This window comes from Silurus meridionalis, chromosome 17, assembly GCF_014805685.1.
Source record: "Silurus meridionalis isolate SWU-2019-XX chromosome 17, ASM1480568v1, whole genome shotgun sequence".
NCBI classification, from domain to species: domain Eukaryota; kingdom Metazoa; phylum Chordata; class Actinopteri; order Siluriformes; family Siluridae; genus Silurus; species Silurus meridionalis.
In genome coordinates, this window is record NC_060900.1 from 26186780 (window position 1) to 26258183 (window position 71404).

Sequence of the window (71404 nt, forward strand, 5' to 3'; positions counted from 1 at the left end):
AAAGCTTTTTGACACAAACACAACATTTATAATTGAGACTATTTCTACACTGAGATACAGGAAGTGAACACTGGTTCTACATTTGTACTGGTTTAAAATGAGAACCATATTAGTGCCTCATCATCATCATCATCATTACCACATTTTGATGATGATGGGTCAAAAGGTCAGAAGCACTGCCCCCTCGCTATAACAAAAAGGTGTTTGGAGGATAAAGTGATTGAACTTGATGATGGAAAACTGTTTAAGCTGCTCAGTCCCACATGTCCAGATCTTTAAATCGCTCCAGCAGGACCATTGTGTGTGTGTGTGTGTCTATTGATTCTGTTGTGAGAGCTTTTTAAATACCTGGTGTGACTCTGTCTCTGTGTGTGTGTGTGTGTGGAAGGCTGCCGGATAACTCTGAGGGTAAACACAGAGGCCCACAGAGCAGAGGGACACAATAGGCTTCTCTTCTCACATCACTCAGCCCTTTTCTTTTGTTAACAGCTGCCGAGTAAATGGCAGATCCAGAACCGGCATCTGTTGAAACCAGGACTTCAGAAACTAGAACTAGGACTTACACACATCTCACACACTTATTCAGTCATTAAGAGTGTGCGATCACGTGTGAACACGTTGTGACACTGACCATTTCATGAGAATACGTTCACTTTGAATTAATTTTGGACAAAGAACAGTTACATTTAGTTTTATTTGTAGAACGCTTTTAACAACGGACATCGTCCCCTGGCAGCTTTACAGACAAACAGATAACGAATAAAAATGTCGTAACGTGAATTTGTTCTAGCCCTTTGAGCTACTGGCAAAAGTAGTGAGGAAAAAAAATCCATGAGGAACAAACCTTAAACAGCAACCCGTCCTCATCCGGGTACCACTTTAATATTATTCCATCATTGTTGGGCTTCAGAATGGTGTGTGAAACTACAACCTTTGAGCTGAAACTTCATCTTCGAGAAGAGGGCGAAGTCCTCCGACAATCATCATGCACGAGGTGCTGAAGGTTATTTTATTTCGGGGGGGTTGAGCTCATTGAAGGTCTTCCCGATATCTCGTTTTCTCCCACCGTATGTCAAACATAGGTCAGGTCAAACGTCTCTGTTTCAGATTTGCCGTTTCATGCAGAATTTCACGTTTGCGCTTTGTTCTAACTTGCTGTCCATGATGAAATCGCAGACATATTGAGAAGAACTAGTCGTCAAAGTTCCCCAGGAGGAAGCCTCTTCTGAAGCTGGCCTACAAGAAAACCCACAAAGAGTGAAGACAACCTCTGACATTGGACCTCCTGAAATGTTTAAAGGCTCTGGCATGGAGAATCTGGTGCTGGATCTGTGATGATCACAAATGTTGAGCTCAGTAGCTCCTAGTTTTATAACAATAAAGACTGTAAAAGACTGTAGAAAGAACATTACTTATAATCTCACTCTCCAGTGTTCTGTACTGTTGAAAGATTTATGATCAAACTCTTGATGTCACCCAAATGAGGATGGGTTCCCCTTTTGAGTCTGGTTCCTCTCAAGGTTTCTTCCTCATAAGATCTAAGGGAGTTTTTCCTTGCCACAGTCGCCATGGCTGCTCATCAGGGATAAATGCACACCATTCACCTTGACTGTTGATTTCTGTAGAGCTGCTTTGAGACAATGTCTGTTGTGAAAAGCGCTATACAAATTACCTTGACTTGACTTGACTTGACAACCTGTCCAAGAGCATGAATTTCTGTAGGAGTACCAAGAAAAGTGTCTACAGTCAAGCATGGTGGTGGTAGCATCATGGTCTGGGGCTGCATGAGTGCTGCTGGTTCTGGGGAGCTGCAGTTCATTAAGAAATTCCAACTTGTATTGTGAAATTCTGAAGCAGAACATGACGCCCTCTCTTCAGAAACTAAGCCAAACTGCAGTTTTCCAACAAAATAACGACCCCAAACACACCGCCATGATGACAACTGCTTAGCTGAGGAAGATGATGGTGATGGAGTGGCCAAGTATGTCTCCAGACCTGAACCCTAGAAAGTTCTGTGGAGTCCAAATGGGACATTTTCGCTTCTAAAGGAAGAACTTCACATATCACACAACTTCAAAGATCACACAAATAACCTTTTGAGTTAAATCATTTAATATGAAACAAACAAAAAAAAGATACAAAACAGTTCTGTACAGCATATTTACAGCCTATTGGTCTTTAGCTTAGACCGTGGAGTATGTACAGAGTTGCATCATGGGCCGAGGTGACGCGAGATCAGCTTGCATACTGAGCGGATGGACAGTGGATTAATGATCTGATCGACTGGCGAAAAAACAAACAAAAAAACCCCATGTTCATAGTCATAGCTGTAGTCTGGAGAGACCGGCTAGACAGAGGCTAAGTGCTTTTCTAGTCACAGCTATGAAAGAAAGAAAGAAAGAAAACAGTAAAACAAAAAAGAAAATACTTTTACATTGATGTTTTTAGGGATTAAATCAGGTTCACCTCCACCGCTCTCATCCACCCTCGGAGCAAAACATTCGTTTCCTGATTCCTGGTTACGGTTTTTCGTATCTGGAGACTTGTGCTCATCTGGTTGCTTCTACTGGTCCACTGATGAAATGCAATTCAGCATTTTTAAGTGTCTGTAACAACACACTGGCAAATTCACAGACTTTATTTACACTCCCTAACGATCTCCTCCATCGTCTCCAGACGCAAAGCCGTCGATTGGATGATCGTCAGACCTGAACTCCAACCTCGTTTCAATTTTTAGTGATTTGTGTTTTCATTATTATTCCCACTGGAACTTAAAAACAAAACTACAGGCAAAAATTTATTACACGATTTTGTCTTCTTTTTTTTTTACTTTCTAGTTTTTCGTTGGGAGACAATCGGAGTCTGGACAATAACGTTATTGACACTTACTCTAAAGTATTGGGACACCTGCCTTTCACAGGCGTATGTGGTTCCTTACAAAGTTGGAGGCACGCAATTTTCTAGAACGTGATTGGAAATTTTCAACTAGGAGACCCAAATCTGTTCCAGCATGACAATGCACCTGTGCACAAATCCATCTCCATGACGATTTACACTCATGCCCTTATCCAGAGCGAATCACGGTTATCTCAGTTATACAGCTGAGCAAGTGAGGGTTAAGGGCCTTGCTTAATGGTCCACCAAAGCAGGTTTGTGGTGCTGGGATTTGAACCCTTGACCTTCTGATTAGATTATCCAGAGCTACCACGTTCATGATGTGCTTATATGATATATGATAAATGCTGAACATGGGTTGGAGTGGAAGATCTCCTGCTATAGAGCTCTGATCTCAACCCTACTGGAACCTTTGGTATGAATTGGGATGCTGACTGCACCTCAGGCCTATGTCAGTACCTGACGAGCACAAATATCCACACTCCAGAATCTAGTGGAACACCATCCCAGAAGAGTGGAGCTAAAAAGTCCAACACCCTTGTGGCTGATGAACGCAAAAGTCCACACACTCCAAAATCCTGTGGAAGATCTCCTCTTCTCAGAAAAAGTGGTTATTCCAACAACAAAGAGATTTAAGGTGGAATGAGATGCTCAAAAAAGATACACGTACCAATCTTACAGGTAGGTGTCCACGTTTGTTTGTCCACGTAGGGTATTTCAGGTCACGTTGGAGGCGAAGGAAAAGGAGGTGAACCCGACCAACCCAAACCAAACCAAACCCGGCATATTAAATGCATGGATTCAATACAGTGCAACATAACGCCTTAGAAAAAGCAGCAACCTCATCCGAATCCCTGCATCATCAAAACTGACGTGCAGACACGAAAAATAAATAACGCGACCCCGATCCACGACTCAGCATTTTTTCCTCCATCCCTCTATCCTGTTTCGAATGTAAACGAAACCAGAGCGACAGCCTGAAAAGAAATTTCGCAGACACAGTGCATCGTCCGGTCCGTTTTTTTTTTTAAATCTCTATTAGGAACAAAAAAAAAAAAAAAAAAAGAAAGAAATGCAGCAGCTATAAGTGGGAATGAGGGCGTGTCCAAGTCCAAGATTTCACCTGCAACTTTTCATGACTGCATTTCTGGAAACGGCTTATTAAAAAACTTTTTCACCACTAAGGCTGGATTGATGGTTTCACAAGAAAAGACGTCCAGATATGGATTTAAAGACACGCCAACCGATCCCCTCCCACACACTTTCGAAAGAGGACGCTGTTTATTTCACCTCAGGAAGTTCTCGAGTCGGACGTGCACGAAGCCACAATCTACAGACAGCGATGGCATCTTTTCTTTGTTCTCCTTCACGCTCACTTCTTCTTTCTCTCTCTTTCTGGAGCTACAACAGACCCAGAACAGCTTTTTGCCTTGTTTCTCTCTGCGTGCTCAGTGCAGGGTGTGATGGGAAAACAGGGACGCCCGCAGGGTCGGAGGTCATCTCTTGACTTTGGCGTCCTCTTTGATCTTCCAGATCATGAGCTCCATGCAGGCGGCGGCGTCCTCGCTGGAGTCGTGGCCCTCGGCTAAAGATAGAAGGAGGAGTTAATCATGTGAAAAAGTGAGACATGGAGGAACAGAAAGATGACGACTTCATTTATTTTTGACGTTTCCTTCAAATGCAGTCGTGTATAGAAATGTACTTGGACCGAAACGCTGTATCAGAGCTGATCGATTAATCGGCACCGATAGTTGATTACTGAAACTACTGGCAAAAGTCCTTACTGATAGTTTTTCCGGTCCGCCGTCATTATGAGAGCGGCCTCTAGAGGCGACATGCTGCTTGTTTTTACACGTGAAACTGCGCGCTGCACAGAGAGCACTATATTATATTTATTTTTTAATAATTCTATAATTTTTAAATTCATATTTATTTCCTTTAGTACATTTTTATGATTCAGTTCTATAAAGTAATATTTTTTGATGACCCCATCGTAACTTTAAAATTCCGTAAGTTGAGACATGGCCTAACCTTCCCAGGAGTCTTAAAGAATGATCAGTATGGAATAGAATACTGTCATTCGCTAATAATTTAAGAAATACATAATTTAGCAAAACAGAGCAATTTACAGTAGCGTACTGTATAAACTATACAGTATATATGGGTTGTGGGGGTAAATGAATTGACGAGCACCGGTTCACCAGTAGAGGGCGGAGCATACACTGCTACGTTTTGTCATATCGCTATCGTCATTAGAGGTCGACCGATATCGGATTTTAGCAATAGCTAGGTTGGATAGAGCTTGCCAATAACTTAATCATCTGATAGTTTTCAAAATCGATACTGGACAAAAAAAAACAAAAAAACAATAATAAATCATGAAAATGTGCTAAATTAAAAAATTATAGTCACTATATTAATAGATATTAAGGAAAATACAAGACATTTATTGAAACTAAAACAAAAAGTAACACTCCAAATAAATAAAAAAAGTCACATCTAAAAAGAATAAATAAAAAGACACTTTAAATAAACAGCATGTGGCACCAGTGGTTAGCCTCTAGAGGCCGCTGTCATACTGAATAACGCAACCCGGAAAAACTATCAGTATGAATTTCTGTCAATAGTTCCAGCAATAACCGGTGCCGATTAATCGCCAAAACCGACGAATCGATCGGCCTCGAATCATCGTCGAACTATTGTAACTCCGGGACCATCTGCAACCAAGGTACCAACTTCGTCTCTAATGAAGAGCCAGTTGTGGTGCAGGATGTTAAGCACTGCGCCTTAAACCAAGTGGGAGTAAGAGGAAATTGTACAGCGCTTACCATTGTCCTGGATGATGCGTTTGAGGTGGTCGGCCATGACGTTACGCAGGGCGCGTTTGTACGGCAGGCCGAGGCGGTGTGGGAAGACCACGGCTGTGTCGACGACGGTGCTGTGCAGAAGCTGAGAAAGCACAGGGTATAAACACACACACCCACACACACACATACACACCCAATTCAAGACAATAGGGTATATTTAAGGATATTTTGAGTGTGTGTGTGTGTGTGTGTGTGTGTGTGTATACCTTAAGGGCAAAGAGATCACTCTCTAAGCTATGGCCAATCAGGATGGACTCTGCACTGAACATGCTCAGTAAGACGGCCTGCACGTCTCTCAGCCTCATAGTGGCGCTCTCGAGATCCTCTTCTGTCACACCAGAAAACCTGAACACAAACACACAATTAATATTTTGTAAACAACTGAGAAACACCAAAAGTATCTGGACACAGTTAGTAAAGTCAGGAACTCTTGTAGGTGAGGTGAAGATGCTTGGTGTGCAGACAGCATGAAAAAAAATCATCCCATGTGTGTTCAATTGGGTTCGAGCTCTATAGCAGGAGATCTTGCACTCTAACCCAAGGAAAGCAGATCTTCATGAAGGCTTAGTGCACAGGGTTTGCATTGTCATGCTGGAACAGGTTCGGGTCTTCTAGTTCAAGTTAAGGGGAAGCACACCTAAAGAGCTCCTTTACAAATGTGTGGTTCAAAGTGTGTGGTAACAGATTGGGGAGGAACAACATATGGCTGGAAAAAGTCCTGTGTCCCAATACTTAGATATTTATACGCAATATACACCATCTCACAAAAGTTAGTAAATAAGTAAATAAGGAGGCTTATGGTATCCCAAATTGCATATTCAGAAAATAAATGATTGAAATGCATTGATTTTTTTTTAACAATTTATTATTTTAATTATTTATTAAGAATTATTGAAAGCTATAAACACACACACACACACACACACACACACACACACACACACACACACACACACACACACACACACACACACACACACGTTACCTTGTGTTGTAATCCACTACTTTGCTCTCTGGCTTCACAAATGTGTCATAAACCACCTTCAGATCAGAGTTGATGACCGTCACCCTGGTCAGCTCCAAACCCTGCTTTGTGTAGCACTAAGGGGAAAAACAGCTCTCAAACACACATGACTTTGTGTGTGTGTGTGTGTGTTTGTGTGTTAAAAGTGATTATTGCCTTCTAGTCCACAATATGCCTTATATGTGTAGGTATACAGTATTTGGTTGTACTTAGGGGTGTGTGTGTGTGTGTGTGTGTGTGTGTGTGTGTGTGTTATAAGCAAACTCATTGTCTTCTTAGTCTAAAACATACCTCATATCTGCAAGTATACAGTATTTGCTCGTATTTAAGTGCGTTTGTGTGTGCGCGCACGTGTAACTGCAGTCTCACCATCTCGCAGTCCAAAGCATACACTCCTGCGTTTCCATCAGACGATGGGGGTTTGCTGAACGTCTTCACGTAGCCGTCTAAAGACTCCTTACGTCCGTCCTGCACGTGTTGCTGAAGACAAGAACGACAGTAAGTTCTATTCTATTCAAGCTTTCAGGCAGCCGAGAAACCGAATTCGTTCCAAACGGATATAAGTGACACGTTTTCGCAAAAAAAAAAAATCTTAAAAATTACTTTCAGTCAATTGAAGGTGTTTTTTGACAATCTCCTGTTTCGAATAAAAAATAAATAAACTTATCACAAGGTCATGGGTTCAAATCCCAGCACCACCAAGCTGGGCCCTTGAGCAAGGCCCTTAATTTCTCAGCTGTATAACTAAGATAACGGTAGGGCGCTCTGGATAACGGCGTCAGCCAAAATCCCATAAACGTAAACGCTTGATGTAAATTGCCAAAAGTATTGGGACACCTGATTTAATTTATTATTATTATTATTTATTTATTTTTTTAATACAAACATATGTTAGTTCTTCCGCCAAACTGTTACTACATAACCGGAGGATCACAATTGTATACGGCGTACCAGGAGACCCGAACCTTTTCCAGCAATACAAAGCAAACCCTGTGCACAAAGCCAGCTCCATGAAGGTATGGTTTCCATGAGATGGGGTGGAAGATCTCCTGCTGTTGAGCTCCAGCTATAAATATTTATCACGCTGAGTGCACTCAAGATTTCCTCATCTGACCTACTTTACTAACACACTTTGCTTAACACAAATCACCATTAAACGTAGTGGAACATCATCTCAGAAGATTGGAGGTTAATATAAGAGTAAATGGGGACTAAACGTGAAGACGTTCTAAAAGAACAAACAGATCTTATGGTCAGGTGTCCACAAACTTATCCATAGGGTGAGTTTTCATAAAAGATTAAGAAAACAGATGGACAGACTCGGGTGGTAGTGCTGGTTAAGACCACCGTCAGATGAAGGACATTTCAGGGGGGGTTTGGGTGAGTCAAGTCCGAATGGACAGGTTCAGAAGACTTACTTTGGCCACCTGACATCCAGGAGAACCCACTGTACCCGAGCAGCAGCTGTACTGCGTCTCCCAGCCTCCGGACACTGTCACAAAAACATTCACACACACATTACCATGAAATAAAAGCCTCCCCTGATTCTGTCTGTTCTCACACAAAAGACATTTTTCTCACCTTTGTATCTGCGTAATCTGCCCCAGTGGTGATTGCACTCCTCTTTGCGGACGCAGTTGCCGTTGGCGTTGATTTTGTACTCTGCTCCACACCGGCAGCACACCTTCGAGAAGGCTGAGGAAAAACACACACAAAGATCTGCAACTGAGCCACAATTCGTTTTCAATCTTCTCCAAAGTTCTACCACACCACCCCATTGATATACTCCACCACTGGCTTCCTGGAGCTGCTGAATCAGAGTTAAAATGCTGACAATCTTCTAGAAAGTAAAAGATTTTACTGAGAAATGTAGCGATGTTGTAGTGTCAGGAAAAGCAACATCGCCCTCTAGTGGTGGAATAACTGCAGCGTGGGACAGTAGGAAAAGCAAGTGGGCAGAGTGAGGAAAATATAAAAACGAAAGAAAGATCAATAAAAATGGATGGAGCGAGAAAGGAGATGGAGAGACGGAATGGACAATATTTTGATAAAGAAAAGACAGTGAGAAAGGAAGTGGACAGAGTGAGAAAAGGAAAATGGACAGCAGGGGGGAGGGAAGAGTGAAAAATGAAGTAGACAAAGTGAGAAAATGAAGTGGAAGGACTGAGAAAATGGAGCGAGTGTGAAAAGGAAGTGAAAAGAGTAAGGAAAAAGAATGCGAGGAAAAGAAAAGCAAGTGGACAGAGGAAAGGAAAAGACAAAGGAAAATAGAAAGAACAACAAAACGGAAAAAGAAAGAAAAGAAGAAAGGTGAGGAAGGAAAAATAGAAAAGGAAGTGGACAGAGTGAGAAAAGTAAGTGGAAGGACTGAAGCAAACGGATAGACGGAGAAGAAGAGGTGGACAGAGCGAAAGAAGGAAGTAAACAGATTGATAAAAGAAAGTGAGTGGTCGGACGGACGGAAAGGAAACAGAGAGTGAGAAAAGGAAGCGAAAAGAAAACGGAAAGACTGAAATAAAATGGAGTAAGAAAGGATGCAAATTGGGGGAGAAATTAAGAGGGGGGAAAAAGTAGACAAAAAGAAAAGGAAGTGGAAAGAGTGAGATAAGAAAATAGACCAATTAAAAAAATGGACAGAGTGGAGAGGAAGTGGATAGAGTGAGAAAAGGAAGTGGATAAAGTGAGATAAACTAGAAAGACAGCTAAAGAAAAATGGACAGATGGAGGAAAGGGAGTGGACAGAGTGAAAAAACAAAAGTGGAAGGACTTAAAAGCAAATGGACAGATAGAAAAGAGGAAGGTTTTTTCCTCTCCTCTCTCTGCTCGTTCATCCAGACACACGAAGAGCGACAGAAGAACGTGATGATGAAAGCAGTAGAGGTTCGTACGGTCTTGGGGTTTCTTCTCGGGAGTGTTATAGATGATGGCGTGTCCCAGGCGCTCAGGATGAGGTCTCGGGTAACCGTGTTCCTGCAGCTGCTCTTCACTCAACACATATGCATTTAGTTTGTGGTAGAGAACTGCACCTGCAGAGGGCGCACACACACAAACACACACACGTACGTATTAGTATTTACATCACTGCCCCTATTTTTCTGGGCCGGTAATGGAATTTGGATTCTCGATGCAAGCTTGTGTCTGATGTCTCAGGATTTGTTCTGGACGGTGCAGATCATCTGCAGATGATTCTAAAAGACACTACCTTTGAGCTGTACGTCCTGCTGTTTCCCCGTACGGTTGACGGTGTAGCTGGTTGCTGCTGCCATTCTCCCGGCCAGAACTCCCTCGTGCGACTGGGATTTCCTGTTTCCAGATGCAGCTGCTTTCTCTGAGAAGCAATAAACACACGTCTGGTGAAGTGGATTATCAGGACATGACGTTCTGGAGAGTCTAAAAATCACTCGTCTGACCAGGTGTTGAGAGAAGAAAACGAGTCGTACTTGTGGACTGGGAGGCGACCGGAGAGGACGCGGTGGCGGGGGTCGTACTCTTGCTGCGCAGTTTCTTCAGCGCGTTCACTGCAACGTTCAGGTAGATGTTTTTACTGCTGCTCCGGTCATACACCTGCTTCTCCTCCTCCAGAGCCTGGAAGAACGTCCACAGGTATACTGAGCAACAATATGGCCAAAGGTTTGTGGTAACCTGAGTAAGATTTTCTAAGATCATTCAGTCCCATTTGCAGTTAAAAAGGACCTCGACTCTCCTGAGAAGATATGAAGCGGCTACTGATGCGATACGATGCTCTGCAATTCAATATGGTACAGATTTTATTACTTTGCTTTGACAGCAAATCATCAATGTATTATTTATTATTAAGTGCCTTCTGAAACACAGCCATTAGGGAGGCACAAGCCAGTGCACTCTTAGTGCCGGTCCTAAGCCCAGATAAATGTGGAGGGTTGTGTTATGACATCCAGCGCAAAACATGTGCCCAATCAAATATGTGGATCACAATCCTGAATTTCATACTGGATCGGTCGAGACCCGGGTTACAAACGGGCCAGATGACAGAAGCATGGTGTATGTGGTGAGAGTAGGGAGCAGGTTGAGAAGAGCCTGGAGAGGTGGAGGTACATGCTGGAGAGAAGGGGAATGAAAGTCAGTAGGAGTAAGACAAAGTACATGTGTGTAAATGAGAGGGAGGGCAGTGGAGGGGTGCGGTTGCAGGGAGAAGAGGTGGAGAAGGTGGAGGAGTTCAGGTACCTGAGTGTGTTAGAGAAGTGAAGAAAAGAGTGCAGGCAGGGTGGAGTGAGTGGAGAAGAGTGATAGCAGGAGTGATTTGTGATAGAAGAGTATCTGTGAGAGTGAAAGGGAAAGTTTATAGGACTGTGGTGAGACCTGAGATGTTGTATGGATTAGAGACAGTGGCATTGAGTAAAAGACAGGAGGTGGAGCTGGAGGTAGCAGAGCTGAAGATGTTGAGGTTTTCGTTGGGAGTGACGACGATGGACAGGATTAGAAATGAGTTTATTAGAGGGACAGCGCATGTAGGACGTTTTGGAGACAAGGTGAGGAAGGCGAGATTGAGATGGTTTGGACATGGTCAGAGGAGGGACATAGGGTATATCAGTAGGAGAATGCTGAGGATGGAGCCACCAAGATGGAGAAGGCAGGGAGGAGGTTCATGGATGTGGTGAGGGAAGACATGCAGGTAGTTGGTTTGAAAGAGGCAGATGTAGAGGACAGGGGGGGTATGGAGACGGATGATCCACTGTGGTGACCCCAAATGGGAGGAAGCGGAAAGAAGAAGATTAACGCACAGCCCTTTGTAGAGCAGTCCAAAAAAAAAAAAAACAAACAAAAAAAACCAACAAATGGAAACAAAACAAAAAAAACCACGCTCTTTTCCTGTTGTGTCTGCAGGAAGTTACAGCTCTACCTCTGCCATGTTAATCTGTATTATACGTGGCTCTCAGGACACGGTGCTGAGAGAACCCGCTCAAGAAACGGTTTAGCGATGAGAAATCGATCTGCATATCATATTGGTCGCTTTTTAAAATAATGCAAGTAAATAAATAGATTTTTAGTGCAAATATGTTCAAAACGGTACAAATGCCAACTTTTATCTAATGCACACTTTTTATATATAAAACTACTTATCACCATCATGGGTCTCAATTAGGGTTAAAACTCACAGTCTGGAAAGCGGCCTCCTCCGACGGGCAGAACTTAAGGCATTCCTCGATGAAGATGTTGAGGTAGCGCTGGCGCACGTTAGTGGGAACTTTTGCTCCAAACTCGGCGGGAATCACCGGCCGCTTCAACGAAGAGCTCTAAACGGGGAGAGGAAAAACAGATGGGGACAACATTTGTCTTTTAGCTGTTATTTTGAAGCCTTTTTCCCTCTACATTCCCTCCTCCCATCTTCTGCGGTCTCAGATTGGTATAACCCGCACTGAGGAAATCGCTATCCGCACTCTTTCGCATAAACAAGCTCACAGGTTTCAATACAATTGGACAGTGATTGACAGGGGGACAAGACCAAACCCCTCCCACTCATGTAGCCTCACACTGATGTAGCAATTTTTTTTCCTTTCTATTTGGAGTCCCAGCCATTGATGTCTGTGCCTTCTGGGGGATTTGAACTCATGAATTTCGGTTTAACACACTTTCTTTTCCATTATTTAAGAGCTGTGAGTGCAAAAGTTTGTGAACTACAAGGATTTTTTTTTCTTTAGCAATTAAATGTAAAACAAACAAACATGAAATGAGTTTTAAATTATGATTATTTGAGTTTAAACATTTAAAAATCATTTTGAAATATTAACGCTATAGCCCGATGTCACAGCAATAATGCTCAAGTATGCTTCCAGCCAATAAGAGCACATGTTTGAATAATCAGTTGATTGGTGTGATAAAGGGAGAGTATTGTGTGACGGACACCTTGAGTGTAGGAGTATGCGCCATCCTCTTCTGGGCCATAGTGGACATGGTTTTGGACAGCATGGAGGACGACGTGTGCGCTTTGATCGACGACTGATCCGGCGCGGTTTTTCCGGGTGATAAAAGGCTTCGGATAGCTTGCTGTGACTCGGACAAAACTACACACACGTACACAAAAACAGAAAAATAAAGATTGGGCCATCAGATGACTTTCAACATGTTCTCAGACATCTACTGTATATTGTCTTCTCAATAGTCACCCTATTCCGCTAGTCACTGTAAACACGTAATTGAGAATTGTTTTTGTGTAAATACCACTTTTTTTCGCAGAGACCAGGGCGGGGTTTGGGCGGTGCATCACTCGACGTTTCTCCCCCGATGCCCCGGGACCGGAGAGAGAACACAATGTAGAGGCTGCGTTCTTGGCGGCGTTCTTGGCGACGGAGGCAGCGAGCTCAGCGGCCTGCTGCTGAGCGATCCGCATGCGCTGATAACACACCTCCTGTGCCGTTAGTCTGCGCTGAGGCTTGGGCAAAATGTTCGGCGACGACTCCGTCTAAGAAACAAAAACCGCCAGGCGAAGAATGAGTAACGCTATTCGCCATCGGGATTCGAGGATCACAAATGTATTTAAGGAATAGGTCCATTTTTTCAATCCAAACCATTTTCAGGTCCAAAAAATCAATATACAGTCCCCTCTAATAACATTGGGACCCTCAGTAAAATCAGGAAAAAATACATGGTGAAATACAGGGGATATTTTGGAACTAGGAGTTGGCGTCCCTGAACGTCAGCGAGTGTGTGGAACTGGTTGGTTATAATGTAGCAGTGGAGTTTCGGCGTAACGACCAGTTAGGAAGTAATGATCGTGTCCCGAAATAGGAGAGTCCCCAGGTGTTGAAAGGCCCTTATACCAGAGAATATCGAGGCCAAATATGGAGCTGCGATCGTGAGGAGCCCTCGCCGCTCCGTTCCACAACCCGCATCTTCACACATCACTATTCTTATTAAGGCTTTATAACTAATGGCAAGGGCGTCGAAACGAGCTTGCACCGGTTCCAAATGATTGCAGACGCCCCAGGGTCAAAAACTCCTAGTTCCAAATTTTCGGGCTTCTCTGCACTGCCTGGTATTACTGTTAAATGTACTTTATGTGGGCCACGATTCTTAGTAGATAAAGATTACACTGGATGGGAGACGTTGGATCAGAAGGTCACAGGTTCAAATCCCACCACCACCAAGCTGTCACTGCTGGGCCCTTGAACAAGGCCCTTAACCCTTCAATGCTCAGTTGTAAGTTGCTCTAGATAAGGGTGTCTGCCAAATGGCAAAATTGATTTTGAAACAATTCTTTCACACAGAATCTCTTTAGATCCTTCAAATCTTAAGGTCCCTGGGTTAGCTTGGCAGTGCCGGGGTTTGAACCACCAACCTTCTGATCAGTAACCCATTGAGCTACCATACATGACCATGGATGCCAATTAATAGGGGGAAGTGGTGGCTCAGTGGTTAAGGCTCTGGAATCGGAAGGTTGCAGGTTCAAGCCCCAGTATTGCCAAGCTGCAACTCCTGGGGCCCTTGAGCGAGGGTCGTAACCCTCAGTGCTCCAGGGGTGCTGTATCATGGCTGACCTTTCGCTCTGACTCCAGCTTCCTAACATCGTTGGGATATGCAGAAAATTTCACTGTGTTGTAAAGTACATCTGACAAGCATAAAGCACCTTCCTTCCTTCTTCAAAAATTAGCAGAAAGCACCATATTATTAATAGAGAATTCAAAGCTCCTTTGATTGGTTCTTAGGTTAAGGGGGCGTCCACCAATTACAATAAATGCAAATAACCCAAGTCTAACTAACAAAATTGTCACGCATTTTAAATAGATACAAAGTCCGTTTCGTCATGTGTGAACGTACAGAGAAAGTTTAGCGTATTAGGAAGCTGTGGTCTGAGTGCACGCTCAGTTGAGATTCAGAAAGTAGCTCCTGGTGTCAAAAGTCCCAACTACAGCAAGAAGACGAAAATTCAACAACCGGCTTTTAACTCATACGGCGACTTGCAGCGACTCGAGACAATTCGTTGATTCGTTGTCTAATAAGAAATAACTGAAAATAAATAATAATAAAAATAAATCTAGAGTTTTTCTTTCAACTAAGGAACATTGCGCTGTTTACACTCTCACAGTCAAGAGCTCAACACTCACACTTGCTTTGGCTTTAAAATGCGAAACTCTCTTCTTCTGGCCGGGGAAAAGTGTGGTTAAAGTGCTCTGTACTTCCTGCTCTTCCTCCTTCTCTTTGGGAGGCTGAAACACACACACACACACACACACACAAAACTGAAAACACAGCAAGATAAAAATACAGCAAAATTTCCCTGCACGGTTTCAGTTTTGATTTTCACTGAACTCTACATAACAAAACCAAGACATCACATCAATTGACACATTAACTAACTGCACAGGTGTGTAGTTGTGTGGTGTGTACCGTGGGTGTGTACTGGTGTGGTGTGGATTGCGTGCATAGTGGTGTGAATTGCGGTGTGTCACATGGGAGTGTAAGGGTGTGTAACGTGAATGTGTAATGGTGTATAATGCAGTTGTTTAGTGGTGTGTATCACCAGTGTATAGTGGTGTGGTGTGTAACATGGTTGTATAGCGGTGTGGTGTGCATCGTGGGTGTGTATCGGTATGGTGTGCATCACGATTGTGTATCCAGGGTGTGTGGTGGTGTAATGTGTATCGCAGGTGTGTAACTTGTTGTGTAGCGTGTGCTGTGTATCGCGGTGGGTAACTTGGTTGTGTAGCGTGTGCTGTGTATCACAGGTGTGTAACTTTGTTGTGTAGCGGTGTGATGTGTATCGCAGGTGTGTAACTTGGTTGTGTATCGGTGTGTTGTGTATCGCTGGTGTGTAACTTGGTTGTGTAGCGTGTGTTGTGTAACTTGGTTGTGTATCGCAGGTGTAACTTGGTTGTGTAGTGGTGTAACTTGGTTGTGTAGCGTGTGTTGTGTATCGCGGGTGTGTAACTTGGTTGTGTAGCGGTGTTTTGTGTATCGCGGGTGTGTAACTTGGTTGTGTAGCGGTGTGTTGTGTATCGCGGGTGTGTAACTTGGTTGTGTAGCGTGTTTTGTGTATCGCTGGTGTGTAACTTGGTTGTGTAGCGGTGTTGTGTATCCCGGTGTGTAACTTGGTTGTGTAGCGGTGTGTTGTGTAACTTGGTTGTGTAGTGGTGTGTAACTTGGTTGTGTAGCGGTGTGATGTGTATCGCAGGTGTGTAACTTGGTCGTGTAGCGGTGTGGTGACTACACTACCTGTTTGGCTTGCCTGCCTTTGTCCTCCGTTTTCACATATTTGGACTCGTTGAAGATCCTGAGACACTCCTCCATAGGATCCGAGTCGTATTCGACGTCTTCCTGGAAAACGGAAAAGTTAGCCGCATCCCCATCGTCCTCATCGCCATCATCCACATCGCCATCACCATCCACGTGCTCCTCCTCATGCTCAGGCTCGACATCGTCCTCTGAAGACGTCTCGGTGGCATCCGATGCTTTCCTCTTGTTAACCAAGCTGCTGCGTTTGAAGGCCGAAGCGGACTTCCGGACTACTCGTTCGTCTTCATCGTCCTCAGCCTCATCCTCCTCGGGGCTCTCGTCCCCAAACAGGTCGGCGTGACTCAGAGAGCGCAGCTTGGCCTTCGCCGCTTTGGGGTCCTTCCTCTCCAGAGACGAGCCGCTTTGTTTGTTTTTGTCCTTGTTACTACCAGTACTGCTACCGCTCTTCTTTTTGTCCTTCTCTCGTCCACTGCTGTCGATCTGTCCGTTCTTCTGCTCCTTGTACCTGCTGGATTCTTTGACCCTGTGGGGCACCTTGTCCACTTTAGGTTTCCGGGCCTCGTTCACGCTTCGTTCTTTATCTCCCGTGCTCTGCTCTCCTTTCTTCTTGTCGGGCTTCTTGCTTTTCCCCTCTTTCAATTTCAAGTCTTTCCCTCCTTTCTCACAATCTTTGGACTTCGGCTTTTCGTCGATAACCTTTCCATGGGTCTTCTCCTGCTTCGCAGTCTCCAGACTCGGCTTCCTCAAACACTTCTCCACACCTCCGTTCCCTTTCTTCTCTTTATGGCTGCTGCTCTTACGTGACTCCGTAACCTCTTTCCTCTGCGTTTTTTCACTCTGAACCTTCTTCACCTGGACGGTGTTCTTGGTCTTCTGTTTATCTGGCGGTCCATCATCCGGTTGCTCAAAATCCATGGGCTCAAAGCTGTCGGATTCTTCATCGTCGCCATCGAGTATGAATTCCAAACCCGGTGAGGGTCTACAGGCTCCCGTTTCGCTAGACTTTCGTTTTACGCCGTCCATCGAGTCGGCGCTGCTTTTCCTCTTCTGCAGGCGTCCCATCGGTGTGGGACGATACTCGTTTCCGGAGCTTTCTTCATCAGAATCGAAGTTGGCTGTGTACTTTTGGGGTTCTGCGTGTTGGGGCTGTCTGGGCTTCTTCATCGCCGGGACGTACTCCTCATCTGTGCTTTGCTTCTGCCATCCGACGTGAACCTTTTTCCTCCCTTTGCCCTCCGTTCCGACGCGTTTAGCGCCGGGTTTGGCAGAAAAGTTCGACAGCGGGTCGTATTCCATGTCAGTCGACGGTCTCGAATTGTCTAGCGTGTACTTAGTCTTTGACAAAGACGAGCCAGTAGAGGGGATCCGAGACGCCGGAGGAGGAGCTGCTCTTTTTTTAGCTGCTTTGGAGACCGCCGTGGGGACGTACTCCATCGAGTTGGCGTAGCTGCTGTTGCTCTCGGAGTCCAGCGTGTATTTGCTAGAGCGAGGGGTCGGGTTGTACTCGGAAGTCTGGCTCATTTGATAACTCCCGGGATCGTACTCACTGTGGGTCGATACTTTGACAGCTGTCGGTCTGGTGTAGCCCGATTTGATAGAGCTGTTCGCAGGGTCGTATCCATGTTCGCCGATCCGAGACAGCTTCTTCTTCTCCTTCTCCATTTCGCTCTGGACTGCCTCGATTGCTCGGTTGACCAGTTCCAGCTCTGTGGCTCCCAGAGCCGTAATCGGACTTGCCAGAGAGTCTGCATTGTATTGCTCTGCGGGTCGGACCACCTCAGGGTTGAACGGATCATAGCCTTGGTCTGCAGGAAAGAGTCAAAAATACAGTTTACACTTAGATACAGCGTTTTTGTTAGCAAGATGTCCACCCAAGTGGACTAATCGGCAAAGTTTTGTTATGATTACTAATAATTAAAAATTATTGTCAAGACAAACTTGAATTCAGACTGCTTCAGCAGGAAGTAAAAATAACTATTCAAATAACCATTCTGTACACGAGGTGGTATCGGAAAGTTTCGAGACTAAAGTTGCTAACTGGCGCTGTTCTGCCCACGTGCGTTACCACGTCTGCGATTTCATCACGGGTAGCGAGTTAGAACAAAGAGCAAACGTGAGATTTTTAGTGAAACCGGACAAATCTGCCACAGAGACGTTCGAAACGATGTACGTTTGACGTACGCCGATGCTGCGGCGAGTCGTTTGCGGTGTTCCAAGCACTCCACCCTTGAAAATGTCAAAAAACGGATTCCATGCAAGCAGACCTGAAGACCTGAATATCAAAAGGTTTGTTTTATGGTTCACGTTCATGTTCATGTTCCATTTGTTTCCACGCATCAAACTCGGTCATGTAACGTTTTGATTTAATTTGACCAAAATAAAATCAATACATGTCCAGACTTGATTTTCATTAAAAAAATCTTCCCTAAGCACACGCTCTCAGCATCTGGACAGATCCATTTGCCCAAACGTTCAGCTAAATAACACGTACAGAACTCGGACGTACGCTTCGGCTCATCGTTTTTGTTGTACAGTGAAGTCGCTTCCAATCAGCCGCAGTCCAGACGGAACTGCCCGGTGGTGAAGTATGGAATTGCAGCCATGTTGATACACGATTCCTTTCCAGAATAAGTCCCCAAATTTACAAACAACCCCCAAATTATTAATCTTCCACCTCCATGTTTGATTGTGGGGGTGAGACAGTCTGATCACATCATCCCTCCTGTTCTCCGTCTTACACAAGTTCTTCTGTTAGAGACACAAATGTCCCATTTAGACTCCACAGAACTTTCCTCCAGTCGTTCGCTGTTGTCGAGTTTTTGCATAGAAACAAAAGGAACATGCAACGTGCCTCTTTTAAAAACTATAAAAACACTGTTTCCACACTTTTGAGAAACAGGCATGCATCTTGTCTAAACTTCCTTCCAGGAAAAGATCCTGGGGAAAAGCAGTTAAAGTTTCACCACCAACCAAAGGCAAAAACTTCAGCTGTTCAACTTGGGAGTATTTGAGAGCTTGGCTGTGTTCACACCAAGATCTCGGGATGACAACAGAAATCTGTTGAATAACTCCTAAAAATCAGGTTGTATGAATGGTTGAGTAGCCTTGGTGTTCCAGCAGGCATGATGATCTTCTGAAAACAGGATGGAACCCTAGATTAAAGCTGTGTATAATGGAAACAAGTATAACCATGGACAGGAAGATGTTGGGAAATTGAATGTCTCCATACACATCCAGGCTGAATGAAGACTAAAAATCTGGATGGCTGGAGACAAGATGCATCATGCGATTGATCTCAGAGAAGCAAACAAACATCAGTACACAGACTATGCCTGGTGCATTGCATGAAATCAGGTCAAGCGTGGATCACCGTTCGAGTCGGATGGTCCTTCTTTGGCTTTGTTGATCTCGTACACTCCTGTGGATGCTCTCAGGCTGCTGCTGCTGTGTCTGAAGTGACAGTGCGGTCTGTTACAGCCACTTCTCCCGTCAGTGCCTCTGGAGTAAAACGGGCAGTCAATGCCACGGAAGAACCCCGTGGACCTCAGCATGGTCACGCCGAGCTCTTTTCATCACCACGCTCATTCAAACGCGAGCTTTGTTTAGCTCTTTTTGGCGTTTCTGTTTCTTGTGTTTCACCCCCGGGAGTGTTTCCGAGCTTTGCTTTATTTCTTTCTTTCTTTCTTACAGCAAAGCTTCCTAGTGCGCCGCCATCTTGAATCGGGCGCGTCCTAATAGACGCACCAGAACTATAAATAGTGCACTAAAACCGCAATCAACGCTGTTACTCTAAACCCTAAATAGTGCGCTTAAAAAGGAACGCTGATTAGATTTGGAAAGCAGCCATAAAAGCCCCTGGCGTCGTGTTTTTACGCCACGCAGTATTCTAAGCTATTTGCCTGTTTCGAAGAAACTTCATTAATTCTGAATTTATTTTAATTAATTGCGGAAATGTAAAAAAAAAAAAAAAATTTTAAACACCTTCGGTATTGACATTAGTGTTTCATCCTGTTTGGAGATGTAATGGAATCCCAAAATTCATATATGGAGTTGTGTATATATACAAAATTCCAATGCATTCACATCATATTTAAAAACACACCACAAACTGTGTTATTCATGTTGCATGCTTGAATTCTCATCCATAACCACCGTATTTAGGTTTATTTCTTTGTCACACATTTTAACGTGAAAAAACACTAGAGACAGACGTCGGTACTTTATTTCATAGAGTTCATATTGACATTTCGAGTGAGCTTCAGGTGTCTCCAAGGCCTCGTATCTCACTGTAGAAACTTCATTACCTACAAGTTCTTCATGGTCATTTACACCCGATACTCCAAACTAGACACACCAAGCCGCACGCGCACACATGCTTGGTCTTGAACCCCCACAATCCAGCTCTGGTTTTCTTTAAAACCCACAACAGCTGCTTCAATTAACCAGCCTTTTTTGAGATGAAGCTGGGTTGTGAGTAGAAAAACCCACTAATACTGCCGAGGAGTCGGATGAATTCAGAAACCAGTGACGTTCACCAGTCTGAGGAGTTTGAACACATGACACCTGCAAGAGGCCATGAATCCTTTCACCTGGAGAGACAATGAGTGTTAATGGAGTCCCAGGACCCTAAAATTCAATTCATGTTTATTTGTATTGTGCTTTTAACAATGAACATTGTCTCAAAGCAGCTTTACACAGATAATGTGGTTAATTTTTTAAAAATGTTCTTTATAAGTGTAAGTTTGTCCCTGATGATTGAGCCGGTGGTGGCTGTGGCAAGGATAAACTCAGATGGCATAAGGAAGAAACCTTGAGAAACCAGGTTTAAGAGGGAACCCATCCTCATCTAGGTTGCACCGAATGTCCATTTATTGCAGATATATGATGGGGGGGGTAAAGTGATGGCGATCAGACGCGAACTGTAGTCAATGTAGCAGACTGTTGACATTAACTACAGTCCAAATCCATCCTCAAAGCTCCCGTTCTTACTCTGGAATTTCATGGATCCACCCAAGGCGTTGAGAAACAGTTCCCAGCTGCACAGTGTGACCGCCAAACGACGAGAACACTATCCAGAGGCAGGCCTGGACGAAGTGGGAAGAGCCACAGAGCAAAGAGGGGCAGGAACAGTGGTCACTGGAAACACACACACATGGATTATTATGTGACAAAAAAAAATGTTGAGACGCTTTTTCTTTGATCATCCAAAATGTCAAGCGAATAAGTTCGGGACATTTAATAGGCTTAACTTGAACTCAGATGAGAAGATGGGAGATACATTCTTTCCCCACTAACAGATTTCTATGGAAGAAAAACAATGAAATTGCATTCTACCGAGTCATCTCACCACATTACGACATTTTTCTTAAGAAATTTATTTTCTTTAGAATGTCCCAATAAGTTCATGAGCCAGAAGAAGTCAGAGTAAGAAATTTGCCAAACTGCCTTTTGAAAGACTTTCAGCTGGTGAAAGTCAAAAAACAAAAAAGAATTTACTTTTACCGCTGATGAACTTGACCCTCACTAGAACAAGACATTTCATGTAAAGAATATAAATGGTTAAAATCTTCTACATAACAATAGATCATATGCACATTCATATACACAACAGTGACTTACCAAAAAAATACCCATCCGACTTAATTCACAAAAGAAACAAAAGCTTTCAGGACCCCTCCTTTTATAAAACCTTCACACCTGCAGACAGTTAGGGGTTCCTTCACGTCTAATGAGGGGTGTGTCCAAGTCACTAAATCTGCTTTATATTGGGTGAAATCAGGTTTATGCTTTGGCTAACTTTATGTATAATTATATGACTCAAAATGAAATATTGTATAAAAAAATTGTTTCTTTGGTTGTTGAAGAGAATTTAAAGAGAAAAATTAGGGGCGCAAAAACAGGAAATCATGTCTGTCTACATGTGTATATCAACTAAACAAAGACAGCTAAACAGGAACAGAAAAAAGGTTGGTGGAACTACAGAAATCCAAACAGGACGTGCATTATAATGCCACGAATGGTTATGGTTATCATCCATGATGCTGCCTCTAAAATGCTCTTATGTCGAAAACACTGAGAAATAAGAAGTACTGATCATGAAGAAGCAGGGGAATCAAATATTCCCGGATCGAGGAACCACCCTGGATCATAAGAGGTTTTTGAATGGAGGTCATGTTGCTGGGTTCCAGGAGTCCAGGACAAATCCAAAGCCTGAAAGGTTTATATATTCTATAATATATTAATAAAAATGATTAAAATAGAGAAGACTTGTAAGACTTGTATACACTCATGCATCCAATTAAGTAACTACTACACCAATGAAAAATATTGAACTGTTTCTTTAGTTTTTTTTTTGCACCTACAAGGAATTTGTTCTAGTGACAGAAGCATCCAGTTGCACATTTTATATAAAATAAAATAAAATAAAGTAAAATGTAAATTAAATAAAAAATGTATTTAAATATAAATTGAATTGAATTTAACTGTTATTTTAATTGAATTTAATTTAAATGTAATTTTTATTTAAATGTAAATTTAATTTAATTTAAATGTCATTTGAATTTAATTTAATTTAATGAAATATTCTTGCACAGAAAAATAGAGAAATAATAAAGTGATATTGCACATATTTTTATTTTTATTGCACAATGGGAAAGCATCTAAGTGTTCATAAGGTATATATTATTTTATTACTGCACTGATACTGGATTTATTTGTTTATGTATTATTGCAAATCATACTGTACATTCCTCTATACTATATCAATACTTCACAAGTGTTCTGCTACGATATACTTCACAACAGATACAACACACCAGGTCTCAATTTCAAGCCCAGACTTGTGTTTCTTTCATATCTGAAGTTCTGCATGTCCTCCCAGTATCCTGTTAGGTTTCCTCAGGATTCCCAGGACTCTTCCTATCTTCTGAATTACCCCTAGGAGTGAAACCGTGTGCATGTATGCTGCATTTGGCCACCAAGGGTGTATGCTCACCTCACATCAAATGTTCCTTGGACGGATTCTTGAAACCGTAGGAAAGTATACACCCTGTAATATCAAAATAGGGTGTAGTTTGAGCTACAGGAGCTCTTCTGTTGGATCGGACCACATGGACCAGCCTTCGGAACATCACACAAGAGCTGCAGTTTTGAAGATGCTCTGACCCAGTCGTCTAGACGTCTAGCACATTTTATCAAACGCTCTTAAATCCTTACGATCGCCCATTTTTCCTGCTTCTAACATCAACTACGAGGACAAAATGTTCACTTGCTGCAGACGTGGAAAAATACACACATCCTTCACTTAAGTAGAAGTACAGATACTAATGTTTAAAAAATACTTGAAGTTGTTTTAGTGTCACACTGGTAACTGGACACCACGTCATTTTAATAATTAGGCTGTCAATCGATTAAAATATTTACTTGCGCTGTTCTTAATGTACCTTAAATTTAAACCTTTTTTATACTCTAATCAACATTGACAAATATTGATGCTTCTCTATGCCAGAGCCTTTAAACACTCAAGGCGGTCCAGTGTCCAAACTCCACATATAGCGGGATTCAATTGGCACTGGTACGTCTCTAGATGGTTCGGGATGTTTGCGGCATCTACTTCTTTAAAGGTCCACAATCTTAGTGAGGTGAGACGTGACTAGGAGGTGGGGCGCAACCTCAGGATGCCTCGGGATGGGTAGAGAGAGAGAAGCAGTGGAGAGGAATTAGTGTAGCTGCTGTTCATGATATTAACAGCACAAGTTGATAATGTGCATGTGATCAGATGTTCTGGAGCACAAGGTTATGATGTGATGTGTGTTATGTGTAGGGTTTGCTAAAAAGATATGTTTTTAATCTGCACTTAAACTGGGAGAGTGTGTCTGAGCTCCTAACACTGTCAGGAAGACTATTCCAAAGTTAAATGTGAGAATGTTCTACCACCTTTAGTGGACTTTGCTATTCTAGGAACTACTAGAAGTCCAGAGTTTTGAGATCTCAGGGAGCGTGACGGATTGTAGCGTGTTAAAAGACTGGAAAGAAACATGGGAGCCAAACCATTTAGTGTTTTGTAGGTAAGTAGCAGTAGTTTGTAGTTGATTTGAGATTTAACAGGAAGCCAGAGTAAGGACATGATGCTTGGGGTTATATGGTGATATTTTCTCGACCTTGTGAGAACTCTGGCTGCTGCATTCTGGACAAACTGTAGCTTGTTTATTGATAATGCAAGACATCCACCTAGTAATGCAAGTAAATAGTGAAGTACTGATACCAGAAAGATCTACTTGAGTACAGTTACGAAGTATTTGTACTTCGTTACTCCCGTCCTCTGACTTATAAATATACCTATAAATATATCCACCCACTAACAGGTGCCATAATGAAGAGATAATCAGTGTTATTTACTTCACCTGCCATAATGTTTTAATGTCAATGTTATGCCTGATTGTTGTATTTAACAACAGATCCAATGGTGGACTTTTCGTGGATTTTCTGCTCTTGCTCTTTTAAGACGGTCCCTTAGAAACACCATAGCGCTCGTGAGTGTGTTTTTTGTTTATGATCAGATTTTTAATTGGATCAAAAGATCAAAGCAAAGTTCGACTACGTCAAAGCCACGGCGATGACAGAGACACGCCCATCATGCGCGCGCGCCACGTGCTCAGAGGCGTGTAAACATGAACGGATATGGGAGGGATTTGAGTTATGGGTAATAGTGGAAGTACAGACCAGGGCACAGCCCAACAGGTTTAGACCCAACAGAAACCTTTGTGACTCAAAGGAACATCTGATCTGTGTTCTTCAGAACATTTGACACCACAGTGATGGAGAAGAGTCTGGATTGTCTTTCTGGTAGGATTTCTTTCCTGGTTCCTTTCACTTTCCTTTTTAGATATAATTTCATTTCCTCATAGTTCTTTTCTTCCTCCATCTTCTCTCCTTCTTATTCTGTTTGGGCTTACTCAGGGTTCTCAGGTTTCTTCTTCTTTAACATTTGTCACCATCTACATACTGAAACCTCACAGATGCAGGGTCTCAATTTGTCCAGACTCATGTTTCTGTCAAAGTTCTGCATGTCCTCACAGTATCTGTTTGGGTTTCTTGTGCCATTTTGTGTGTCTTTTTACCTCACACCACATATTCCTGGAAAAAAGTTCTGGAAACCGAAATAGATTCAATTATAAAGTATACGCCCCAAATCCACACCCTGTAATATCTAGGGATGTAAGAAAATATCGATACACACGAACATCACGATATTTTGTTTGGCAATACTGTATCGATTCTCAAAAATGCAATATCGATTTTTTTTTTCCATTCATGGCCGTTGTTTGGATTTGAGTTTATATCCAGACCGCTAGATAGATAGCAGTCTTTCATGTACGTATTGCATATTAGTTTTTTGCTAAGGTTTTCCTGTGCTGGTGTGTTCTTAATGACATATTTCTTAAATCGATACGCTATTCTTAAATTGAGAAATATCCCAAAATATCAGCTTGCTTAAAGTATCGCAATATATCGCAAAATATTGTATCGCAACCCCCTGGTCCACAAATTTCTTGCCGATACACAGCCCTAGTAATACACTAAAACCCTGTTGTACGAGCAACTAACAGTACTAGCAAACTAAGATACGAGCGACCTTGCTCGCAAAATAGGGTACAATTTTTGCAAATTTCGAAGGCACACGCAAACCCACTCTGTCGACCTGCATGTTTCCCCGAACCAACATCCTCTTGTGTTTTCTTGCAGATTTGCATAAGTTGCACAAGGAGGTCATGAGGAACGGTGTGCTGAAGTCCACCCGGGCCAGCTCCCTCTTAAGTGGTCAGTCGATCAAAGATGTGATTTTGAATAAATGCTACATTCCCGTTTTCGTCAGCGTGGACACCAGAGCCAGTCTGATGTGTAAAACCTTAAAAAGCGTGATTGCGCAGGAGTTTGGTGCCGGTACCGAGATTGGGAAGTTGCTCCTGTGCGGAGGACCAGGGATGGGCAAGACCACAGCGGTGGAACAGCTCATTTGGGACTGGGCCTCTGGGATCCATCTACAGCACTACACATTTCTCCTACGGTTGTGTCCCAGCATGCTTCGTGGACCTGAGCAGAGTCTGCAGAGCATGCTCCTCAGCGAGCACACTCATCTCTCAGCTGAGCAGCTTGAGATAATATTAAAGACTCCTCACACAATTCTTCTAGTATTGGACGACATCCAGGACTTTTTGTCTAACTGCCCTGAGTCTGGCAAGCTCTTGCATGAACCACATCAGCCAGCAGGGGGTGCCATATTGGTGCACAGTTTACTTCAAGGCTCTTTGCTGCCTGGTGTGGCATTACTGCTGACCTCCAGAGAAGCTGTTGAGATGGAATCGGTGCATGTTGCTAACCTGATGGGGTTCTCAAGCTCTCAAAGGAAAGCGTTCTTCCAGCACTTCTTTGAGAACAAAGACAAAGGGGAACAGATTCTGAATCAATGCGAGCAAGCTGTTGGAGTCAAGGAGATTTGCGCTTGTCCTAGATTTTGCTGGACATTGTGCTGTGTGTACAAAGAGCAGGAAAATTGGGTCCCGGAAACCCTGAGCGAACTCCACTGCAGGATCATGCACACACTTCTACAGGAGCATAAGGTGAACGTAGAGACGGCAAAACAGCTGATTTGCGGTTTGGGGAAGCTCGCAGAACAGTGCACGTCTTTCACTTGCGCACACTCTGACATTGTTAAATGTGGCCTTCAACCCTTCCTGGCCTCCCGGATCTTGTCTGCTATCTTGCACGTCAACGCTGACGATCCCACGTCCCCCGGTGCAACGTTTTCCTTCATGCTACCTACGTTCCAAGACTTCTTAAGGGCGGTCGCTTTTTACCTGGACCATGATGACAGCAGGCTCCTAGAACAGCCCATGGAAATACATAACTACCATTTGCTTCTTGCTGGCCTCTCAGATCCTGCACAGAGAAAGCTTCTGGAAACCTCGGTAGGTCGCTTCAGCAGCGGCCGCCTCTCCGAGTTCCACAGCTGGCTCATGAAGTCGGTTGCAGAGGTGCTCCCGGGCACGGAGAAAACAAATCACTGGCATGTTTTGCGTATCCTTTACCACACGCTCAGCCCCACACTGGTCAGGGAGAGTGTGGGCTTGTGCAAGTGGAGAAAGATCTGCTATAGTGACCTGCAGGAGGCAGATTGTGCAGCACTAGCGTTTGTCGTGCGATGTTTAGGAGAACTGGAGGAACTGAACCTGAACAGCAGCTCGCTGACTGAGGAGCAGGCGGAGAAGCTTGGGACGGTCTTCCGCTTGGCCAAATCCATTAAGTAAGTAAGAAAAGGTAGAGAAATGTATTTGATGGTCTTGATCTTGACTCTTGTTTGAACTCAATCTTGACTCGAGTACCATGAGGTCGAATCGGGCTTGACTCGAGTTCATGATCATCTGGCTGATATTTCTGAGCACTAGCTGATCTTTGATGCTGGTTGAAGCTTAAATATGATCATGCTATGACTCACTATGGGGAAATGGGGCAACCTTTGTAAAGTCATTAAGTTTAGATTGTTCTAGTGGAAAAGGGATCGGACTTTGGCTACACTTTTGTTTTTGCCCCTATTTTTCATGAGCTGAACTGAAAGATCTAAGACTTTTCTATGTACACAAAAAGGCTATTTCCGATGGATAGATGGATGGATGGTTGGATGGATAATTGGATGGATGGATGGATGGATCTAGGGTTAGGGTTAGAGCCTTAACCAGCTACCACTTGTTATAGTTGGCAGGTAGTTGGGTGCCCGTGATGCTCCTTTCCACCTAAAATGATAAAAATGTTTTAGTTTTGTTTTAGTGGATTATAAAATTATGATTTTTATAAAAGTAATTCATCATGAGCAAAAGCACACAGTAGGCACACAGTAGGACGACTGCTTAGACATTTTATCATTTATTTTTTTAATATCCAAATCTTTTTGAAGTTGGTTCTTGGTTATTGTTCTTTTCAATTACATGAGATTTCGCGTACCATCAGCCTGACAGTCGAAACTTCATTACTTGTTTGTCCTTTCAGCTTTCGTTACAGTACAGTGAGTTTGGACGTGATGATACACTTTGCCCGGGGGCTGAAGGACGGACGAGCCACCGATCTCAACCTGACCAACTGCAACCTAGGGGACGAAGCAATCAAGATCCTGTGCTCTGCCATCCCACACTCCAGCCTGCACACACTCAGGTATGATCTGGAGAACAGAAATGGGGAAAACTTGGAAAGTAAAGATTTACTTACTGTAATTGAGTAGTTTTTTGTCAGGGGGTGGAGCTGGAGGTAGCAGAGCTGAAGATGTTGAGGTTTTTGTTGGGAGTGACGACGATGGACAGGATTAGAAATGAGTTTATTAGATGAACAGTGCATGTAGGACGTTTTGGAGACAAGGTGAGGGAGGTGTAATTGAGATGGTTTGGACATGTGCAGAGGAGGGACATGGGGTATATAAGTAGGAGAATGCTGAGAATAGAGCCACCAGGAAGGAGGAAAAGAGGAAGACCAAGGAGGAGGTTTATGGATGTGGTGAGGGAAGACATGCAGGTAGTTCGTTTGAAAGAGGCAGATGTGAAGGACAGGGGGGTATGGAGACGGATGATCCGCTGTGGCGCCCCCCTAATCGGAGCAGCCGAAAGAAGAAGAAGTAGAAGAACTGAATAGTTTTTTGTGTACTTTTTAATTTGACTTTTATTTAAGTATGTTTAGTTTGATGTATTGTACTACATTGTGTGTGTGTCTGTGTGTGTGTGTAGTTTGTGGAATTCTCATCTAACATCATCTAACGCTTTAAACCCCGCGGCTTAAACAACGAAGCGGCTAATTTATAGATTTTTCCGGGTTTTTCCCGGGTTTCACAAGCTTCATGCCAAAAAACTGAACCCCATAACATTAGACCAATGAAATTGAACCGAACGGATTCAGGTGAACCAATGAAACTCATTTATATTAAATCAGATGCGCTCCCACTGAATCGTCCCACACCACATCATAAATATGGATGATGTTCCTCTGATGTTTGACCTGCCGCTCACTCGGACTGTCTACAGGAAATGCGACTCATTCGTCACCCTGAAAACAACCGGGCATGAAAAAACACTTGTGTTCTGAGCTGCACGGCATCGGGAAAAAAGCTTCACCGGTGTTGATTTTTAAACGCATGACGATGCCAAAAGATAAACTCCAGAGAGAAATAGTTGTGAAAGGAAGGAGGAAGACGGTGAACAATCACTTTCTTGGTAGGCTACTGTTTAGATACAAGTCGTTGTAACGCGTTGAGTCTGGGTGAAGGGAGAGCTCGCTAATTGCAACAGAAATCATATAAGCACAGACAGGTTTCCAAAACTCGTGCTTTTTGGGTGCACTTAATAGTCCGGAAATTACGTTATGTATAAATGAATTTGCAGTAAATCACATATGAAAACATTAGTTTTTCTGCAGTTCTGGATTTTAGGGCTATAATCACTGCTGGATGTCGCTGTGCACCCAGTTAAAAAAAATTGTGTTTGTGTTTGTCTTTGTGTGCGTTTCTCCTGCAGTCTATATGATTGTGAGTTGACCGGTCCCTGCTGTCCATCTCTAGCCGCTGCGCTTCAGTCCGAACGCTGCTCTCTGATCGAGTTGGACCTGTCCGTCAATGAGCTCGAAGAATCAAGCGTGCTGCTCATCTGCGATGCACTGAAATCCCCCAATTGTTTATTGGAGAAGTTATGGTGGGTGGGTGTGTGTGTGTGTATGGGAGAGTGAGTGTGTATGCATACAGAGCATGAAGTTAAATGAAGAGCCAATCAGAGCCTCCTTTCGTTCGGTCCACGTGAACTTGCCGAGATCTCTGGCATCCGTGCTCCATTTTTTTTCCCTTCAACACGTCGACATCATCCGCCAGTGGTTTTTAATGTTGGGGATCACCGTATACTCCACATGGACCCCATTCCCTATGACTGGAAAGTTCTAGCTTAGTGGTTAAGGGCATGAGTTCAAATCCCTTTAGACCTATGGCATTTTGCAGATGCTTTTATTCAGAGAAATCTTATTTATAGAACTGAGCAGTTCAGTGCCCTGCTTAGGAAACCAGGAGCAGCAGCTGGGTGGTTCTGGGATTTGAACTCATGACCTTCTATAAGCAAGTCCATCTCACCCACTGAGCCACCACTTCCCTGTACCACCAAGCTGTCACTGTTGGTGTGCACAGGGATGTATATGTGTACACATCTGTCTGTATATTGTGGAAGTGTGTGTGTGTGTGTGTGAGAGAGAGAGCATGCTATACACTATATATACTACATATTGCAATATTTGGTTTATTCTTTATTTATGTATGGTGTGTGTGTGTGTGTGTGTGTGTGTGTGTGTGTGTGTGTGTGTGTCAGTATGAATGCGTGTGAGCTGACTGAGCCAGTGTTTAGCGCACTGGGCAGTGTGTTGATGTGTGGAACTTCCAGACTGAAGGAGCTCCAAATTGGAGTGAACAAAGTAGGAGACGCTGCAGTCAAACACATCTGGAAAGCCCTAAAACACCCTCACTGCCAGCTGCAGCATCTTGAGTAAATCTAAGTCTCACACACACACACACACACACGCACACTTAAACACCGATGGCTCATCATCACCTGAACACAAATATATATGGACAAAATGTTTGTGGACACCTGACCATAAGATTGGTATTCCACATTTAGTCCTCATTTCTTTTTATAACAACTTCCACTCTTTTGGGCAGATGTACCACTAGATTTTGTGCAGGAGATCTTCCCCTCCAACCCTTGTGGCTTTGTGCACTGGGGCATCATCATGTTGGAACAGGTTTGAGTCTCCTAGTTGGAGTTAATGGAAAATTTCACGCTAGCACCTCCATGTTTATGGTAACCGTTGACCGAAAAGTCAGGTGTCCCAATATTTTTGGTCGAAAGTTTCTACAGATATAATGCTATAAATGTTTTTATCTCCATTTTCTATCACAGAGGTCACAGCGGACCTTGTTTTTAAAAAATCCAACCTTCTGAAAAAACTGTAACTGTTTTAAGTGCAACGTCTCCTCAGCTGACACCAGGTTCATCCATGTTTGTCTCGGCAGTGTTGAGATGGCGAATCTGACCGATGCCAGTGTGGACGAGTTGTGTGAAGCCGTCACTGTTTGTGGATCCATAAGGAGTCTGATTCTGAAGAACAACCAATTCACAGACATTTCTGTTCCCCGATTGATTAAACTTGTACAAGATTGCCCAGGCTTGGAACTGAAGTAAGCACCAGTCTCATCATAAATGGCACAAACAAACAGAAGGATTGGGTTTGATTGCACTTGTTTCTTCTTTGTGTTTCAGTGTGCAGTATAACGACTTTAGCGAGGACGTCTTTGAGCTGATGGATGTTTACGAAACCATACGATATTAGCAGCTAGATGAAGATTATAGACTACAAATTGTTGGCACTTACATTATTCTCAGTGCATAACAAAGCATTATAAAATATTACATTTAATTTAATCAAAACAGCTACATGCTAACTACCAAAGTGGCCGCAAGAAACTGCTAAACATTCAAAGTGGCCAACAGATAACTAAGATAACTAATGTTTGCTTGCCAACAACCAAAGTTTCTAGCAGTTGCTTGCTAACTACCAAAATGACTAGCAAATGCTTGCTAAAATAAATAGCATTTGTTGCTAACAACCAAATTAGCTAGCAGTTGCTTGATTACTACCATAGTGACAAATATTTGCTTGCTAACTACCAAAGTGACTAATATTTGCTTGCTAACAAAATGACTAGCAGTTGCTTGCTAACTACCGAAATGACTAGCAGTTGCTAAGTACCAAAATTACTGTTTGCTTGCTACCAACCAAAGTTTCTAGCAGTTGCTTGCTAATAAATAAAGTGACTAATATTTGCTTGCTAACAACCAGAGTGACTAGCAGTTGCTCACTAACTACCAAGATGAATAACAGTTGCTTGCTAACTACCAAAATGACTAGCATTTGCTTGTCAACTACCAAAGTGACTAAGGGGAAGTGGTAGTTTAGTGATTAAGGCATTGGACTCTGGATTGACAGCTCACAAGTTCAAATCCCAGCACCACCAACTGTAATGCTGGGCCCTTGAGCAAGGCCCTTAACCCTCAACTACTCGGTTGTAAGTCACTCTAGATAATGGCATCTGTCAAATCCTGTAAATGTACTAACGTTTGTTTGCTAACTACCAAAGTGACTAGCAGTTGCTGGCATCTTGATTTCTCTTGAGGTTTATTATTGGATGTTTATTAGTGACCCCACTGCTGTCTACACTGATGCACCATATTTCTTAAAGATCTTTGTATTAGCAGTAACTTGTGTATTTGTATTAACATTTGTAGTACCACTAAAAAAAATTTTATCGTTTTTTTTATGGCTCTCAGCTAACATGACCTCCATGCTGATACCTGAGAAACTTTACCTCTTCTAACTTTCATACAGATTACATAATCAGAGAATATTTGTTTTGATGTGAAGTTGATCTATTTTAAAGTAGACATTTTGAGCTTTTTATACATATATTATTATGTCTGTAATTCAAATATTCACTGAGAATCAGTGTTTTTTTTTGATGTTTGAGAAGAGCGATGACATAGACAGCAGAGAACGCCCCCTGTCGGTTTTCTTTATATTACAAAACCAAAGCGTTTTTTTTGTTATTATAAGTGTATACAAATAAAAGTGGACCATTTACCGATTCGAATGATGTGCTACTCTTATCTGTACGATTAAAAAAGACAGCACAATTTTTTTCCCGACATTATCAGGAAAAATATCGGCAGGAAACGTGCCGAATCAGATAAAATTTAAATGTAGATCCTTTTTTTATTTTAATGATGTCCAATGTATTTTTGCTTGCAGGATGTGCTTTTTTGCTTTCGGGGATAAATACACAGTTCACTTACTTTAATGTTTATTCTATAATTATTAAATTCGCTAAAGCTGCTTTGAGACACTGCCCATTGTGAAAAGCGCTATGGAAATAAACTTCAATGGAGTCTAAACAGCTTCGTCTCCTATGTGGACAACAACTAGCGGTAAATGATTAGCATTTTTATGTAGTCTTGGTTAAGCTTGTTATAGCAAATAAATGTTTCAAATGATCAGATTTAAGAGTATAAGATCATTTACACAAAACAAATGAGAATGCCAAAATACTGAATGTTAGCCATAGTTAACCATTAGACTGCGAGAAATATTCACCTTTTCCAGCCATATGTATTCTTCACCAAACTGTTACCAAAAGATCTCTAGATGCGCTTGCATAAAAAAGGTTTCCTTTCAGCTAGGAGACCCAAACCTGCTCCAGCATGACAATGCCTCTGTGCACAAAGCCAGCTCTACGAAGATATGCTTTCCATGGGTTGGAGTGGAAGATCTTCTGCTTAAGAGCTCTGATCTCATTGAACACAAATGGGATGGATTTTTGATGCTGACTGCACCCCCAGGGCTCCTCGCCTCACCTACAGCAGCACCTGACTGGCTGAATGACCACAAACCTCGTATGTGAAAGAAATCTAGTGGAACACATTCCCAGAAGAGTGGAATTTATTATAAGAGCAAATAAAGATGAAAGATGAAATGGGACATTCAAATGTTATGAAAAAAAATTTTTTTTGGAGGATATTTAACTGATTTGGTGATCAGGATAAAAGCTAAAGATGGAATTTGATGAACTTGTAAAGAAGCAACTGGTCATTTTAACCATTCAGTCCATTTTCATTCGGTCACTGCAGACATCAACAACAGCTTTAATGCTAGCAAATGAACATGGTATATGTGGGATGATTCAAGGCTACGTGTGCTTTACAGCCCTTTGATGCCCTCTGCTTAGCCGTGGATTATCCTTTACTAAGCACCAGAAAAAAAAGTGTTCAATGGTGAAAAAAATGCTTCATCACACTCACGACTCCATCACCCACAAACACTCAATTTTACAACTACATACACTATATGGACTAAAGTATTGGAACTGTTGGGGACCACAAAGTCGGAGACAAACTATTGTACAGGACGTCTTTAAATGTTGTAGCATGAATTTTTCCGCTAGGAGCCCAAACCTGCTCAAAGCCATCTTCATAAAGATATGCTTTACAAGGGCTGGAATGGAAGATCTTGAGTGGCCTTCACCTCACCTCACCTACATCACTACCTGACTTTACTAACACCCTTGTGTCTGAATGAATTTTCACATAATGTAGTAGAACATCTACGAGCACCAAATGAGATGTTCAAAAAGGGGTCCACAAACATTTGTCCATATAGTATATCAGAAATTAATCTTCAAACGTGAGGAAATTAGTTGCTCGTAGTTGCTGTCTTAAGTCTTGATCATCTTAACGAAGATGCTGGTGCAAGTGATGGTTTTCACAGGTTCTTGTTGACCTGAAAAAGAAAAGCACAAGTTTCAGTTTGTATGAAAAATTTGTTACCGTCTGGGGAAACCTGTTTCAGGAATTGTGGCAAACAGCCACAAAAAATAAAAAGACAGAAAAATCTGGTTGAGTTCGTGTCTCATCCCCTGAGGTAAATGTCACATGGAGTGAATCTTACTGTCATGTTTTCTCTCTGATGTTGACTTTAATGGGACTTTAAATAATCATTGATTTATGCCCTGAATTGTTCTACTGGCTAAATTCCACCATTTTTCAGTTTTTGAGTGAGTGATACCACCACCATGCTTCACTGTGGAGATGTTCAGTCAGTTATCAAAACCAAAACACTACAATACACTATACACATACACTATACAGACAAAAGTATTTGGACACCTATCTTTTTCAACTATACAGTATGTGGTTCTTCTTTGGAGGTGCTACCATTACACGTTCCCTTCAATTGAACTAGAAGACCCAAACTTGTTCCAGCATGTCCGTTCCCCTGTGCATAAAAACGGCTCTATGAAGATATGCATTACACAAGTTAGATCTCCCGCTATAAAGCTCTGAGCCTTAAACCTATTGGACAACTTTGGAACGAATTTTCCACTCTGACTTCACCCCAGGCCTCCTCACCTGAACTACATCAGTACCTGACTTTACTAAGGCCCAAGTGGCTGAATGATTACAAATCTCCATGAAATCTAGTGGAACATCTTCCCAGAAAAGTGGATGTAATTATAACAGCAAACAGGGACTAAATATGAAACGAGATGTTTAAAAAGCACATAGAATGATATGGACAGGCTTCCCATATAGTCCGTCTGTCTGTCTGTCTGAATTTTATCTTGTATGATATTTGTTGAGTCCTTAATATAAATCAGCGAATGCAAAATACTCACTGGTGTTTGGCACGGTCAGGAAACGGGTAACGGATTCTGGACCGATTCTAATGGATCACACATAGAAAATCATTCTTTTATCATTTTACGTTACCACCTAATATTAATTAATAATCCATTTCAAAAAGCCATACAGTAGGTCAAGGCTATGAGTGGAAGCCTCAAAGTGCAGCCTCACTGCAATTCACTCTGTATTTAGTAATATTTCTCTCACCGCTTCTCCTCTCCTTCCAGAAGTTTCTTGTAGGTGGCGATCTCAATGTCCAGTGCTAGTTTGATGTTCAACAGCTTCTGGTACTCAAGAACCTGCCTGGTCATGTCCTGTTTCTTTATATGCAGTGCCTCCTCCAGTTTTTTCAGTTGTTTCTTAGCATCAAACACTGCCTCCTTACCACAGTGCTCTGCCTCCGTGATCTGTTTATCCACGCTCTTACACTGCAAAGACACACACACACCCACACACACCAGTTAAATGCACATGCTAAATCTGATATGTGTGGCAGTTAAATTTTGACACGTGACTCGCTATTCTTTCTCTCTCACTCTCTCTCTCCGCATTTCTTTATTTCATATTTTCTCAACCAGATGTTCGTGTATTTTGTTCGTGTAACAAAAGTATTCACGCTAACATCGGTGCGGACGTGATCATCGATTCATTCTAAAACGTTCTTGTATATTGAAGGGGCGTTCAAGTCAAACCGGGATTTTGAGTTTATTAAATGAGAGATCAGAGTGGAAACTGCATTTATTTTTCAACATACTACATTTCTACACTTTAACCAACGCCTGGGAAGAATCGGCGAAGACAGATTTGTCAGAACGCATGAAACATTCTAGGACAGCCTGCTTCGTTCCGTTATCAGGGAACCACCACGAGCGGGATCGCCACTGACAGACGTACGGCCATCTTCGAAACTTTTACACCGTTCGAATGTCTTACTGTGGCTGAGCGTCTCAAAACTGTACTGTGCTTGAAGTCTTCTGTAGAGATCAGCAGGTTTTACACCTTCGTTCACAAGAAACTTCATCACCACATGCTGTTCCATGCATTAATACTGTGGTCTGGGATCTCGATTAACGGCCTTCGAACTGGTCTGAGACATGTGCGGACATGTCAGTAATAGGACATGCTAGTCACTTACTACGGCTAGCTTTAATTTTTATGCTAGTGGACGCTAGCGTGGCCAGGTATAAAAATAGATGCTAGCATGGCGGGACTACACCGGCCACGCTAGCATCCACTAGCATAAAAATGGAAACTAGCCGAAGCTATAGAATTTATATCTATACTTTCTATATCTTACTGTTACTGCTAAACTCACAACTGCAACTTGCTTCACGAGGAACCAACAGCAGTGTGAACTTCATTCATTCCACACATCCAGCATATGCAGTGCCAGACTGGAAGTTTGGAATTCTGGAGTTCCCTGCCAGTTTGATGCAATGATGCAATTACCTGAACTTTGACAGCCATTATGTCTGCCTGCAAATTTGTGATCAGTCTCTTCAGCTTGGCAATTTCACTTTTACTGCCCTTCAACTCTGAGCTGTGCTGCTCGACCTGGGACGCTACCAGCTCAATCTGACGAGAGAGAAAAAACACACACATGCACAAATACACAGTGGTGTGAAAAGGTGTTTCCTGATTTCTTTTTTTTTTTGCATGTTTGTCACACTTTAATGTTTCAGATCATAAAACTCATTTAAATATTAGTAAAAGATACACAAGTGAACACAACATGCAGTTTTTAAATAGTTTAAGATTGTGCTTTTTGAACATCCTGTTCCACTTTTGGTTTATTTGCTAACCACTACTCCTCTGAGAAGGTGTTCCACTAGATTTTGGAGTGTGTTTGTGAGATTCAGCTGGTTAGTAAAGTTAGGTGCTGATGTAGGTGATGTAGGTGGAGAAACCCTGGGGTGCAGTCAGTGATCTCAATAGGTTTGAAGTAAGAGGACACCCTGGATCTTCCAATCCAACCGGTGTAAAGCAAACGAGGTGGTATCAAAAAAGATTTGAGACTCGCTCTGTTTACAAGAAAGCACTTTATTTATTTACGAAAGGTGGCCTTTAAGCGGATCTTCATCTTCATGAAGAAGGTTAAAGTCCGCAGAAGCCAAATCTGAAAAGTAGGGTGGACGCAGAAGTGAGATTGTGTGGATTGTTCTTTGACGATCCTCATACACAATATGGAACGGTTTCCACATTTTCTGGGGTTGGGTTTTCCTGATCTCTCGTCATCTTCCAGTGATGTTCTTCCGCTCTTAAGGCGCAGCTCAAAACACCTTGAACGACTCATTGTAGCATATGACAAACGTATGTCACGTCAAACATCTCTGTGGCAGATTTGCCTGGTTTCTCGCACAATTTTCAAGTTTCTCGTGGAATTTTCCGGGAGACAATTTCATGCTACCGCATCCAGAGACGTCCTATACAATTGTGTGCCTTAAACTCAGTGGTAACCGTTTGGGAAAGAACCACATATGGCTGGAAAAGTCAACAGTCCAAGTACTTTTGTTCATATATGTTATGTATGTGTAAAGGTTTGGCCATGTTTAAGTTTGGCCAACAGGGGGTTGTTACCTTTTTCTTGTACAAAGCCTCGGCTTCCTGGCGGCTCCGTGCTGAGACCTCGTCATACTGACTCTTCAACTCCTTTACTACGTTTTTCATATCCAGCTGCCTGCTGTTATCCAGCTCAACCACCACTGAGGTGTTCTTCAGCTGCTCTTTTAGCTCCCACACTTCCTGTTTGGAAAGAGAGACATGAAGCCAGAGAGAAAGAGAGAGAGAGGCAGATAGAGAGAAAAATAACTACTCAGATTTACCTGTGCATACAATGCCTTTATGAAGTCCAATTCTCGTAGAACTACAGACAGCTCCGTCTCTAGTCTAGCTTTAGCCAAGTAGCCATTGTCAGCGTCCTGTCCGAACAAGAAACGCATACAATTATTAACCAATATCTAATAATGAACTACGGGTATATATTTATTTGTGTCATGATGAATGTCATACCTTCTTTAAACACACAAAATCATTTTCTGCGCTGTATCTCTTGTTAATCTCTTCTTCATACCTGTAGGGAAGGAAATGGGTGTGTATGTTCATTTTTAATCCAGAGATCTTTTTAAATGGCAGCATTTCCAAGAAAAAACATGGCCAATCTCCCATGTACATAAAACTGGATTTTAGTCAAAATGTTGGATTCTGACATCAAAACCAAAACTGCACTCGTTTTGGAAGCAATTACATCTACAGGTCTTCGATAGATCTCCTGGATTTGGGCAGTTCATCCCATTCTTGATGGCAGATCAGATCCTCCCAAGCTCTGTCAGACTGGATAAAGAACGTCTGTCTATCTTCAAGTCAGTCTACAGATGTTCGTGGGGTTTAAGTCTAAACTTAGGCTTGGCCAGTCAAGGACATTCAGAGAGTTGTTCTGAAGCCTCTCCAGTGCTGCGGTAGGAGAAAATGGTAGCTCAGTGGAACAGGTGATAGACTTTAAATAGGAAGGCCATAAAGTCAAATCCCAGCACCACCAAGGACCCACTGTCACTGTTGGGCCCTTAAGAAAGGCCCTTAACCCACAATTGCTCAGTTGTAAAAAAAAAAAAAAATAAATTTAAGGATGCTTTTGTATTCAACTACATTTATCTATCCAACAAATTTGTAGCTGTGTTCCTGTCCCTGAGAAGCTCCATCATACATGATACTGACACCACCATGTTTCACTGTAGGTAGGTATATGCCAGACACTGTGTTTGCTCTTCTGCTCAAAAAATGATTTAACCATAGAAACCTTTTTCCAGAGACCTTGCTCTGATATACCTTTTAATGAAGTCAAGTCAAGGTTATTTCTATAGCTCTTTTCACAACAGACATTGTCTCAAAGCAGCTCTACAGAATTTAACAGTTAAGCTGAACGATGTTTATTTATCCCTGATAAGCAGCCATGGAGAATGTGGCAAGGAAAAACTCCCTTAGATGTTATGAGAAAGAAACCTTGAGAGGAACCAGACTCAAAAGGGGAACCCATCCTCATTTGGGTGACATCAAGAGTGTGATTATAAATCTTCAAACAATACAAAACACTGGAGAGTGAACACAAACGTCTGTCTTCTGTCTGATTCATTTCTCTGCTGCTTAAATGGTTGTCTCTTTAACAGGTTTTCAAATCTCCACACTGGACATTAAAGCTCTTTTAGAGTGACTTTTGAGTTCTTTCTAACCTCCTGTCCAAGAATCTTCTTTCCCTGGATGCCTAAATTTGGCCCAGATGGCCACCTGCCAACTCTAGGAAGGGTTGAGTCAGGCTTTTTCCATTTCAAAACATTTGAACCACTGAGAACATTCAAGGAGCAAGCATGATGCACCGGAAGACAATTTGGAGTGCCATAGGTTCAAAAGCTCTGAATATTTCTATGAATAAGAGATTTTTAGACTATTCAGGGATTTCAGAGATTACATATCAGAGATTATCCGAGCTCATGACCACATTTTTTCAGTTCCTGATGCATACTTTTAATCCCCAATACGCTTAAACAACACAGATAATTCCTCTGAACTACAAATAAAGAAATCGAACAGGTTGTACCAGCCTTTGGTAGAAATGTGCGTCAAAGAGCAAAAATGTCTGGCATACCTTTTTCTTTCGCTCGAGGTGATTCCACTTGTATTTAAACTTCGCCTAAATAAATCGTAAATAAAACCAGCTTGTTTGTTCGTGAATAATGTTTAATAAATCATACTTAATAAGATCTTAAATCTTCTTAATTGTTCATTCATGGATCTTATATACATAATCATATGACTCATATATGCTTTTTGGACATTTGCTGTTATAATAACGATTAAATTTCTTCTAGATTTTGGATTGAATTTGTGGAGATATGTGCTCATTCAGCCAGTTAGTACTGATGTAGGTGAGGTGAGGAGGCCTGGGGGTGCAGTCAGCTTGAAAAATTAATCGCAAAGTTGTTCAATAGGGTTTGAGTTCTATAGCAGGAGATCTTCCACTTCAACCCATGGAAACCAAAAATGAAGCTGGATTTGTGGAACAGGTTGTTTGGGTCTCCTCGTTTAAGTGAAGGGAAAATTTCATGCTAGCACATCAAAAGACATTTTATACAATTGTGTGCCTCCATCTTTGTGGTTGGGGAGGTTGGAAAGAACCACCTATTAGGTGTCCCAATAGTTTTTATCCATATAGTATATCTTGGTTATCTGTAATGCACAAACCTAATGTTCGTGTTCCAAAAAGAAGGAAAAGAGCTGGGGTTGTTACGTTTCCACCTATCTTATTAGCATTAGCTCATTATCTTTAGAATGAATGTAGGGGCACTTTCTGTTATACTTTGAATCAGAAGAATGTAGTAATTCATAAGAATGAATCAGAAAGAAATAAAAGTGTTGGATGGAGTACACAAACCATGTACCTGAGTTAATGTAGAGATGCACAAGATAAAATATGAGTCAAATAACAGTGTCCCTTTAAACATTCACTTGAGTAAAAGTACAAAAGTATTTGCCCTCAAATGTACTTCAGTATCCAAAATAATATGATTTATTATAACTATAATGTTCCTATTATCATTTTGTCACAAGATTCTTTACTTAATCAACTCAGTTTTTGTGAAAAGACTCAAATGTGACTCTCAGCACACTGATCTATTAATAGAATGATATTAATGACTCAAACACTGATTGATTATAATACAAACGAGGTCACGTGTTGTGGTGAGTTCGAGTCTGGAGTTTCTTCATCATTTATTCCTCTCTAAATGTTCTGCTTGCTGTTGAACTGATGCTGAACTGAATGTTGGTGATCAGTAGATACACCAAGCGGCGATCAAAACAAGTTGAGAACAGAGCGTGTGCTCGATTCCGATTGGAGGATTGCTGCGTGCAAGTACAGTTTTATCCACTCAAATACAGAGGAACGACTGATTTTGCAAAATGTAGTCAAAAATGTGACTTTGAAATGAAGTGAAGTGAAAGTAAAAGTCTCCCCAAATAGAATTGCTTTAATAAAGTACAGAAACGCGGAAAATCTACTTAAGTACAGTAACGAATTACATTTACTTCTACTGCCACTGAAAAAAATACACCCTGCACTACACCATGCTTTATGAGCTTGTGTTTAATTTTCTCCATAAAGTGTCTTACTTGTATTTGTTGCCCTCCACCAGCAAATGAACGCTCCTGAGTTCAGCATTCAGGAGCTCTTTGTGATTCTCCAAGGTGTTGAGTTGAGACTGTAACTTGAGAATGTACGTCCTGAACATAGACTCGAAATCCGGGTCGGTCTTGGGGCCGCTTTGTAACAGCTGCAGCTTTGTTTCTAGCATCTTGTTTTGTTGCTCCAGATGACGCACCTGAGATTGAAGACACAGATATAAAGGTTGTGACAGCCGACTAACAGCAAACGTGGACACAACATGAGTACTGGGTTAACAAAAATGGAAATAGTGGTCATAAGTACAGTATGTGATTTTTGAGCATTGCATTTCACATTTAGTCCCAATTTACTCTTATGAATTCTTCCACTCTTCTGGGAAGATGTTCCACTAGATTTTGGAGTGTGCTTATGGATATTTGGGTTTATCAGTCACAAGGGTACGGCAGGTACTGATGTAGGTGAGGTGGCCTGGGGTGCAATCAGCGTTTCAATTCTGCCCAAAGGTGTTCAGTAGGGATGAGATCAGAGCTCTATAGCAGGCCACTCAAGATCTTCCTCTCCAAAGCATGTAAAGCAGATCTTCAAAGAGCTCACTTGGTGCACAGGGGCATCGCCATGCTGGAACAGATTTGGATGTCAAAGCTCAATGAATGCAAAATTTTATTCCAGCGCATCTTAAGACCTCCTGTACAATTAAGTGCCTCCAGATTTGTGGTAACAGTTTGGAAAAGAACCAAATATAGCAGGAAAGCTCAAGTGTCCCAATACTTTTGGCAATATAGTGTATGTGTGTTTGGCTCATGGACCCAATGGTTTCATTATAGTAATAGTGCACTAATTAAACATTGTGAAAGCCTGGAGTGCAGTCAGTGTGAAAAATTGTTCACTAGAGTTGAGGTGAGAGGTCTATAGGAGTAGATCTTCCACTCCAACTTATAGAAACATTGTTTTTCAATTCATGGAGCTGATTTTGTGTAATCAAGCATTGCTGGAACAGGTTTAGGTCTCCTAGTTCAAGTGAAGGGAAAGATTTCATGCTAGAACCTCCAAGGATGTCCCATACAATTATGTTTCTCCTTTTTTTGTGGTAAAAGTTTGGGAAATAACCACATATGGCTTTCAAAGGTCAGGTGTTTCAATACATTATTTATATTGTATAACTGTTAAAAACCTAAAGGCCTTATTAACACGATGCTCTGAACCATGTTGCCTTCTGGACCCAGCATCCATCAAAGAACAATGAAGAATCATTGGGTGAAATGTACCTTTATTTAAAAAAAGGTTTCTTTGCCACAATTCTACAATGGTGCAATTCAGTATCGCATTGTGATTGAAGCTGAAGCGTTACTTCGTTACTACTCAGTACCACCCACAAGCAGACTCCAAAATCATGTGGAACATCTTCCCAGAGAAGTGAAGGTCATTATAAGAGCAAATGGGGACTAAATGTGGGATGGGACCTTAAAAAAACACATAGAAATCTCATTGTTGAGGGTCTGGGTTGCTGATCGGAAGGTCAGGATTTCGAGCTCCAGTATCACCAAGCTGCCACTTTTGGGCCCTTGAGCAAGGCCCTTAACTCTTTGCTAACCTTTTCCCTCACCAGGTATTCACAAACTTTTCTGGCTGACAAGACAGTGTCTTCTTACCTTATCGATGAAGGAGGCAAAGCGATCATTGAGGCTCTTGATCTGCTCCTTCTCCTGCACTTTGATCGCATGAACGTTCGCCCCGAGCTCCAGATGCAGTGGCTCCAAGAGTCTCTCATCCACCACCACAGCTTTGATGGAGGACCCAGGGCCAGCATGATTCCCAAACCCAAAATATGAGTTTCCTAAGCGTGAAATGGTCCTTTCAGAACCAGCTTGCGAGCCGAGAGAGCGGCTGCTGAAGTTCGGCACCTTGCGTACCGTGTTTATGCGTTTCCAGCTGCTCATGGCTGCCAAGAGAGATGGAGATGGTGGCGAGGTTGGTGTAAAAGTTGTTAAAGGGACGCTGGGTTTATAGGTTTGCAGTCAGGGGTGTGGTATGTGTGTGTGTGTGTGTGTGTGTGTTTGAAGTCTGGTGCAAAGTGAAAAGGTGTGTGCATTCTTCAGATGGGGAAAACCTGTTCAGCCACACGCTGTGCATTCATCAGGAGTGTAAAGACACACACACACACACACACACACACAAATATCCAAACTGACATTATCCAACACAGTATAAGTGCAAGGACGACCAGTACACAATGCTAAATGTGTGTTAGTGCAAAGAAATTGCCCACAAATACTAAAAATGTGTTTATTTGAGAGTGTGTGTGTATCGTCCAGTCTGTTTACATTGAGGAGTCTGATGGATTGAGGAAAGAAAGAGTTCCCCAGTGTGGTCATGACGGCCCAAATGCTTTGCCACCACTTTTCCATACAGCATGAGAATAAATAAAAATGTGTGTGAGGGTTATGTGTGTGTGTGTGGTCAGACACAATACTTAGTGGATGGCGGATTTAGCGTGTGGTGTATATGTCCATGATACATTCAAAAGAGATCTCAATGATCTTCTCAGCTTTCCCCAAAATACGAGAATTTTCAACCCAGGCAGTGATGTGGGCACTCAGGATGCTCTCGATGGTCCCTCTGTAAAATGTAGTGAGAATAAGTGGATGGAGCTGGGATTTCCTCCGGCTTCCTCTGCCACTACTGGGCCCTTGAGAAAGGCCCTTAACCTCTCTATTGTGTACTTGCCTGGCAAAATGTTTCCATGTAAATGGAAAATTCAAAATCTTTAATTAATAATAATAATAATGATAATAATTTGGTCTGCCAACACAATCGTTAAATATACGTTGTGGATTTTCTTTTTAAATTATGACATTGCTAAATTAGCATTTTTAAAAGTTCTCCAAATCTCTGTGTAGGTCTTTCTCCGGGTTCTCTGGTTTCCTCCGATCTCTTAATGCTTGCCAGTAGGTGGGAATCGGTATCGGTCATGTAGCTACGTAAATATGACGCATCAAAACACTTCGGAGACCAAAGCGTGTTCTGAGAGTGATATAGAATACAGATTGACATGGCAGAGGTAGAGCTGCATCTTCATCATTTGGGTTTATTTAATTTAGGACTGTTGATGTCAGAAGGCACTTAAGTAAATTAATGATTTGCTGTGTGTCTGAAACAAATAAAAGTTAACTTTCTGTCCCATATTAAATTGCATAGCATAGTGTTTTTTTTAATTGAATCGCATTTTGTAGAATCGGGTGATTTATATCGCATCATATCACTTCAATGCATCATATCAAGATATGCATCGGTATGCAGCATCAGTTATGGAGTTGCACAACCCTAATTTATGTGATTCTTTAGTCTTCTAGAAAAGAAAGAACAAACTGGAAAATAATTCCACACCACCACATTGTTCTCCCACCCGTATTCAGGTATGCCCCGCCTCTTTGACTATGATTGGACAAGCGTTCATGTCGCCACGTTTTTTTATATTACCTTCAAAATTTAGACTGTTATATTTATATTATTCTTATTTCATGCCAAATATTACAAAGCGCTCCATTTTATTAAAAAAAAAACAAACAAAAAAAAACAAGCATGTCACGGAGGATGGTTCGTGCGTCAGCTTTGTTTGGGAGGCTGCTGTAACCAATCAGAGGACTGCTCAGAAACGTGACTTCAGTTCTAACCAATCGGTGCGTGCAGGGGGTGGAGCTTGGCTGCCTAAACCACGGAAAGCGGGTGTGGTTTGAGAAGCTGTCGTCGTTGTTGTTGTTGTCGTTGTCGTGTGGCTGAAAGTTCAGGCCAGTGGCGTAGCTGCAGCTCGACCCGCGCCCGGATCCAGACTCCAGAACCCGGCGGTGCTGCAGGAAAAAGTCGTTCAACTACGCCTGCGCGTCTCCTGTCGCTCGACGGGCCGTTTCAATGCATCGCAGAGAGCCGTTATCACAGCGGAGATGGACGCCAGTGACCTGTTCTCGAGCTGCAGGAAGGGAGACGTTGCCAGAGTGAGGTGTGTGTGTGTGTGTGTGTGTGTGTGTGTGTTGTAGTTGTAGTTGGAGGTTGGATGGTGCTATTTTGTTATTATTGTTAGTGGTGTAGTTATTTTTGTTGGTGGTGGTGTAGTTGGTGGTGATGGTGTAGTTGTTAGTGGTGTAGTGGTTTTGTTGTTGATGGAGTTGTTGGTGATGTAGTTGGTGGTTGTGTAGTTGTTGTTGTTGGTGGTAAATAGTGGTTAGGTGTTTGGACTTTGGATCAGAAGGTCCTGGGTTCAAATCCAAGCCTCACCAAGCTGCGACTGTGGGGCCCTTGAGAAAGGCCCTTAACCCTCACCTGCTCAGTTGTAATCGCTCTGGATAAGGGCGTCTGCTGAATGCTATAAAGATTTGTTAGTGGTAGTGTTGATATAGTTGTTGCTGATTGTGTAGTTATTGTTGTTGTTGGTGATGTAGTTGTTGAAGGTGGTGATGTAGCTTTTGTTATTGGTTGTGTAGTTGTTGTTGGTGGTGTAGTTGTTGTTGGTGGTGTAGTTGCTGTAGTTTTGCAACAGTTTTGGGTATAATTCTTGCAGATAACATTGTTGTTGAATTTGGAATGGTGGATGTTGTATTTTAGTTTGGAATGATGTTGCTGACTTTGGAATGTTGTTTGTTGGGGTGTTGCAGAGTTCTTTTCAACTGCTGTTGCAGTTATTGTATTTTTCTTTTCAGTGAAAACATGACTGTTGTAGTCATGATTGTTTGTATTCTGTTTTTTTTTTAGTTTGGAAAAATTGTGTCTTGCATTTGACTTTACTGTTGTATTAGGTGATGTTTGTTGTTGTTGTGATTGTGATTTCTTTATTTAGCATTGTTTGAGATTATTTGATGTTGCATTTCATATTGTTGTTTCTAGGAAAGTTTGGAGAGAGAGTTGTTGTGGTTGCTGCATTTAACACTAATTTATACCTGGTGTTGTTTAGGAAGCGGATTTGCAGTTGTAATTGTTCAGCTTTGTTGTTATTGTTGAGTGTGTAGAGATGTTCTTTCATTTAGCATTGTTTTACATCTAACATTGTAGTTGTTGTTTGGAAAGGTGATTATTAATTGTAGTTTTGGTAGTTTGAATGGTGTTTTGTTGTTATTCAGTGTCGAGATGTTTTGTTTTCCTTTAACGTTGTTTGGAAAGGTAACTGTTGTGATTGTAGTTGTGGTGTTTAGCTTTGTCATTATCGAGTGTGGACAGATGGATGTTGTGGTTGTTTTATTTAGCATTGTTTTACATTTAACATTGTAGTTGTTGTTTGGAAAGGTGACTTGTGATCGCAGTTGTGGTTTTGTTGTTGTTATCTGGTTTCGGTTGTTGTTAGCTTATTAAGCGTTGTTTTACATTTACATTGTAGTTGTTGATAGAAGTGGTGACTGTTGTAGTTGTGGTGTTTAGCTTTGTTGTTGTTTTGTTGTGTGTGGAGAGAGTGCTGTTTTGTTTGTTGCATTTAGCGGTGTTTTAATGCGTAGCACTGTAGTTGTTGTTTTGGAAAGAAGCAGGAAGTCAGCAGGTGAGACTGACGGATCTGTTTGTTAGCATCGACCTGGTCTCTGCATTTCTTCACTACTCTTTATGACTAAAAAAAAAACACTTCCTGTGCCTACACCATCAATTATACAATGTTTTTGCTTACTAATGTTACAACCTGATTCCAGATGTGACGATATGAAATGTGTGCCGTCTTGTTTTTACTTTCTTAGGTACCTGGTTGAACAGAGAGATGTGGAACTGAACATAAGAGATAACTGGGACAGTACGCCTCTGTGAGTCCAAAACCTCCTCATGATAATGTTTTTTGATCACCAGGTTGTTTCGACAGGTCTGAAGTGAAAGTGTTTTTTTATTTCTTTAAATTTTACTTAATTCTTTAAAAAAAAAATAATAATATCAGAGCTGAAAGTGTAATTGGAGAATCCAAATTAGTGTTGGTCACGTGACAGATCGTTATGATGTCATACTACCGCCTGAGCCAATCAGGTGGAGCTTTCAGAAGTTTGACTTTTTTTAATATTGATTGAGCAGCACATTTATGTTACATTAATTTGTATTATTAATTATTGTTATTATTATTATATTTATCCCCCTTCCTTCTCTTTTTTTTCTTTTTATTTTAGTTTGACTTTCTCTTCTTCTCCTTCTTCTTCTTTTTCATTTTAATGAATTTTTGCTTTTGCTCTTCTTCTTTTTTCTTGCTGTCGTTATTATTATTATTATTATTATTATTATTATTATTATTATTATTATTATATCAAATATATATACACATACATACGTTTCTGACTTTTTTCTTTTCTTTTTTTTCTTCATCAAATAAATGTTTTTACATTAGCTGGCTCTAAGCTCATGTCAACGGTTTTGCTTCATTTCTCCTCCTTGTGCTGTTTTAATTTTAATTTTTTAATTTTTTTCATATCCATAAAATCACAGCGCCCCCTTGTGGTTCTGAGGCCCTCGGCAGCAATAATTCATCGTCAAGCAATGATTCATTGAAAATGACTGTTTCTTTTGCTGTGTGTGCTTGTGTCTGTGTGTGCTTGTGTGTGTGTGTGTGTGTGTGTGTGTGTGTGTGTGTGTGTGTGTGTGTGTGTGTGTGTGTGTCAAGGTACTATGCATGCCTCTGTGGACATGAGGAGTTGGTGCAGTATTTGTTGGCCAATGGTAAATATCAAACAAGTAAAAATTATATCTCTGATACGAAATCACAAGGTCTGGTGAGTTGGTTTTTGAATTGTTTGTCCCTGTGTGTGTGTGTGTGTGTGTGTGTGTGTGTGTGTGTCCAATCAGGAGCGAAGTGTGAAGCCAACACGTTCGATGGCGAGCGATGTCTATATGGCGCTCTGAGCGACTCAATACGCCGCCTGCTCAAAGAGTACAAGCGCATCACAGCTAAAACCATGCAGCGCGATTACTATGAGCAGTTCCTGCAGACGTAAGACACACACACACATACACACATACACACACATTTGTATGACCGAGTGAATCCTCATCACTTTAAAACCACACATCTACAAAGACACATTCTCAAATGATGCCCAGTCTCATACTGTACATCCAGATCCAATTTATTTTATTCAAATTATTTGCACAGAGACACTCAGCAGAAAAAAAAACCACTTTATGACTACAAGTTTGTGACCACCTGAGCATAAGATAAGATAAGATGTGGTTTTTGTACATCACTTTCCACATTAAGAATTTACATTTTAACAAAAACAGTACTGAATCATGAAAATCTGCTAAATGAAATCAACATTCATATATCAAATAACAAATTTGATGATTATAATCAATAAATAACACTTATAGCGCTCTCTATGCTGCGCGCAGCCTCTCATGTAAAAACAAACAGCACGTGGTGTCAGTGATTCGCCTCTAGAGGCCGCTCTTGTAATCGAAGCAGATCGGAAATGGGAACCAACTAAACACATTTGGGATGAATTTTTCGAACGGTTAATCGATGCTTATTGCTGGAAGTATCTGCAAATATTCATACCGATAGTTTTTCCGGTTCCCGATCTGCTTCGATTACAAGAGCGGCCTCTAGAGGCGAATCACCGACACCACGTACTGTTTGTTTTTACACGCGAGGATGCAACGGTTGGCCAAACAGTGTAGTTGAAGTTTGCAGCTAAGCTCCTGGTTAACAACAGCCGCTCTTTCGTGTGTGTGTGTGTGCGTGTGTTTCTTTACACTCAGGTTACTGGAGCAGGGATCATACAGCGACGTGACGTTCATGGTGCACGGTGAGATGTTCCGCACGCACCGCTGCATCCTCAGCGCCCGCTGCGAATACTTTGCCCACATGCTGGAAACCAAGTGGAGGGGCAAGACCATGATCGCTCTCAAACATCCCCTGGTGGGCTCCGTTTCACACAACACACTTTCGGAACGCCGTTATTCGAGATGTTCCGAGTCCTGTAGGATCTTATCCCTTAATAACATCACGCTGACACAGAGCAGATCCAACCTCTGTGGTTCACTTGATTCATTTCGACTCCTTGATTTGATTCATTCAAATGAGATATTTGAATGCAGCTTTTGCTTTCGCTTGTCAAAAATAGGTGTGTGTGTGTGTGTGTGTGTGTGTGTGTGTTCTAATCAGATATCGGCGCACTGGGGACTCGGCGACGCCGGAATTCAGGCTCATGACCTTCTGTGCCCTTGAGCAAGGCTATTAACCCTATAATTGTATAAATGAGAGAATTGCACAGCGCCTGTGCATGAGACGTTCATGGTTTTTCAAAGACACGTGCATGTTCCTTTTGTTTCCATGCAACAAACTCACTCATTTAACACGATGAAGATTCACTTTGACCAAACGAATCTAATAAACCTCCAGATGTTCCACAGTTTCGTTTCTACAAACCTTCAGCTAAAATTTCTTTCTTGTGATCCGGTTCCTCCCAGAGCAAATCAATAGGGTTTAGGTGCAGTGACTGGGCAGGAGAATTCACGATCGATATCACTTCAGACGACGGTTTAATCTCTAAATAACTCTTACAGAATGCAGACGTAAGTTTCGTATGTTGTTCTCGTTGTACAGTAAAGTCGGTTCTGATGAGTCTCCAAAACAACCCCAAACCATTAAGTTTTCACCTCCATGTTTGATTGTGGGGGTGAGGGAATCTGCTCACATCTTCTCTCCTGTTCTCCGTCTTACACAAGTTCTTCTGTTAGAGACAAAAAACACTCCCATTTGGACTTCAGAAACTTTTCCAGTCATTCTTATGTGTTTTTACTGTGTTTGTTGCATAGAAACAAAAGGAATGTTTGCAAAACCCCTTCCACTATTTTAAGGCTTCTTATGAATATAAAATATGTGAAACCCACCGGACGTTTCACGTGTAGGGATGCCCATCTCTATAACTGAGGTCGAAGCGATTCGATACCTAGTCAACGATACGATACATTAGATACGTATGAAGCAGCAACCGAAGCGATTCACCTTAATTACGATGCAGCACGATCCGATTTCGATTCAACACAATGCGGAAAAATACGATGCTCTGCATTCCAATATGTACAAAACGTTTTATTTCTTCGGTTCAGACAGACAGCAAATAATCAATTTACTTAAGCGCCTTCTGACTTCTCGCGCACAGCTCTTTTCACAAACTTTGTAATGCAAAAGACAAAAGATGAAACGAAGCCAGACGTTTTTTTCCTGTTGTGTCTGCAGGAAGTTACAGCTCTACCTCTGCCATGTTAATCCTCGGTCTCCGTAGCGTTGCGATTCGTCGTGTTCACGTAGCAGCGGCGGCGCCGAGAGAACGCGCCCGAGAAACGGTTCAGCGACGAGAAATCGATCTACGTATCAAATATTTGTCGCAGATCATTGGTCACTTTCTAAATAATAAAAGTAAAGCGCATCTATTAATAATTATATGTAAATAAATCGTTCTTTAACCAATGCAAACGTGTTTTTAAAAATCGATGATTAGATTTAGAATATTTCCTCTTTATTAATTTCTTGGGTTGTACAACCTTTTACAATCAGTTATACAGTGTATATTGTGGAGGTAACGCTTTCAACTAAGTTTCCTATAACTTTTCCTCTGCGTTTCCTCGTAAACGAGGCCACATCTGAAATGACCCGAGGAAATCTACATCATAGACCTAAAACGATCTTCCCCCTGGATCGGGTTCCTCCTTAATGACTTAATTATCCGTCGTCTCAGTCCAGAAATTGACCTCGACACATCCACTACAGAGAAGGTTTGTGGACACCTGATCATAAGATTGGGATGTGCTTCTATTTTTGAACATCCCATTCCACATTTAGTCCGCTCCACTCTTCTGGGAGGACGTTGCGCTAGATTTTGGAGTGTGCTCGTGGAGATTTGTGCTCATTCAGCCACCAAGTCCGGTGCAGGGGCGCATGTCCCAAACTCATCCCAAATGTGTTTAATAGGGTTGAGGTCAGAGCTCTATATATATAGTAGCAGGAGATCTTCCGATTCAACCCATGGAAAGTGATCTCTTCAGCTGGCTTTTGTGTCATGCTGGAACAGGTTTGGATCTCCTAGTTCAAGTGAAGGAAAACTTCCATCCAGTGCCTCCAGTTTTGAGGTAACATTTTTAGAGAAAAACCACTAGGGGTCGCTACAGAGGATCATCTGCCTCTTTCAAACTAACCACCTGCATGCCTTCCCTCACCTCCTCCTTGGCCTTGTTTTATTCCGGGGAAGGTTGTAGCTCAGGCATTGAACTCTGGATCGGAGGGTCAGAGGGTCAAATCCCAGCACCACCAAGATGCTATTGTTGGGCCCTTGAGCAAGGCCCTTACATACTCTGGGAGTTTAAATTGTAAAGCTGATTTTGTGTGTGTGTGTGTGTGTGTGTGTGTGTGTGTGTGTGTGTGTGTGTGTGTGCGTGTGCGTTACCAGGTGAACCCGGCTGCGTTCGCCGCCATCCTGCAGTACTTCTATACCGGTGAGCATCTCAGGGCAATTGACAGTGAAGAATAACACATTTCACGGTATCTCAAAACCCCTCGGCGTGACGTTTCTGCGCTCTGTAGGTCGGCTGGACATCGACGTGAGTTACGTGGAGGACTGCAAGCGTCTGGCCAAGCAGTGCAAAATCAGCGAGCTCATCGAGGAGCTGGAGGTCAAGTGCAAGCAGGTGCAGGAGTTCGGTGAGACTTTCGCCGCCGTTTGAGTATTAGAATATCATGACCCGTACACGTGTCTCACGCGTCCCGTAACGGGAATCCTGATGCAATTCCAACCTCACGTGTGTGACGTGGCGCAACGCGAACCCTTAATATAGAATAGATTAGAATAGCCTTCATTGGTCACATATACGTTACAGCACAGTGAAATTCTTTCTTCACATATCCCAGACTTGCTCAGAGGGCAGGGTCGGCCATGATACGGCGCCCCCTGGAGCACGGAGGGTTAAGGGCCTTGCTCAAGGGCCCAATAGTGGCAGCTTTGCGATACCGGCGCTTGAACCGCCGACCTGTCGATCAGTAAACCAGAACTTAGAAACCAGTCAAAGATTTATCAGAAACAAGAAAACATATCTAGGCTTTAAAAAAGAACAATATATCTTTAAAGAAGAATTAAAATATGTCGATTTAGTTGAATTAACTTAAAAGTAGCTAGTTAATAATTATTATTTGTAATAATAAGTAGGTTTTTTTTAATTTGCGTGAAATGATCTTAAAACCAGAGCTACAAACCAGGAGAATTGAGGAAAAAGTGTGTTCATATTTTAGGTTGTAAATTATAGTGTTGGCGTTGACCTAAAACAAGCATTTGGAATAAAGTCTTATAGTCTTAAAGCCGAAAGAAAGTTTAGTCTTAAAAGGCCTCAAATGATGTCTCCTCTGGTAATTAAGCTCAATTTGCAGGTAAAATTATGAACTTCAAAGCTTTACCAGCTAAGTAAGGGAAAAAAAAACACAAACAATAAATTTGAATCATAATAATCTTGTACAATCTGCTCTCGCGTAGTGTTTTATTCCTAAAATGAGATCAATACGATTTTTATGGCTTTTGCGGTCTAACACTTTTCTCTCTCAGTTTTCAACAAGCCCGGGACGTGCGTGAAGGTGCTCACTCTGGATCCTCACGACTGGCAGCTGCAGGACGGCATGGCTCTGCTGGCTGACGGAGCTCTACCCTCTGATCTCAGGGTGAGGCACAAACACCCCTCCGGACCTGCTCACGAGCGCGTACTGTTCGGGTTTATCCGATTAAACTGCATGTGATGCGATTTCTCAGGTCGGATACGGGCAGCTCCCTTTCGATTTGACTGACAGGTTTCCGAGCTACCCAGACATCTGCTTTCGGGTGGATGGTTACGACTTCCTGTGTCATAAGGTCTGAGAATATCCAGACTTTTATTCATTTATGTGTTTATCTGATTCGTTAAAAACCCATTCCGGCGTTGAAAACGGCAAGTAATGAAAATGTGTGTGTGTGTGTGTGTGTGTGTGTGTGTGTGTGTGTGTGTGTGTGTGTGTGTGTGTGTGTGTGTCCACAGGCGTTTTTCTGTGGTCGTAGCGATTACTTCAAGGCGTTAGTTGAAGATCATTTCAGTGAGGGAGAAACCCTGCAGTCTTTCCCTGAAGTTCCTGTCATCACACTACATGATCTATCTCATGAGCTGTTCACTAAAATCCTCTACTACATCTACAGCGATAACACACAGGTACACACACACACACACACACACACACACACACACACACACACACTAAGAAAGGTTGGTGCAGCATGTTTCAAGCGAGAATTTCAAACCAAGTGATTGATTACCTTTGCCTGATATTCACACTCGAGTAAAAGTATAAATACACATCTGGACAAAAGTATTGGGACACCTGACATTCCCAGCCAGATGTGGTTCTTTCCCAAACTGTTATCGCCGAAGCTGAAGGCACACAATCGTTCAGGGTGTCTTTGGATGCAGTCGCATGAAATCTTCCCTTCACTTGAACTACAAGACCCAAAGCTGTTCCGGCATGACGCTGCCCCCTGTGCACAAAGCAAACTCCATGAAGATCTGCTTTACATGGTTTGGAGTGGAAGATCTTCTGCTATAGACCTTCCCACACCTCCTAGGCCTCCTCACCTTTTTACCTTCCTCAAAAAATTTACACAGCCGCATTAATCGGCTGTCTGTGAACAAACCGGCGATTGAAGACTGCAGATTTTTTAGCCCAGGATTATAGGAATCGATTAGGATTTTCTACATTTGTCTCAAGACGATCAAATCGTAGCACGTAAGGCAGCTTCATACTGCGCAAAATTGCATCCAGTACCTTTATTACCCTGTAGATGCCGATATCGGCTCTTCTGCAGAATAAAGGAGCCACGGCACAAATGTAATAGGTTGCGGTTGATGCCAATTCAAATTTAGTGAAGTAAAAAATACATCTACCGAATCGTAAATGTAGTCGAGTAGAGAGTAAAAGTCAGTAAAAAAAAAAAATAGCAGCACTGCCTACCATCCATCCTAAATAGTATCTGAGAGGACCCCGATTTCCATGTGTGTGCATATGTTCTAATTCATCCAAAAATCTTTCAGTCGGATCGAGATCCAAGGTCTACAGAAGATCATTCGAGATCTTCCACGCCAACCCCTTGTAAATCATATCCTCATGGAGCTGGCTCTGTGCATCATCATGCTGGAACGGGTTTGAGACTCATAGTTCAAGTGAAGGGAAAATCGAATGCTACAGCCATCTAAAGACGTCTTCTACAATTCCAGGTTTGTGGTAAGAGTTTAGTTAGAAACCACATACATCGGGTGTTCCAATACTTTCGCAGATTATCTCTCTGTGTCTTTGATTAGTGGTGCGTTGAAATTGGAACATTCTTTACCAAAATGATTTAGAATCGAGTTTCTCGTTCAGCCCTTATTGCTGCGTCCTCAGTATTTAGGTGTAAAAGCCTTATATAGTAGAAACAATGACGTAACCAGGCAACCGTACAAAAACCCATATTTGTGTGTGTTCCTAACATTGGATAAACCCCCGCGTGTGTTGCAGCTGTCCCACGATAGCGTGTACGAGGTGCTGTGTGTAGCCGACATGTACCTGCTCCCGGGTCTGAAGCGTCTGTGCGGCCGAACCCTGGCCGCGCTTCTCAACGAGGAAAACGTCCTGCACATGTGGAAGACGGCCAAACTCTTCTCCCTGTCACGCCTCGAGGACCAATGCACCGAGTACATGGCCAAGATCATCGAGCGGGTGCGTTCCACATGGGGTTCCAGGACAGTGATGCGGGATCACGTTTCCATGCTATAATTAACCGCGTAATGGATGCAGCCTTTGATCTTTTTCTCCGTTTGTGTTTTGGAAAGCTGGTGGAAAGGACGGAGTTCGCCGAGCTCATCCGGGAGGACGCGGCGAGCGTGGCGGCGCGCCAGGAGACCGACTCCATCCCGCTGGTGGACGACATCCGCTACCACATCAGCAGCAGCGTTCAGACCTACAGCGCCATCGAGGAGGCCAACCAGAAAGTGCACGCCCTCGAGCTCCTGCTCAACTACATCGGCCTGGACTGCTGAACAGGCTTCCGCATGCACTTGCACGACGTTGGGGCTTCATTTATCTTGAAATAAATTGCGTTCAGTTTTTTAGAATGACACGCTTTAGGATATCTGACGAGCACGCCGAGTGACCTTTATATATATAAAGAAAAAAAAGTTTCCTTATTGTTTTTACTTTAGATTCAGTTCTATTTTAGCGGTGAATAAACCGCAAACAATCCGCGCGCAGACGGATAACGAGCAGACGCCTCGAGCGCAAGCAATTAATAACAATCGCACAGGATTTACGTGAACGAGAGCATGCAGGATCGGTCGCACGCTATCAGTCGGAAATGATCAAACGGCACAACACGCGTTTTTTTTCCACATAATTATATAAGTGATTGTATAAGTAATTATATACTTATAACTATAATTATATACTTGGGTGAATTATATAAGTAATTGTGGCAGTATATATATTATATAATCGGGCCACTGGGTAAAATCTACATAACAACCATCTGCAACTCTGAAACCCAAATTTTATTCACAATCGAACATACAATTGTTTAAATTGAAAAACGGAATCGTGTTCAGAAAGAAACGAATTTAAAAATGAATGGAATTTGAGACCGAGGCAACAGTAAACCTGCAAAAGTAAGTGCTTACAAGGACTAATTAGGGGTTTCTTTTGGCAACAGGTCTGTAAGATGGTATAAGAAAGGCATCTCAAGAGTCTCTCAGAAGTAAAGAAGGACGGAGCTTCACCAAGCTGTGAAACAACAATTGCCCCAAACGTAAAAATTGCAAACATTTTAAATGCATCATATATCATTCGATATGTTCTATTGTGAACATAATATGGGTTTATGAGATTAGCATATATATATTGGTGTACTGCACCAATCAGTAAAAACTGGCATCCCGTCAGAGCCAATCAGCATCTGTATGTAGCTAATCTAAATACTACTATTCATATAACATTTTTAATAAAATGCACTTATCAGTTGAGCAACTTTACGTATTATGAAATAGTTCCAAGTACGTTTCGAAGCTTCCGAGGTCATTCATGTGCGTTTGATCAGATATTCGAGTTTACTTTCACGATTAGAAAGGTGTCATTAGATCCAGATTAGGGTGGAGTGCGAACATTTTTTTCCAAATACGATGTTCATTTAGGAGAATCTGTTTTTCCAGAGGTTTTCTCTCCTTTTTTTTTTTTTTTTTAAAGCCTTGCCTGAAATGAGTTCTCTAAACAAAAAGGATTTTGTGAGACACACACTTCCCCCAGCAAGACTTTAACGTTCAGGTCACTTTTTTTGTTTGTTTAATCACAGCCCCTGAACACTTTGTCACTTATCTAATGTTTGGATCAGGACGGAACGGAAAACGTGAATCGGTTACATTTTGGACACCTGCGAGTTATAAGGTCCTGACACGTTTTTTTTTATTTTTTTATTAAAGGGAGCGAATCGTGTTGCTCGTTTCAGATATTGTTTACCGCTCAATAATCGCAAAAAGGAAGTGGTGGTTCAGGGGGTTGAAACGTTGGACTTTCGATCGGAAAGTTTCCAGATCAAATTCCAGCGTCTGCCCTCACCTTTACACTCAGGTGCTCTGGATAATGACGTCTTCCGAACGCCATAAACGTGTGGTGTTTTTTATTTTCTGGATTCTGATTGGTCGGATTTTCCATAACAGCAGCTCTAACGTTGTAAATCAAATCGCAGGTTTACGCGATCGTTCGAATCCGTTATCGTCGGTACCAGTAGCTAACACAGGCAGCATGTTGAAGTTTTCACTAACACAATGTTTCCGTATCGTAATTATGTAAAGAGCGACAGAGCTTTGTAGCGATCGCAAAATCCGAATCGGAAAGAATTGGCGCTTTTTTTGCGGTCCGTTCTTTATTCGCTGAATAATTCGCGTAGAGCATGAACCTTATAACTCGCAAGGCCTCGATTTATTAACCTGTGCAATATTATGTAAGAAGTCTTACATGTCTGATGTTTATCCGAGTCTGGTGCTAAGCGCTAGTTTTACTTTAGTGCTTTCGTTTAATTTCATTGTGTGTGTGTGTGTGTGTGTGTGTGTGTGTGTATATATTTACACACTGCTTCAGTATCACTCTGTGCTCGACCCAAGTAACAGTGTAGCACGAAGAGTGAAGTTTACACCGCGGACGTATTCGACCAGCCGAGACACGTTTCTAAGACACGTTTCTACGAGTTGCTAAGAAGTAACGACTTCGAGTTCCATGTAAACTGCATTAAACAGCACAGATTTGCCTCAGAATGCATATTTTTGGGCTCCGTAAAAGGTTTTTCCCTGGTGTACAGTTTTTCGTGAAATAGCACACTTCTGGGAAGATGTTCCACTAGATTTTGTGGAGATTTGCACTCATTCATCAAGTCAGGTATTGATGTAGGTGAGTTGAGGAGGCCTGGGGTGCGGTCAGGGTGAAAATAATTCATCTTGAAGGTGATCAATAGGGTAGAGCTCTATAGCAGGAGATCTTCCACTCCAACCCTTATATTCATGGAGCTTCTGCCCTCCTGCTATAGGAATATTATCATGCTGGAACAGATTTGGGTCTCGGAGGTGAAGGGAAAATTTTATGCTAACGCATCCGAAGACACCTTTTATACTTGTCAGTACGATTGACAAAAGTCAGCGCCCCCCCAATGTACTAAACATGTCTTGGCTGATCGACTACATTGGAAGTGTGTAAAATTCAATTTATTTAACTCTTTCGTAAAAGTCCAGACTCAATGGATTTGATTTTCTGTGTGTGTTTGACATTGAGAGAAAGAATGAGTGCGGTTTATAGTGTGTCTAAGGACAGTTTTGGTCCAGAATTGACTTTCGAAAAATAGCAGTAATATTTTCCCACTGAAATGAAATTGATTTTGTGTGCATCAGTGCATAGAAGTGAATAAACAACCTTTACAAAAAAGAAAATCTGTTTGGATTTGTCTCATTAAAATGTTAATACACAGATTGTTCTACAGGGGGCGCTACATACATGCGTACATACGTGGCGCTTTCGGCTCGTTTTAGTGCATTGGTGGGTGTTGACATTTTATCTGAGTCAAATGTAAATCATTAAGATAAATTGATTAAAAAAATCGATCATGTGCACATGTTTACTCAATTCGTATACACACTATAGGGGGCATAAGTATTGGGACACCTGACTCCCACCGTACGTGGTTCTTCGCCAAAGTTGAAGTTGTATAGAACGTCTATGGATGTGGAAAAACGACATTTTCGCCATCACTTCAACTAGGAGACCCAAACTTGTTCCATCATGACGATGCCCCTTTGCAAAAAAAATAAAAATCTACTGCTATAGAGCTGTAATCTCAACACTATTGAACATGAATGACTGCACATGAGGCTTCTCACCTCACCTACATCCGTTCCTGAGGCTGAATAAACACAAATCTTCACAAGCACACTCCAAAATCTAGTGGAACATCTTCTCAGGAGGTTATCGGAGGTTATTATAACAGCAAATGGAGATTTATGATCACACTCTTGATGTCACCCAAATGAGGATGGGTTCTTCTTTTGAGTCTGGTTCCTCTCAAGGTTTCTTCCTCATAACATCTAAGGGAGTTTTTCCTTGCCACAGTCACCACAGCTGCTTATCAGAGATAAATGCACACCATTCACCTTCACTGTTGATTTCTGTAAAGCTGCTTTGAGACAATGTCTGTTGTGAAAAGCGCTATAGGAATAAACTTGACTTGAACTTGACTTAACTGTGGAGTAGGGTGTTGGAAAAGCATTACATTTAACATACTAATAATAAAATAAAAAACTACAGGGGGTTATTAAAGTTTGACTATTTTCTAATAAGTGATATTAGATTAGATTCATGTTTATTGTTATTGTGCAAGGTACATGTACAGTGAAATGCAGTTAGCATCTAACCAGACGTGCATAAGCGGCTTATTTACAATATATAATTAAATAAATGTTCTCACTACTCTATAATGCTTATATGGTTCCACACTGACTGATAATTCAGGCCCGAATCCTAAAAACTCCCATTAAGCTGCTGTTCAAGGTGCAATAATCTTTTTTTCCCTTTTAATTTGAGAAAATAACCTGAAACAAACTTTTTACTTTCACTCATCACATTCTTGACTCAAATATCTCTACTTTCTGCTGCTTACATTTTCAAATCAGACTCGTTACTTTAGTTTGAATCTATTTGGTGATCAATATTTTCCTTCTCATTGCGCGACTTTCAGTCTACCGCTGGTGTATCATTTCCTGTCTCTCACACACCACAGACGTAGACTAGATTATGAAGATAACAACAAGCGCTGCAGAAGGCAACAAGAAGTCTGGGGTTAACGTGAATGAGACAGAGGGTGTCAGTGATGTAAACATGACTGAGATCAGACACGTTCCTGATCACCTGATCATCATCTTTACTCTACTTGTGTTCTATATAGCAGCTGTTCAGCCTGAATACATTCATTAGAGAACATTAGAAATTATTTCGTATGATATTTCAGAGCCCAAACTTCTTCACTTAAACCTGAGTGAAAAAGTACTTTACCTTTTAAAACATAAGTATCTGTATTTCTGCTCGAGTGAAGGATGTGTACTTTCGCCGTCTCTGCTCATAGTGCAGTGTGCTTTGTTTGTGTTTATATCAGGTCTCTTATCAAAAATGACCGTTTTATAGACACTCCCTGATCCAAATTCACGGTGCCTTATCTCAGTCTGAAATCATTCACCTCACGGCAAACACAACAACGAGAAACCCGGCAACAACAGACGAAACATTCGCAAAGTATTTCCAAGATGGTGTCATTCGTGGTCCTGGTCAAAGAGGTGAAGATGAACTGGACACGGAATTAACAATGCTGTTCCTGGACTGGGATGAAGATGTGATCAAGCACCTGAATGGCCTATAATTTTGCTAGCATGCTAATAGGATATTAGCATTTGGGCCTTGCTAGCTAAAAGCAGAGGTGGAAAGTAACGAATTACATTTACACGTGTTAGATAGATCTATCTATGTATCTGTGTAACGCGAGTAGATGTAATTCAGCTTACGGCTTTAGTATTTAAAGTCTACCGTATTTTCCGGACTATTAACCACTACTTTTTTCCTACGTTTTGAACCCCGCGGCTTAAACAATGAAGCGGCTTATTTATGAATTTTTCCTGGGTTTTTCCCGGTTTCACAAACTTCAAGCCAAAAAAACAAGCGACATAACATAAGACAAATGAAATTTCCGAACGGAAACACACCTCACCTGTGTTCTGAGCTGCAAGGCATCGGGAGAAAAAACTTCCATCAGGTGATTTTTAAACGCACGACGATGCCAAAAGATAAACTCTCGAGAGAAATAGTTGTGAAAGGAAGGAGGAAGACAGGGAACAATTATTTTTTTTGTCGGCTACTATTTAGATACAAGCCGTTGTAGCACGTTGAGTCTGGGTGAAGGGAGAGCTCGCTAACTTCAGTTACAACAGAAATCATATAAGCACAGACAGGTTTCCAAAACTCTTGCTTTTTTTTATTTTTCTTATGTTACGGGTTAGTCAAAGAAACTTAGAAATGAGCATCAGAAAATATTAAGGACATATTCCTCGGTCTTGCACACATGCAGTAATAGCGTAAAAATGCAGTGGCATGCTATTCCGAAAATACCGCTATATATATATATATATATAAAACAAAAAGGGATGGATATGTATATGACATATTGACAGGAGTCCATACAAACACAACAACAAGAAGAAACCAAGTAACACCAGAAGAAACCCTTTTCAAAGCATTTCCAAGATTTCCAAGGGTTCAAGTCTCGCCTTGAGCAACTTAAACTCCTCTTCTACAGCAACTTTAAAGAAACAATAATTTTTTTTTTTTTTTTTTTACTTTTCACCCAACACAGCAGTCTATCAGGTGCTGCAATTCACTGAAATTCAGTTGAGCCTTGTTTTGAAGCTGTGCTTGTATGTGTGTGTGTGTGTGTGTGTGTGTGTGTGTGTGGGTGGAATATCTACTATGTCGGGGTGTACTTACTTTTTCATACCCACCGCCCATGTCTATCTTCCTACCGCATGGGACACAACACGGGAAAAAATTTGAATCTAACTAACACACACACACACACACACACACACACACCACACACACACACACTTATGTATATACAGACGAATTGCCCTCACAACGTCTTTTATGTTTCTAGGTGACAGGAGTGAGAGGATCTCCATGGCAACAGGCTTCAGGAGAGACGAAGCGAGAGGCTGACGGAGCAGAATTTTCGTTCTCTGGCATACATTCTCAGCCGTCTTGCATGTGTGTGTGTGTGTGTGTGTGTGTGTGTGTGTGTGTGTGTGTGTGTGTGTGTGTTTATGTGTGTGTGTGTGTGTTATAGAAATGAGTAAGAAACAGCAAGCAGACTGTTGTTCAAGTCTCTGTAATTTGAGTCTTGTAAACCAATACACTCCCAGTCCTCTAAACACACACAAACACACACACACACACACACACACACACACACACACACACACACACACACACAAACAAACACTGATTCTTTCCCTGATAAAATCACTATTTCCAAAACAAAAAAGACAACCCAAACCCACCCCAGGGTTGCCATGTGATCTAAATCTACATACGTATTTCTGTAAATCTGCATTGCGACTACTGTACTGTATTTATAGCTTCAGCTTTGACAGCATGTACGACTGCGACCCAAATCACAGATTTGTCCTCAAGCAGAAAAAAGAAGCAGGAAAAATGGAGGATCGGGATTTGAGCGAGTTTGACAAATTGTGACGTCTAGACGACTGGTTCAGAGCGTCTCCAAAACTGCATCTTTTGTGGGATGTTCCTAGTCTGCAGTGGTCAGTATCTATCAAAGGTGCTCCAATGAAGGAACAGTGGTGACTGAGTTAGTGTTTAAAAGGTCAGGTGTTCAAGCCACGGTGTTGCCAAGCTGCCACTCTTGGGGCCCTTAAGAAAGGCCCTTAACCTTCTTTGGGTTTTTTTTTATATATATTTACTTTCTAAGCATTTGGCGGATGCTCTTATCCAGAGCGACTTGCATTTATCTCAGTTATGTAGCTGAAGTGTAAGGGCCTTGCTCAAGGGCCCAGCAGTAGCAGCATGCTGGGATTTGAACCCACAACCTTCTAAACAGAATACCTGATCCGGTGAGCTACCACTTCCCCATATAGGCCATAGTGCATTTTGGATATGTTTTGACAGTTCCTGCTTTTACTAAGTGTCTGAATGAGCACAAATCTCCAAAAGCACACTCCAAAATCTAGTGGAACATCTTACCAGAACAGTAAAATTGATTATAAAAGCAAATGTACACTATGGCATGACAAGATGGTACTCCTGATTTCCTTTTTTGAGTCAGAGCTGTAGTGTTATTACTGTTTTACAGTTTTAAATATAGAACTCAATTAACAGACAAGTCTGACAGTTTGAGTTAATCGCACGTGTTAAGGGCCTAAAGCTGTAGGTAGCCAATTTAAGGTTCTTCCTGTATTTAGAATCTGGTTAAATGCAACCAATCATATGTGTGGCATCTCTGAAAGGCGTTTATTCCAGTGCAAGCAGGAGTGAGTCTTATATGCATATGTGGAACAGCATGTTAGATTTAAGCCCAATCCCGAGCGTGTTAAACTTATACAATACTACACACTGATCCGACACATCATTTTGACCACTTGCCTTATATTGTGTTGGTCCCTCTTTTGTGCCAAAACAGTTCTGACCCTTCAAACATTAACCTCATGAACGTCTTTAGCAATTTGAGCTACAGGAGCTGTTGAATCAGACCACAGGGGGGCAGCCTTTGCTCCCCACGTGCATCAATGAGCCTCGGCCGCCCACTCGCCGGTTCACCACTGTTCCTTCCTTGGAGCACTTTTTTAGATACTGACCACTGCAGACCGGGAACATCTCACAAGAGCTGCAGTTTTGTCTCAGAGCAGCTTCACATACTTATGTTGTTTGTTACTTATAATTGTAAGTTTGTCCCTAATGAGTGAGCCAGTGGCGACTGTAGCAAGGAAAAACTTCCTGAGATGGCATGAGGAAGAAACCTTGAGAGGAACCAGGCGGATTTGCCTAGTTTCTCGCAAAATATCACGTCCATGATGAAGTAGCAGACGTGGTAATGCACGTGGTCAGCTCTTTTTTCATTATGCCTATGGGCATTAAAGGAATCATTTGTGACATTAAAATTTATATTTTTTATATATTTATTTCTTTCTGTAAAGCTACTTTGAGACAATGCCCAAGTTAAAAGTTCCACAACAATAAAACTGAATCAAAATAAATACGCACAACCTCTAAATTTGACCGTGCATAAAGGAGCCAGCAGTCACAGTACATGAGGAATGACCACCTTATGTTGGTGTCATGCGGATATGACCTAAAATAACAGTGGTGTAGGGTTAACATGCCTCATCTCAGCTGCTTGGGATCCTTTAAAAGATTCACGGACACGTTAGCATGGACCTTTGGTTAAGTGCAAGGTGATGAAACTAACAAACTGACCTGACATACTATTACAACTACTAGTATGGACACTATGTAGTGTACAGTATATCATTCATTTTTGGCCCCTTATATTTATTTTTTGGTAGAAAATATCTGATCGGTGCACAAAACAGCTCAGACAGATGAGACGAAAATTGACACAATGCAAAAAAAAAAACTATAAATCGTGACCTTAATATGATAAAGTTCTGAGTTTTTTTTTTTTTTTCAAACATCCCATTTCACACTTGCCCATTTGCTGTTCCACTCTTCTGGGAAGATGTTCCACTTGGTTTCGGAGTGAGTTTTGTGGAGATTCATTCAGCCAGTTACTGAAGCCAGGTACTGATGTAGCTGAGCTGAGGAGGCCTGGGGTGCACAAAAAATTCATCTCAAAGTTGTTCAATAGTGATTAGAGCTCTATAGCAGGAGATCTACGACTCCAAATCATGTAGCTGATGGAGCTGGTTTTGGGCACAGGGGTATTGTCATGTTGGAACAGGTTTGGGTCTCCTAAAATGTGATTCTATTGAATGCAGTTGCTTGAAGGCTAATTGTGTATCTCCAGCTCCGTGATAACAGTTTTAGGAAAAAACACATATGCCTGAAAAAAGGCAGGTGTCCCAATAATTTCCTCAATACAATGTAAGTAAGATTTAAGAAAAGTACGGAGAAAAAAGCGTCACCATGACGTGATGGCATGGACACTGTGGAACTTAATCATGTGACTTCAAAACACACAACATTTCCTTGCCAACATGCCATCATGGTGTAATGACGTTGTTCTTCCCCCTTTGTCCAGATTCCCGATATGCAGCACAGCACAGCACGGCACACACGGACCAGCCATCTGTCTCTGTACAGTATAGTATGCCCCCTCCCTCCTTACAATTGCATGCTCATACACACGTCCACACGCAGACTGAAGTGCATACACGCACGTCTGCTATTGCTCTAATGTCTGGCATGTCTGTGAAAACAAAGTGTCAAAAAGGCCACGAAGGGGTGAACATTTTAACGCCACTGTCCTCCCAGTTACGGAAAATTGGATATGAACATACAGTGAGGAAAATAAGTATTTAAACACCCTGCTATTTTGCAAGTTCTCCCACTTAGAAATCATGGAGAGGTCTGAAATTGTCATCGTAGGTGCATGTCCACTGTGAGAGACATAATCTAAAAAAGAAAATCCAGAAATCACAATATATGATACAGCTGCAAATAAGTATTTGAACACCTGAGAAAGTCAATGTTAATATTTGGTACAGTAGCCTTTGTTTGCAATTACAGAGGTCAAACGTTTTCTGTAGTTTTTCACCAGGTTTGCACACACTGCAGGAGGGATTTTGGCCCACTCCTCCACACAGATCTTCTCTAGATCAGTCAGGTTTCTGGCCTGTCGCTGAGAAACACAGAGTTTGAGCTCCCTCCAAAGATTCTCTATTGGGTTTAGGTCTGGAGACTGGCTAGGCCACGCCAGAACCTTGATATGCTTCTTACAGAGCCACTCTTGGTTATCCTGGCTGTGTGCTTCGGGTCATTGTCATGTTGGAAGACCCAGCCCATCTTCAATGCTCTAACTGAGGGAAGGAGGTTGTTCCCCAAAATCTCTCAATACATGGCCCCGGTCATCCTCTCCTTAATACAGTGCAGTCGCCCTGTCCCATGTGCAGAAAAACACCCCAAAGATGATGCTACCACCCCATGCTTCACAGTAGGGATGGTGTTCTTGGATGGTACTCATCATTCTTCTTCCTCCAAACACGTTTAGTGGAATTATGACCCAAAAGTTCTATTTTGGTCTCATCTGACCACATGACTTTCTCCCATGACGCCTCTGGATCATCCAAATGGTCATTGGCAAACTTAAGACGTGCCTGAACACGTGCTGGTTTAAGCAGGGGAACCTTCCGTGTCATGCATGATTTCAAACCATGACGTCTTAGTGTATTACCAACAGTAACCTTGGAAACAGTGGTCCCAGCTCTTTTCAGGTCATTGAACAGCTCCTCCCGTGTAGTTCTGGGCTGATTTCTCACCTTCTTTAGCATCATTGATACCCCACGAGGTGAGATCTTGCATGGAGCCCCAGTCCGAGGGAGATTGACAGTCATGTTTAGCTTCTTCCATTTTCTAATGATTGCTCCAAGCAATTTTATCACCAAGCTGCTTGGCAATTTCCCCGTAGCCCTTTCCAGCCTTGTGGAGGTGTACAATTTTGTCTCTAGTGTCTTTGGACAGCTCTTTGGTCTTGGCCATGTTAGTAGTTGGATTCTTACTGATACTTATTTGCAGCTGTATCATACAAATAAATAGTTTAAAAATCATATATTGTGATTTCTGGACTTTTTTTTTTTAGATTATGTCTCTCACAGTGGACATGCACCTACGATGACAATTTCAGACCCCTCCATGATTTCTAAGTGGGAGAACTTGCAAAATAGCAGGGTGTTCAAATACTTATTTTCCTCACTGTATGTACAAGTATCTGACATATATTTCTATATTTGTGAAATCCAAACATGAACATGAATGAAGTATATGTGATTTGTATATGTTGCTATATATCAGATTTCTGTGTGGGCTCTCAGTGCTTTCAAACTGCAGATTAGAAAAAATACTTCATTTCACACATCTCCTGACTCTATTAGAAACATGTTTACACTTGTACATCTATACTATATTTCCTATATTGCACATATGACATTATAATGACTTACATTAGTACAAATACGATTAATTCTTGGCTTAAATCTAAATTTAGTGGCAGGCTTTGTATTTGATCTAATTCCAAATATTTGCTATAAAACTATTCAATTCAATTTTACTTGTACAGCTTTTTTAACAATGGACATTGTCCCAAAGCAGCTTTACAAAGATAAAGAGGTTATAAAGTAATATAAAAGAGTGTATAATTTTAGTGCCTATGAGAAAAAACTCTCTGAGAAGTCATGAAACCTTGAGTGGAACCACTCAATCCTCATCATCGAACTTCCATTCATTACAGGTCCATCATTGTCGAGGAGTTCATGATGGGTGCTTAAATGCAAAAGCTGTTCATACAACCTGTGGTCCTGAAAAGGACAGGAACACTGGACACAAAAACAATAGAAAGATTTTTAAACTACACCAATCTTTCAACCATATTAACTTTGGTGTCAGTTGCTTCTCCTTTGACTAGGGGGCAGTGTGATTCTTGGTCCAATGGGCCTTTTATAGCTCTTGTTGCAGTTCTTGGTTTTGAACACTAGGCCCAATAATGGAAGCTCAGTAAAGCAAATACACAGAGTCTTGATTGTACAACATCTTGAATTAACAGAACATTAACTATATAGACAAAGTACTGAGACTTTTCCAGCCATATGTGTTTATTCTCCAAACTGCTACTACAAAGTTGGACACACACAATTGTATACGATGTCTTTGGATGCAATAACATTAAATTGTCTATCAGTTAAACTAGGATACCTGAATCTGTTCCAGGATGACAGTGCCCCCTCTGAAGCCAGCTCCATGAAGATATGGTGGGCACGGGTTGGAGTGGAAAATCTCAAATGGCTTGCTGTAGAACTCTGACCTCAACTATTTAGAACTCTTTTGGGAAGGTGTCCTCACTCTACATCGGTACCTCAGCACATTTTTCTACAAGAACACTCCAAAATCCTAAGGTTGGAGGTTATAATAACAACAAATAAGGACTAAATGTTGAATTATTGTTCATTACTGGGTTTTTTTCCCACCAATTCCTACTGAAAGCCATGTAGGTTGGACTGTAGGTGGACTCTGTATGTGTGATGAATGGTGTACTCTGCTAACCAATGCCAGAGATGTGTCAGTTCATGGGCCTGGCTTGTCACATGAACAAGAGTACCTACATATAAACAGTTTTTATCTTAAGGTTCTGATAAGAGCATGGCCATGAAAATAGAAATAGCTGTAATGACACCAGTGACCTTTTCGCTAACTCGCTAAGACATTTATGACACTTTTGTGAACGACAGGCTGAAGTGAAGAGTAAAGATCACGTCCCACTTAGATCATGATCAACATGTGGAGCTGGAGGAGGCCCAGGTGTTTTGCAAAGAAGACTTTGAGACCCTGAACTTATCTCTGGTATTTATCGGAAAGAAACAGGAAGTCAAAGTGAATTACTGGTGATATCTGAGAGCCACAAGGTGGTCATTGCGAAATATTTTATTTAAGGCAAGAAGTGAATAATAATGTTATCTCTTCATCATGGCACCTGTTAGTTGGTACATTTGGAAACAAAGTTAATGTTAGAAGCAGGAAAAAATGGGCAAGGGTAAGGATTTGTGATGTCTAGACGTCTGGGTTAGAGCGTCTCCAAAACTGCAGCTCTTGTGGGATGTTCCTGGTCTGCAGTGGTCAGAATATATCACAAGTGCTCCAATAAAGGAACAGTGGTGATCCGGCGACAGGGTCGTGAGCGGCCGAGGCTCACTGAGGCTGCACGTTAGGAGCAAAGGTTTGTCCGTGTGGTCCGATCCAACATACGAGCTCCTGTTGCTCCAACTGCTAAGGAAGTTCATACTGTTAATGGTTGATGGGTCACGACTGTTTTAGCAGCAAAAGGGGAACCAACACAATATTAGGTGGTGGTCATAATTTTATGATTTGACTGCCCATAAAGAGAGAATTACATTTACAATAAGCCCAAAGTCCTCTTAAAACGCACAAAACAGCCAACTTGGATGACGTGACGTGACATGAGCTCAGCCCTGCGGTGTGTTGAAACTGAGCTATAGATAAAATGGAAAGATAAAACCACACAAAAAGGAAAAGATCCCCACGTGTAATTGAAGATCTGGTGGCGATAACACACACCGTTGCTCACACGGCTGTGACGTGCTATTCCTCTCTGTCTGGTCGGTATTTGTTTTGAGCATGAACCCTCGGGGCCACATTGTAGTTTATTTACACGTTAACATATAAATATTTCATCAAAACCATTTATTTGCCTTTTTATTATTATTATTATTAATATTCATTATTTAATTATAGCGTTTTTGTTCATCAGCTGCTGATTGGGTATCGGAAAAACATCTTATTTAACCCTCTATAAAGGTCTGAAAGATCTGCGGGATTTTATTGGTGTGGCTCCTGCACCCATCAAAGTGCAGACAAATATTGTGCAGCATTGCATTGTTCAAAGTAAATGGAAGAGGGTTACAGAAGTACTTCTACAACATTACATTTACCATGGAGCACTTTAAAGGCTGGCATGAGGCAGCGTTCAGTATTTAGTGAGGTTGCGCTCAGATCTTTCATTGGTTTTTATAGTTAACCTTTGCCTCCCATTAAAGTCATTTCAGCCCCAAGGTTTGAAAGAGAGGCAGATAGAAACGTAGAAAGAAAGAGACAGATTGAAAAGTAGACAGAGGCAGACATAGACAATAGAATGAGGTGAAGTGAGACAGCGAGAGACAGACAGATTAGTCAGGTCTCACACATGAGGCGTATAGTGCAAGATTTGAGTTAGCATATAACTTATCAGTGCTCAGTGTGCTGTGCTTTTTAGATTTTTTTTTTATTTATAGTACTTATTTTTTTAAGTGATAATAAAACATTCTCTCACTTTAAAAATCTTGCAAATTCTTCTGGACGAAACCTTTGTAAAATGTAACTCGTCCCGCAGTTTTTGCCCCAGCACCACGAATACCACGAATACCTCAAATCATGCGGCCTGTTTGGGGGAGGTGTGCTATTACTTTTCTAGGGATTTGCCCCTAATCACATGAGCAAAAGGGGCATTTTTTTTCCCATAGAAAATGAATGGGGCAGACACTACACTCACTATACTACACAACACTGCACAACACTACACTTTACCATACTAAACTTCACTATACTATTTTCTACACTACACTTTTTTTGTATTGTTGTACACAGTTGACCGTGTTTATGATTATAAATAAAAGTGATTATAAATAAAAATGATTATATATAGTACACTATACTACACTACACTGTATTACAATACAGTATACTGCACTATATTACACTACACTCACTATACAACATTATACTACACTTTATTACACTACACACACTATACTACACTACACTGCACAACACTACACTTCACTATACTACACTTCACTGAACTATAATACACCACACTACACTACACTACATTACACTACACTACACCACACTACACTACACTACACTACACTACACTACACTATATTACAATACACTACATTGCACTACACTACACTACACTACACTATATTACACTACACTACAGTGCACAACACTACACTTTACTATACTACCCTTCACTATACTAAAAATACACCACACTGCACTACACTATATTACACTACACTATATTACAATACACTACACTGCACTACACTGCATTATACTGCACTTCACTATAATACACCACACTACACTACACTTTACTATATTACACTGCACTACACTGCACAACACCACACTACACTATTTAACACTACACTATATTACACTACACTTTACTATACTATAGTACACTACACTATATTACAATACACTACACCGCACTACACTACACCATACTACACTGCACTACACTGCACTGCACTTTACTATACTACATTTACATTTACATTTGCGGCATTTTCCTTATCCAGAGCGACTTACAACTGAGCAGGGGAGGGTTTTTGCTCAAGGGCCCAGCAATGGCAGCTTGGTGGTGGTGGGATTTGAACCTGTGATCTTCTGATCCAAAGCCCAATGCCTTAACCACTGAGCTACCACCTCCCGCTACCATACTATACTATAATACACCACACTACACTACAGTACACCACACTACACTACACTAGACTACACTATATTACAATACACTACACTGCACTACACTACACTATATTACACTACACTATATAACACCACACTACACTATATTACACCACACTACACTACACTACACCAGACTACACTACACTTTATTTTACTATATTACACTACACTACACTGCACTACACTACACTACACTGCACTATATTACACTGCACTACAATACACTACACTACACTATATTACACTGCACGACACTATATTACACTACACTACACTGCACTACAATACACTACACTACACTATATTACACTGCACTACACTGCACTACACTACACTATATTGCACTACACTATACTGCACTACAATACACTACACTACACTAAATTACACTACACTACACTACATTGCACTGCACTACACTACACTATATTCCACTACACTGCACTACACTATATTACACTACACTGCACTACACTACATTATATTACACTGCACTACAATACACTACACTATATTACACTACACTACACTACACCACACTACACTACATTACACTACACTACATTGCACTACACTACTACACTA

At 41.7% G+C, this 71404-nt stretch overlaps 4 protein-coding genes and 1 long non-coding RNA gene across 6 annotated transcripts; 2 read left to right on the forward strand and 3 right to left on the reverse strand.

Moving 5' to 3' along the window:
• Window positions 1-3368: 3368 nt before the first annotated feature.
• Window positions 3369-19736, reverse strand: rexo1 (REX1, RNA exonuclease 1 homolog). Its single transcript, XM_046871454.1, has 16 exons — window positions 19367-19736; window positions 15976-17801; window positions 14868-14969; window positions 12985-13225; window positions 12670-12827; window positions 11922-12059; window positions 10227-10371; window positions 9989-10114; window positions 9675-9812; window positions 8368-8481; window positions 8205-8278; window positions 7156-7266; window positions 6748-6863; window positions 5969-6107; window positions 5724-5844; window positions 3369-4480 (listed from the first exon to the last, which is right to left on the reverse strand). The coding sequence occupies exons 1-16, from the start codon at window positions 19545-19547 to the stop codon at window positions 4392-4394; spliced, it is 3819 nt and encodes a 1272-aa protein (XP_046727410.1). The 5' UTR covers window positions 19548-19736; the 3' UTR covers window positions 3369-4391.
• A 279-nt stretch (window positions 19737-20015) lies between these two features.
• Window positions 20016-21635, reverse strand: LOC124400188. Its single transcript, XR_006928333.1, has 3 exons — window positions 21616-21635; window positions 20986-21297; window positions 20016-20585 (listed from the first exon to the last, which is right to left on the reverse strand). It is a non-coding gene; the product is annotated as an uncharacterized LOC124400188 (long non-coding RNA).
• Window positions 21636-24663: 3028 nt separating this feature from the next.
• On the forward strand, window positions 24664-33017 carry si:ch73-233m11.2 (NACHT, LRR and PYD domains-containing protein 12). 2 transcript variants are annotated; one of them, XM_046871873.1, is made up of 7 exons: window positions 24671-24840; window positions 25741-27298; window positions 28039-28200; window positions 29547-29720; window positions 30378-30551; window positions 31082-31246; window positions 31329-33017. In XM_046871873.1, exons 1-7 carry the CDS (start codon window positions 24813-24815, stop codon window positions 31396-31398), a joined length of 2331 nt encoding a protein of 776 aa, XP_046727829.1. In that variant the 5' UTR covers window positions 24671-24812; the 3' UTR covers window positions 31399-33017. The 2 variants fall into 2 exon arrangements, with proteins under 2 accessions (XP_046727831.1, XP_046727829.1); XM_046871875.1 differs by lacking the exon at window positions 29547-29720 and having other exon boundaries at window positions 24664-24840.
• Window positions 33018-33060: 43 nt separating this feature from the next.
• On the reverse strand, window positions 33061-43520 carry si:dkey-222n6.2 (intermediate filament protein ON3). Its single transcript, XM_046871876.1, has 9 exons — window positions 43122-43520; window positions 41460-41668; window positions 38310-38370; window positions 38123-38218; window positions 37878-38042; window positions 36750-36875; window positions 35508-35728; window positions 35294-35340; window positions 33061-34398 (listed from the first exon to the last, which is right to left on the reverse strand). Exons 1-9 carry the CDS (start codon window positions 43407-43409, stop codon window positions 34334-34336), a joined length of 1278 nt encoding a protein of 425 aa, XP_046727832.1. The 5' UTR covers window positions 43410-43520; the 3' UTR covers window positions 33061-34333.
• A 1558-nt stretch (window positions 43521-45078) lies between these two features.
• abtb1 (ankyrin repeat and BTB (POZ) domain containing 1) lies at window positions 45079-55645 on the forward strand. The gene is made up of 12 exons (XM_046871469.1): window positions 45079-45466; window positions 47181-47243; window positions 48083-48138; window positions 48265-48409; window positions 49180-49339; window positions 51870-51915; window positions 52004-52120; window positions 53013-53125; window positions 53214-53312; window positions 53476-53643; window positions 54983-55183; window positions 55297-55645. The coding sequence occupies exons 1-12, from the start codon at window positions 45411-45413 to the stop codon at window positions 55501-55503; spliced, it is 1431 nt and encodes a 476-aa protein (XP_046727425.1). The 5' UTR covers window positions 45079-45410; the 3' UTR covers window positions 55504-55645.
• The last annotated feature ends 15759 nt before the right edge of the window (window positions 55646-71404 follow it).

Bases quoted from the DNA above. Each gene is read 5' to 3' on its own strand.
- si:ch73-233m11.2 (XM_046871873.1), top strand. From the start codon at position 24,813: ATGGAGAAGAGTCTGGATTGTCTTTCTG. The intron at 28,201-29,546 runs GTATGATCTGGA...TTTCTCCTGCAG, and splicing joins TCCAGCCTGCACACACTCAG to TCTATATGATTGTGAGTTGA. The intron at 30,552-31,081 runs GTAAATCTAAGT...TTGTCTCGGCAG, and splicing joins TGCCAGCTGCAGCATCTTGA to TGTTGAGATGGCGAATCTGA.
- si:dkey-222n6.2 (XM_046871876.1), bottom strand. From the start codon at position 43,409: ATGAGCAGCTGGAAACGCATAAACACGGTACGCAAGGTGCCGAACTTC. The intron at 41,669-43,121 runs GTAAGAAGACAC...CTTCAATCTCAG, and splicing joins TTGCCTCCTTCATCGATAAG to GTGCGTCATCTGGAGCAACA. The intron at 38,219-38,309 runs GTATGACATTCA...TTGTTCGGACAG, and splicing joins ATTTTGTGTGTTTAAAGAAG to GACGCTGACAATGGCTACTT.
- rexo1 (XM_046871454.1), bottom strand. From the start codon at position 19,547: ATGCTGAGGTCCACGGGGTTCTTCCGTGGCATTGACTGCCCGTTTTAC. The intron at 8,279-8,367 runs GTGAGAAAAATG...TTTTTGTGACAG, and splicing joins CAGATTACGCAGATACAAAG to TGTCCGGAGGCTGGGAGACG. The intron at 7,267-8,204 runs GTAAGTCTTCTG...TCTTGTCTTCAG, and splicing joins CTGGATGTCAGGTGGCCAAA to CAACACGTGCAGGACGGACG.
- abtb1 (XM_046871469.1), top strand. From the start codon at position 45,411: ATGGACGCCAGTGACCTGTTCTCGAGCTGCAGGAAGGGAGACGTTGCC. The intron at 48,410-49,179 runs GTAAGACACACA...CTTTACACTCAG, and splicing joins TATGAGCAGTTCCTGCAGAC to GTTACTGGAGCAGGGATCAT. The intron at 53,313-53,475 runs GTCTGAGAATAT...GTGTGTCCACAG, and splicing joins ACGACTTCCTGTGTCATAAG to GCGTTTTTCTGTGGTCGTAG.